A 72,089-nucleotide genomic window follows, 5' to 3' on the forward strand; every position below is an offset into this window, starting at 1 on the left:
TAACAATAGCCCTACAGACCCCGTGGTGGCTGAGGAGGCGGCGGCCTTCTCTAGCATCCTCAAAAACTGTCTGTTGTATGGGGGCGGACATTTTGTTATGGTCCGTTTTCATTAGAAGCTGGAGCCAGGAGGGTAGCCGGGACCACAGACAAAATCTGCGGGTACCTGCTACAGAAGCAGATTTTGGAGGGGCAAGGTGGAGGGGTGGGGTTAACTTTACTGGGGGGGGGGGGTGCTGCGTAAATTTTCGGTGAGGGGGGGGGGCGCAAAACTTAGATAGATCCTTATATGTACAAAGCTACTTAACATTTTAAAGATGCAATTTCGCCATGTCTTGCAGTCAAATATCAAGTTCAACTCATGTAAAGTTTCAGCTCTTAAGCACTTCTGTAGCAAATCTTAATTTCTCGTTGGGGACTGTCATGTGTTTTTAATGAGTTTCGTTGCCTTTTGGACAGTTGCTGGTAATCACCAAAAGTTTAGTAACATTGTCAGCATTGTCAGTGACTTTAACTTCATCCTCCTCATTTTCATCATCTGAAACATCTTAAAACTTGGTTTCTGTTGTTGGAGGACTTTCAGGGTGATTACAATTGATCCATAACAGCTAAATGAATGCCATGAGCATAACACAGCTGCTGATTTATAATCCCAGACTTCTTCTGACTAAGCAACATACTCGGTTGTTTTGAAGGTCATCATTGTAAATAGAGGTCAGTCCACTAGGATTACACAAGAACTGCCCAGAACCACAGTTGGTCAAACTTGCCTACCCTCCCGGAATGGCTGGGAGGCTCCCATGAATTGGGTCCACCTTCCGGCCCCCTTGGATGATGGGAAAGTGTCTAGTTTGCTCCCCAGACACCTCCCTTCCCCTCTGACTTAAATACCAAAATTTGCGGGTCCGTGGAGAGAGGGCGGGGCTAAAATGACTTAAATAGCATAAGTTTGAGTTGTTGTTGGTCCCACAAATCACAGCGTGTCAGCGTCTCGGACGCTCAGCTGCAGGGGGCTGGTGTGCATAGGGCGCACACAGCACTTCCGCCCGGCTCAGCCGAGCATCCGTCCGTCACTTCCGCTAGGCGGAGTGACAGTACTTCCGCCCGGCGCGGGCACGTGGCACAGGCCTCTCAGCGTTCTCCTGCAGCCGCTCAGCGGTTGCCAGGAAACAGGGGACGCCGAGGGAGGCGCGCTCGGTCATCCTGAATTACATTCTTCCGGAGGCCGGGTGTTTGGCGGCACCATTGATTGGCTGCACCATCCTTCTTAAGGGATGGGCTCAGGCAACATGGTGCCGGTTATAGCTTTTCCCTAGCTATCTTGGTTGCTTTTCCAGCTCCCAGATCCTGTCTTCCAGAATCTCTGGTTCAGCAGTCCTGGTGCCTTTACTCTGTTTGTCCTGCTCCCCATTCAGGGGCCACGTAAGTGCTCCTCTGGAGCCTGGTTGTTTTTTCATTATCTTTCAGTGGCAGATTGCCCTTATTTTTGGTTATTATATTTCTGGCTGCCCAGCCATCTCTTTGTTTAGGGTTAGGTCCCTGCATTCTCTGTCAGCCCTGTTGGTCTCCGTTAGCAGTGGGGCTGATTCAGGATTTCTGTAAATACTCTCCCGCCTTGGGAGTCCTCGTTAGGCAGGGTATTGTTCCTGTTACTTTACTAGTCGTTTTGGGGAATTCATTGTCTTTGTTTCCTGTCTTGGTTTGTGGTGATTCCCCGTATCTTACCACCTGTCACTGCGACTGGGTCGCATCCCCGTCCTTGGCCTGGTGCCGGCAGACAGGGTGTCATCTCCAGTAAGGCTCAGTAGTCAGTTTACCTCTTGAGCATACCTCTGACGATCGCTAGCCCTTTGTCCCCACATAAGACCTAGCTGCATCGGGTTTGAAGTGGGCCTAACTCGCTCCTTCGAACGCGGCGGCCACAGGTGAACACTAGTGCTCGCAGGGGCTTGACATCTGCCAGAGGTACTCAACAGAGTGAGTGTAGGGTTCGCTGTGGCAGTCCTAACCGGCGGTTTCGGCGACGGGCTCACGCCTGGCGTCCTGTACCCAGCCTCCTGGCATAACACATCATTTGTGTGGAATTGGAGCAGAGCTTGGCGACATAAGCCTCATTGCAAGAAAATAATTTGATCTGTCTTCCACTGGCGCTGACAATCATAGAATGATACATTCCTATATCATGGAATACGGTCCTATTCTCCAGATATAGGAATGCAAATGTGAGGAAATAAATACCATACGTTCCTCAGAGGAAACAAGGGGTCCTCTTCCCCGTCTAGAAAAAGCCTGTTCAAATATAGGGGTTCCCCACTTGATGTAGTTAAGATTCTGAATATTTTCCCCTCACAAGGTATATGGACATCGAATATGACCCAAAACAAACATGATAGGGGAATATATATAGTATAAAATCATTTATTAAGAATACGTAACATGAAACTGGAGATGAGTGAACCAATTGGCTTATTACCGTGGGTGGTGGAGAATTAGATAGATAAATTCTCAATGCAAGCAAAAGGTTGGTAGGACTGAAGCCCGGAGTAACAGCCACTCGCCTCCTGGGTGCAAACAGTAAGTTCCAAATAAGTCAACAGTCTCTAGCAGAAATCCGGATAAAACAACACTCCAAACGCGTTTCGACTGCTTGCTGCAGTCCTTTTCAAGGAGAATAAATGTGGGACCTGTGGGTGCAACTTAAATACCCCCCCCCCATCCAATCCTATGAAGATTTGTATAGATAGACAGGGACCTAAACCTATCGCGGCGGTCCCTGATGTGAAGAAAGACCCGTTTCTGGTTTGGCGGGTGACGACTTCCGCCCTGTGGCGTGTAACCGGAGTTGGTGTGCGGTAAAGGGGGAACCTCTGAGTCCTGACTATTGTAGGTGCTGCACCTTCCTATAACGCAAGGCGGAAGTCCATGACCTCACTGTTGTGATGCCAAAGCGGGTCACTATGGCAACGTTGTACAAGGATCTGCCACACTTCCTGCAAGGTGTGGCGGAAGTGTCATATCGCACTGTCAGCTTCAAACGGGGGAACATTGATCCAATTCTATCAAACATGAATATGTTTAGATGTCATATCTAGAAGTCAACTGGTACAAATGGCATAAAGTTAAATAAATATCCAGCATGCACCCCCATGATAAAAAAATACACAATAAATAAGTATAAAATTGAATATAAATAATTTTGAGACAAAAAATGGTAAAATGTCTATAAAAAACATTTGACCTCAAAATCGAGATTAAGACCACCTGGCTTCAATGTGTTAAAAATGTAAATAATAATTTATTTTCTTGCAATTTGTCCTTCAAGGGGTTTTTAGGGTGACCACATTTTGACCACATTTTGATCTGTCCACCACAAGGCAGCAGACCCAGCGCACACTCATCATTAAATTCAACACATTTGTACTTTGACATAAGCCTCATCCCCACCTCCTCAACATATCTCCTGAAGAGGCAACTATTAAAGGCAAGCATGTAGCAGGTGAGCCAATATTCTGACTAGAACCAGGGAGCCTAGGGGAGGAGGTGCCAGAGTCTGCTTCCTTCGATAAGCCAGTTGCCATCAGCATCAGGTATTTACTGCTTCTTCCTTCTGACATCAAACAAAAAGGAAACACTGTAAAGGAAAAAAAAAAGGTCCAAATCTCCATCTCATGTACTGTTTGAAAAAACTGTTCAAAACATGCACACAAAGGTCCAGATGTCACAGCCTGCAAGTAGTGGACATTGGCAAGACTCTGGCAATGTAGTATCTAGATTTAAAGCAGATTATTATAATTTTTTTGAAGGTAGTTTGGATTTGTTTTAAAAAAAATTGCTGCTTGAAATTTCACCGCTACCAGCAACTTGGAGGCTAGTACATTTGGTCCAAAACTATATCTATGCACGAGCAATAGAGTAAGCACATACTGTATTAGCATCATTGGTAAGTTTGCAGTTAGTCACTTACAAGTGGATCACTAGTACAGATGACAGTTATCATCCTAATCAGGGACATAAAGAGATTAGGGGGCCCATATGCAGACTCCAGATGGGCCACCCCTTTTCATGGCGCAGTAGACTTTGGCATTGTGCCAGAGCCTACATGCGCAGGTCTCAGGAAACATGGCGGATGGCAACTCCGGCATGGGACTTTGGAAAGGTACATAGCAAAACATGGGGGCAGTGTGTGCAACTCAAACATTGTACCCATTATAGAAATGCCAATTATAATTTAGTATTTTCACCTGCCATCATATAGAATTATTTTTGCAAACGTGTCTGTGCTGGTCTCCATGTATGTGTAGATTCCAATCATATAGTTAAAGGACTATATGTTAAAACATCACTCCCTTCCCCATCCCATCTCTCCAGCCACAATCAGGCATACAGTAAGTGTCAGAATCATGCAGGTCTGCATTGGCACTTATCGCTACCTAGGTATCATATGCAGCACCCTAGATGCTGACCCCAAAGGAGAATAAAAAAAATACAATAAAACATACCAAAGCCCAGTTGTTATCATTTCTGCACAACATACTGGAAATCTGTAAAGCTTTTCTGTTTTTAACTTAATATTTCTGTATGGAAGATTATGGGTGACCAATTCTCACTACTCAAAGGTAAATTACTACAAACCTGTTAATACAAATAACAGGTAATTATCAATCATGTTTTACATTTTACAAAGAAATGTTTATCCCTAGAACAATGTGTTCTACGCGTTTCTCATACTCCCTTTCTTTAGACCAACATTATACACACACACACATATATATATATATATATATATATATATATATATATATATATATGTAATTGTCTCCCTGCCCAGATACGGCGCTCAGCCCAGGCACACCTACTGTATGAAATGTCTGCTGGATCTCTCACTACATATTGCAAAAAGAACAAAAAAACTCAATTTTTTTTTTATTTAATATAAGCAAAATCTCCCCACTTTGCTTTACTAGATTATCATTCTGATCCATGCTTGGTGACATAGTTGGGTACTTGTGGACAATTACGGCTCCCACGATGTGCATCGCATAGCAAAAAATCGCATCGCATGCGATCGCATGCGTTTTTTAACAGAAGAACAGCAAGCTCGCGAGGGGCGGCGGTACGCATCCTACGACCTTTTCATACCCCCACTATCCACGTCGGCGTGGAGTTGAGAATAGAAAGTGTGGCGAGCGCAGCGAGCCACCGAGCCTGAAGTGTGGCGAGGGGACACGGATACCTTCACAGGTATCTGCGTCCCCTCGCGGGCTTCACAGGTGTCCGCGTCCCCTCGCCACGCTTCAGGATTGGTGGCTCGCTGCGCTCGCCACACTTTCTATTCTCAACTCTACGCCGACGTGGATAGTGGGGGTATGAAAAGGTCGTAGGACGCGTACCGCCTCCCATCGCGGGCTCGCTGCGCTTGCCACGCTTCGGGTTCGCTTTGATAGTGGGGGTGGTACAGCCTCAAAAATGACATTTGGGGGCCATTGAACATGTTTGATACTAATTTCAATGCATTTGGATGCTTTTCTGTTAAAAAACACATGCGATTTTGTAAAAAAAATGGTTAAAAACTGCAAAAATCGCATCCAATCGCATGCCATCGCATGCCACTATATATGGCATGTGATGGCATGCGATGGGAGCCGTGATACTCCACAAGTACCCATAGTTGCAACTAATGTTAGTAGTGTCCAACTAAAACAGTGCCACACACACCTAAGCAACTTTTTCATCAGACCAGCCAACTTCTGTACAACTTGTGTTGTCTTAGATGTAGACAAACCGTACTTTCCCAATTCTGCATGATGTGTGTGGTGACAGTGTGAGGGAGTAGTAGAGGATGCTGTGTACTGATGTATGAAGTATATAATATAACCTTCCATAACTATTAATCTAACCACCATGCACCCGAAATAGAACCACCCAGCACCATTCATTTAACAGCTTAGCACCTGTTATCTAAAGCTGTGTACACATGGTGCAGTTTGGGCTATCGATTTTGACTCTACGGTTAAAATCGATAGCAAGATAGTTAAAAACACACCATGTTTTGCCACAACCGATCTTGATTCAATCTCAAAGCATTTGAATTGAAAGTAGAAGTAGACTATCTCGCGCTGTGCCTCCCTCCATGCCAGCCAATGCCAGGATATTGGCACCCACTGGATCAGCCTTTATGTGCACACCATAATACTCAAAAGGTGCTTGTAATTGTCATATAGATAGTGGCCGGTGCTCAGTTAGTTTAGTAGGGAAACGGTCATCTGTCAGACCAGACTTAGGTCGACAGTCATTAGGTCGACCCCAGAAGGTCGACTGTCCCCAAGGTCGACAGGGTTAAAGGTCGACATGGCTCAAGGTCAACATGACTTAAGGTCGACATGGTCCAAGGTCAACATGGTTTTAGGTCGACAGTCATTAGGTCGACATGAGTTTTTCACAGTTTTTTGAGCCGACATGTGCCGACAGGCGGTATTTCATGCCCTACCATCCACTAGGGCGTGGTGGGAGAATAAAATAGTGTGCCCGATGCATTGCGAGCGATGCGAGGGGCTGCGGTTTGACTCCAACTGTGTCCATGTCGACTGTGTCGACATTCGGGTAAAAAACTGTGAAAAATGCATGTCGACCTAATGACTGTCGACCTAAAATCATGTCGACCTTGGCCCATGTCGACCTTATGTCATGTCGACCTTGAGCCATGTCGACCTTTAACCCTGTCGACCTTGGGTACAGTCGACCTTCCGGGTTCGACCTAATCACTGTAGACCTAAGTCTGTTCTGACAGATGTACAGCTTCTGTTTAGTAATACCATTCAGGAGCATGGAAAGGAGGGGCATATACTGAGTAAAAATTTGCGCAAATATATGTAACCAATATCTTTGAATTCTATTATCATGTAGTGTTCTAGACCTGGGGTAGCCAACCCTAGTCCTCCAGAGCTACCAACAGTGCATGTTTTGCAGGTCTCCTCACAGAATCACAAGTGAGCTAATTAGCTCCATCTGTGGATCTTTTAAAATGTGTCAGTGATTAATGAGTGCAGCTGTGCAGCAGCTAGGTTGTCTGGAAAATGTGCACTGTTGGTAGCTCTCGAGGGCTAGGGTTGGCTACCACTCTTCTAGACGTTTCTACTAATACCATTCAGTGAGCTGGGGGAAACCATGTATTGTCACTTACTCAGAATTACCCCTCCTTCCATGCTGATCGGGGCTGGAACTGATGTAACACGCCTTCCCTGAAATGCCTGGACATTTCTGCCCTGACACCCCCAATAAACAGCCGGACACCACACCCAACTGCCGGCTTCCTGCCAATCAAGTTACAAATGCTTGAGATTATAAAATAAGCTGTATTTTATCACTGGATGGCCTTGTACATGTGCTCTATGATCCGTAATCATGAGCAGTTGATTGATAATTGGAGAAACCACAGTGGTCTGCTTGCTGATAGCCACCGCCCAGACAGAAATAAAGACGCCCCTTGAAAAAGATTAATTTTCAAAAGCCAAACCATCAAAATTTTTCCAACTGCGCCAGTCTAGGGCTTACACTAATCAGCTCAAGAATCAGGCTGGAAATGGTCATTGCTGACATCACAGTCCCACCTGAAACCCATCTGGGCAAGGCTGCGTTTTCACAAAGTAGTCCTGCCCTATGTGCGGGTCTACATTTATTTTATAATTTATGATCATATTCTTACTGTACTATCTACATTGGCACATATTCCTACCTAGGTACTACAGTATATGCCACTCCATAGATGTTGACCCTAATGGAGAGTAAAATAAAATACTGTATAATAAAATACACCAAAGTTCAGTAATAATTATGGGCCTTATTCTAGTTCACTCTTTCTGACAAAATCCTTCTTAGATGGACAAAACCACGTTTACTGCAGGGGGGGGCAGATGTAAAATATGCAGAAAGAATTAGATTTGGGTGAGTTATTTTGTTTCTGTGCAGGGTAAATACTGACTGCTTTATTTTTACACTGCAATATAGATCTCATTTTTTAAGTAAAACCCCACCCAAATCTAAGTCTCTCGGCACAAGTAACATCTGCCCCACCTGCAGTGCACATGGTTTTGTCCATCTAAGAAGGATTTTGTCAGAAAGAGTGAACTAGAATAAGGCCCTATGTTTGTATAAGAAATGTGCATACCATTGCTACTTTTAACTAAATACTTCTGCATAGAAAATTGTACATCACCGATTCACACCTCTCAAAGTTAAATTACTCAAACAAGTCAATACAAGTCAAACAAGTCAATACAAAACAATATCTGATCCTGAGAATGGTCTCAGATAATAATACAACAGTCTTACATTTTACACAGAACTGCTTATCCCTAGTACAATGTGTTCTACGCTGTTCTCTTAAGGTGCCCACACACTAGAAAGATCTGCGATCTTAAGATGTGCGCATAAATTAGCTTTCAAATCTTTGGTCTGCCCTGGACCAAAGATTTCAGGTAAGCGCACATCTTTACCAAAGATTTTTCTTAAGATCCCGTGTGCGTTCCTATGGATCTTTTGTTAAATCTTCTGATCTTTTGTGCAGCACGTAAGATCAGAAGATTCAGCTAAAGATCCACGGGAGCGCGCATCGGACCGATATCGGACGATTTTCGACCGATTATCGGTAAATATCGTACGATATATCGGCCGATTTATCGAAAATCGGACAATCGGCCAAAAAATCGTTCTAGTGTGTGGGCACCTTTACCCACCCCTACTTCAGACCCAACATTAATCATTATATATTCTCTTAATGCCCAGGTATGGCTCCCAGCCCAGACATACAGTACATTACCTATTAAATGTTATCTATTAGATCATTTGAGAATTGGTTTAAAGAACCATATTTAAATAAATCAGAAAAGTTTTCTATGTACAAGAAATTGGAATAAATCTTTTTTTACCTATGGCTTTCTCAGATCAAAATTGATTATAGTATATGCTCCATCCTTCAGACAGCAAATACAAATGTAGTACTTTGAAGTAAAACACCAGGAACATACCTCCATCCAATTTTGGTTGCAGTTGTACAAGCACTCATCAAGATCTGTTCATTTCTGAAGAGCGATTTTGTGCACTGTCTTGAGGTGAACATGCAGGACTTTTGCTAGAGTAGCTACTGAATTCAGTATTTTACTGCAATCTTTCCACTGAGGAGGACCCGAAACATGCGTGTAGACTACTGTATAATTTAAATTGGAAAAAAATCTAGGGAAATCATTCATGGAGAAGGATTTGGGGGTTCTCGTTGACAGTAGACTCAGGTGCAGTGCTCAATGTCAAAGAGGTCAAAGGCCAACGGGCTATTAGCATGTATAGAAAATCATTGGTGCTGCCTCATCTGTAATAGTGTACAGCTCTGGGCACCAGTCCATAAAAAAATACATCTTGGAACTTGAAAAGGTTCTGAAAAAAGCAACCCAATTGAATAAAGGGTTTAGAGCATTATTGCCAACCCTCCTGCATTCTGCAGGAGACTCCCTGAAATAGCAGGAATCTCCCTCTCTCCCTCATTAGTCTAGCAATCTCCCTCATTTCACCTAGCCCACATTACACTGTTACATTTTTGGGGAAACAAGGAATGAGAGATAGATACAGTTACAATGAATCATCAGCACCATTTCCCAGCACTTTACCAAGTATAGTATCTATTACTAACTGCTTTGGGGCTCATCTACATTTGGATATGTCATTTTAAAAGATTCCTCTCAGATGTAGCAGTACACACCTACACTTCTTGGTGCCACATTCACAATCTCTTTTCACAATCTCTCCATATATGGAACTAGACACGCCCTTTAGGTGGCACATGATATGCCCCCTCAATGGAGCGCTGTGCAAAATTAATATTACCGACTATAATCTCCCTGAAACTAGTTTTCAAAAGTAGGCAAGTATGGTTTATAGTCATTCGGTTATGAGGAAAGGATAGTCGGGTTAGGTATGTTTACATTGGAAAAGAGGTGTTTCAGATAGGATATGAATATATATATATATATACAGGTGGGTCGGTCGGCACTCTTGCTAAGTAGTCGATGTTCCGTGGTGCCTTCCAAGAACAATGGATATTTTCAAACAAAACAGGTGGCACTCGCGGATTTGGTAATGAATAAGTGTGTTAAAAATAAAATATATATATATATATAATGTGCAAGTTAGCCGGCACTCAGCTCCAATGCTTTGTTACTGGCCCCGTGCCTTCAGTAACCAGCGCAGCCTCAGCTGACTGGACAACACATTCACCAACTGAACTGCGGCACTTGGGACTTGCTGCGAGAAAATAACCACACGTAGCCTCTCAGGGACGTTTCAGCCGCAGGACGGCTTTTATAAAAAAACAGCTTACATAAAATAACAGGGTGTGCTTATCTGCAAAAGTAGTGCAGAACCATTGCGTTTGCAGAGACAGCAGTCACGTGCCGACGCCGTGGGCACTGGAATAGTAACGTCATCGTCATAGGGACCGTTGCCGCGGCAATGTGTCATTGTATATGTTTATCTATAAAGTTTTGTTGAAGAAAAAAATACAAAGTGAGTGATTTGCGTGATGTGAATGCTAAAACGACTTCTGCCACTATCACAACCAATGGTGCCACTGCAAATAAAATACATACATACTTAGTGAATAAAGCAATAATATAACATAATGGCGGCAGTATGTGATAATAAATAATTGAAAAAACAAGACGAAACTGAAGGAGCATATATACAAAAAATGAATTAAGGACTATAGATAATATTCAATTAATGCTGCAGCTCAAGTTAATCCAACTGACATATTTGTAAACTAATGTCATAGTTATCTGTATGTGGCCGAAGCTCTACAATGCACACACAACTTGGTGACGGCTACAATTCCTATTGGTGATGCATGAGCTCTCCTTGAAACTATATTAACTGAATATTTTATTCTTGAGGCCCCAAAAACTGCAATTTATCATTCCAGTTAATTGCTGTCAAGACTGGCCTGTGGAAGTGCTGACGTTACCAAAAATTACTCTTAATTTGGCGATCACAAGAACCAATGCAGGCCCAACTGTTCGTTGAGACCTTTAGGTGAAAGGGTCCCGAGCTTATAGATCCACCTAGTCTCAAGCTGGAGAAGCTTTCTACCTCTGTCCCCGCCCCTTGCCAGTGGAGGAACATGGTCCAAGATCATATATTTTACAGAGGACAGGGGATGTCGGGCTTGGGCATAATGGCGGGCCAGTGGTTGATCACTTGTGCCCTTTGTTATAGCCGCACGTATGGCTGAGCGGTGCTGAGCCATCCGCTCTTTGAATTGCCTCTCAGTTTTGCCTACATAGGCCAGGGAGCAGGGGCAAAAAATAATGTATACAACAAATTTCGTTGTGTAGGTAAGGAAATGGTTAATTGGGATTTTCTTGCCTGAGTAGGGATGAGATATAAAAGACCCTGTTTGCATGAAGCTGCATGATGTGCAATTGGGGCAACGAAAGCACCCTTTCCTGGTTTTACCCAGAAAGGTGGTTATGGGTGTCGTGCCCATTTTGGTAATATCAGTTTTTACAAGAAAATCTCTAAGGTTTTTCCCTTTGCGGTAGGCAGGCATCAGGGTTTTGTTACCAAAGTTTAACTCAGGGTCTGTCTTAACGATAGGCCAGAGTTTCTTAATTCCATGTACCTTCTTATGGGATTGGTTAGTAAATGCATTGACCCATATGAATTTGTCTAATTTTTTGTCTGATCTTTTCTCAGAATTTAACAACTCTGCTCTGGTTTTAGATAATGCTTTCTGACATTGTTTAGCTAGATCAGTGCGTTTGTACCCCCTTACTATGAACTTCTCCGTCATGTTTGCTAGTTCTTTCACAGCTTATTCTTTATCACTGACTATCCTCAGTACCCTAAGATATTGGCCGTAGGGAAGGGATGACTTGCTGTGTGTGGGTTGAGCACTGCTTGCTAATACAAAGTTGTTGTGGTCAATAGGCTTTATATAGAGGCTGGTCTTAATCCCCGACTGATCTTTTGAGATCTGTACGTCTAAGAAGTTAACAGTACTGGAATTGATGGAATAAGTGAATTTGACGGGACTCTCTGTCTCGTTATGTATGTATGTTGATAATCTGTTGAAATTCAAATTCACTGCCCAGCCATATCAATAGTATATCATCGATATAGCGAAAATATTTCAAATTATTCTTCGCTATATCGCTGTTACCAAAAAACAAATCCCTCTCTACCTTGTACATATAGGCGTTTGCTAGCGATGGGGCCACACTGGACCCCATGGCCACGCCTCTTGTCTGGAGGTAATGTGCCCCATCACAGAAAAAGTAATTTTTGCTCAATACCATCTCTAGTAATTCCATATAGAAATCCAGATCAGGTCCGGCATACTTGACATTGTTGGTTAAAAGACGACGTACCGCCTGTAGACCTGCCTGGTGCGGAATGCAGGTGTACAAATTGCATACGTCAATTGTTATTAACAAACTCTGTGGGGGAAGATGGCCCAGCGATGTCAGGGCTTTCAATAAAGATGTCGTGTCCTTGAGAAAGGTGGACATGGACTGGATAACAGGTTGAAGATAACCATCCTGGTAGACCGAAATCGGCTGGAACAGTGAGCCCCTTGCCGATATAATTGGGCTACCTGGAGGTTTGGTTGCATGTTTATGCACCTTAGGAATGGTGTATAATATTGGTTTGATGGGGAATTCAACTGTTAAATATTCTTTGCATGTGTCCGAAATCAGTCCTTCATTTGCTTCCGCAGTGAGGATCTTGTCCACCTGTTTCTTGAATGCTTGAGTGGGATCGCACTGTAGTTCGGTATAAGTTCCTGTGTCGGATAATTGACGTTGGATCTCAGTCCGATAGTCGGAAAGATTTTGTACGACTATTGATCCGCCCTTATCGGACTGTCTGATGATAATGTCCTCGTAAGATGTCAGTTGCTTAAGGGCTTTGTATTCCAATGGAGTCATGTTCCACTGGACTGGAGTTTGGTGGGTTAGGGTACTTTGTGATACGCTTTCTGTGAGGCGTGCAAATGTTTTCAAGGAAGCATTAATACTCGGAGGGTCAAAGAGCGATTTTGGTTTGAATTTTGACAGGTGTGCTGGGATATTCGATACATTAGATGTAGGTAGTGTATCTTTAAAATGTTCACTCAGCCGGATCTTCCTGTTGAGTTGAAATAACTCGATTTTATCTTGTAAAGGGTTGGCTGTTACTGTGGGAATAAATGCCAGGCCTTTTTGTAGGACTCTGGTCTCATCCACAGAAAGGATTCTGGAGGATAAGTTAAAACTATGTCCTCTGTCTTGGAGGTTTCTTCGTTTGCCTTCCATTGCACACGCAATGGTTCTGCACTACTTATAGAGGTAAGCACACCCTGTTATTTTATGAAAGCTGTTTTTTGATAAAAGCCGTCCTGCGGCTGAAACGTCCCTGAGAGGCTACATGTGGTTATTTTCTCGCAGCAAGTCCCAAGTGCCGCAGTTCAGTTGGTGTATATATATATATATATATATATATATATATATATATATATATATATATATATATATATGTATATATATATATATATATTACAAGGGCAGCACTTCTATAGTGCCTTGCTGTTAATCAAGGCACCAAGAATACAGATGGGAAAAGAAAGAAAATAGAAGTGTGGTGGCAGGTGCACGGAGGGAACGGATTCCCCTTACCTTGCGTCTTCGGGGCACTTCAGGTTCTTCCAGTTTTCCGTGGTCCGGTGGGCAGGAGGTTACACTTCAATGAAAGGTACACTGTTTGGTAGAGTAACTCAGGTTTATTTTTGGAGTAAGGGCAACCGCTGGCCACTGACCCCCTCGGCTGAAAAATAGTGCAAAGGTAAGGTACAATAGCTGACACAATAAACAATCAATCAACTTTCAAGAGTTACTACAAATGGTTGACTGGCTCCTACCTGACCAGCAGTGTTGATACCAGCAATAAATCAGAGAATATTAGTTTCCACAAACCTAACGTAACTGCGGACACTTACTGTGTTCCAAGTACCATGCGGCTCACTACGGGTCAAACACCCTCGCTTAATTATTACCACCAGATCACTATGACTCACTGGTACTGCCAACACAGTAGTTCCCTCCCTCAAACTATACCTTCAATGTCACACATAAATATATCACATGAATCATTTAACATAGCACATAACAATTAAGATCATGAGCATACCAATACTGCATACAATAGGGTTCCGTCTGTATGCTCCGCACACTGGGTTCCTGAAGAATGTCACTGAGACGTAAAGGTCCGAGGTAGTGAGACCCACGGTGGGTCCCTAATGGCAGAACAGTCCCAGAGAGCCCTGGAGAAGGGACTCTCCCTGATACTAGGGTGCAGTCTCTGGCAAAGGCGCAAGATGACGCTTGTCCCTGACAAAAATGAAACTGCCCAGCAATAAGGTGCTGGGCAGGGTGCGGGCTGAAGCCTAACAACAAATCCTGAAAGGGGTCCCGGGGCTTTAGGAATGCTGCCCCCCCCCCCTATGATGCTGGGTCCCAAGTGGTTGTGGGGCTATAAAGGGCCCACCTACAGCGGCCTCCTTGGCAGGTGAGTCGCTTTGTCCTGGTGCTTCCCGGTGGCCCACAGCAAGGCGCCAACAGACGGTGTGTGCACAGGGAAGGGTCCCCCAGCCTAAGTGGTCGGGCGCTGGGAACCGGCTGCTGGATGGGTCAGGGCTGGGAAGGAGTACCTGACTGGCTGGTTACTGGTGCAGGTTCCTGCCCATCGCGAGCGGCTGTCTTCTCCTTGAGGTGGGAGTCTCAGCTGGGCCTTGTCCTCTTCACCAGGGGCACATTAGTGGGGGCGCTGCAGGCGCAGCGTTGCCGCACTCCGTGGCTCCACCGGCTCTCCCGTCGCTGGGTGGGGAGCAGCTGTGGCAGTCCGTCCCCGGGTCATCTCCGCCGGCGTCTGAGGCGCGTCACAGGCCTCCGTCTCGTCGCCTGTTGAGTGACGCGGGCCGGCACTAGGATCGCCGCGTCTCTGGTCGGGTGCTGCTGGCTGCTTCTGCACGCCGCCGGCTGGGGTCTTCTCCCGCTCACCTTCTCCTGGTTGCCTGGGCCGTCTCTCTCTCCTCTTCGTTCACACGAGTCTCCGCCGTCCTTCTTGCTCCACGCCGCAGGCTGCACACACGTGAGTTCACCTTCCAGCCATCCTCCTTCTCTTTTCTCCTCCCTCCAGCCAATCCCTTTCTCCCCTTGCCTGTCCATCAATCCTGAGGCGCGAAGCCCCGGGAAAATGTTAACCCCTAGTGCCCTGGAATAGGGATGCGGGTTAATGTTAACCCCTGGTGCCCTGGAATGGGGTTTTGGGGCACCACAGAAGTGCGCCAATTGTGGTTTCTCCACCACAGAAAATACACAAAATTAAAAATCTGTTTTTATTCGAGTTATTAGTACATAGAATTTTTCTTCAGATGAAAGCTTTACATAAAAACAAATTGTAGATCCAATGAATGATTCAACACCGGAAGGTAATTTCACAGATATGACCCTACCCATTTCATCTGCTAGGACTTCCTCGGGGGTGATCTGGATCTAATCTAGTTTATGTAAATGGACTAAAGCTCTCAGAAGAAATTAATTTAAAAACACAATGGGCCTTATTCTGGTTGGTGCGTACATTTCCGAATACTTTCGGATGGCGTTTTTTAGCCGTCTGCGCATGCGTGGGGAACGCTATGCGCATGTGCCACGCATGGTCTCCGTACTTGTACTCACTAATACCGTACAGAAATGTGCACCGCAATCACTCGTGAAATATGGGCGTATTATGGGCGTCATTCGGAACTACACAGGGGCGTACTTTCAAAGTGGGCTAAACTGGGCGGAAACATGGGCGGACACGGGGGGAGTGCACTTATTTTGGTAGGCGTGCATTCGGACAGCACACCGAATGCACGCGAACAAAAAGGCAAGAAATATGCGGTGTCCATAAGCAAGTATTGCTTTGCGGACACCATTCGTTCATGCGCTAGGCAATCGGAATGCCTAATCACTAAAACCAATGTCAGCTGAACACAATACAATCTACTCCTTTACTCATTACTATTTAATTACACGCTTGTCAGTGCTTCAATTGGAACCATTGCAGCTTAAATGGTCCATTACTAAGCACACACATATATGCTGCACTTTTCACACACTTTTACACTGCAAATAATGAACACAACTTAATATTAATAATAGAAATACACATGTCACTTCTACATGTATCAATTAAACCACACATTTGGGGGAAACAAAAAAACATTTATTACATGAACTTATAAAATAAAATAGAAACCGTCACAAATTAAAAGGTACCATTGCAGGAATAAAATTAAATAATATATCATAAATACATGTATTCTTAGCCACAGCAGAATCATTAGGAACACATCAGGTGGCTTCACAACAAAAGTATAGCACCAACACTTCAAGTACAGCAGACAGTAATGGTAGCCGAATGAGGGCAACAGGGGAACCAAACATGACATTCGAACCGAGGGCAAATGTGGGTACCCTCTGCACGGAATTGGACACAGGAAGCTGACACACACAGCTCAATGAAAGATTTGGGAAGACATAAGGGTGGAGATTAATGCGGACACAAGTTCATCTGCGGGCACGTTTGCCCCTGGCAGGCTCCTTGCCACGTGCAGCAGATCTTCGGCCATGGCCACGGCCACGTTCAGATGATGGCCCAGGTGGAGCAGATGCTGGTGAGGGGGTGGATGGTGTTCCCCCTCTGGCAGCAGGGAGTGCTGATGGTGGGAATGCACCAGAAACGGATGACATTAGGACCCTATTGCTGGCAACTAGCTCCACCATAAGCTCATTATGGTGGAGGAGGAGGTCATTTTGCCGCAGGGCTTGATCAGCCAGCACCTGCAGGCTAGCAGCAATTGATTGCTGGGTGGCAGCCATAGCCTGCAGGCTCCCAGCGATAGTATGCTGGCTGCTGACCAAACCCTGCAAGACCTCCTCGGTCCTACGCACCCGCTCTGATGCCGACTCTCCCTGCTGCTGAATATGGGAAAGCACCTGCACCCACCTGTCCAATGCAGCCTCGGTCAGTGGCTGCTGCTGCTGCACGGGCCTGGTACTGGTGGCAGGTGGCACAGACTCCTCAACCTCAAGAGATTCTGGCCCAAGCGGTGGGGATGCTGGTGAAAGCGAACATTACAATTACAACACATTCCATGCAAAATTAGGACCAGCTACTTATGGCATGGCAAATAATTACCTTCAAGCAAAGAAGCCATGACTTCCGCTGGGGACTCGCTGTCCATGGTGCTCACCCCCCGGACCTCCTCGACTGCAATGCAGCACTCTGCCATCTCTTCCAGGGGGGTGAGCTTCAGCTTTGATGGCATGGGGCCAGCCCCAGAGGTGTGGCTGTGTTCCCACCACTGGGTCAATTTCTTCTTGAGGTTGGTTTTGAAGTCGTGCCACCTGCAATCAAAGTTTAAATATTAATACATGTCACTCCTCATGTTTGCTGTAGCACCCATTGCAATCTGCAACAGATTACAACATGTGCTTCATTACACCAAACTTACATTATATTAAATTCGAAAACCAACCCTTAGAAGATACACTCACACTCACCCTACAATAACTATCAATTAAATGACATGGCAAACATGTCTGTGCCTCCAAGCAATGTGACCGGCCATTGACCAACTCCATCTAACATCTAATGTAAACATTACTGGTCTTGTACTGCTCAAATGTAACACACATGAACTTGCCTCTTCTTAACGTGCTCCGCCTCACGAACTTGTGGAGCCACCGCATTAATCTTCGCCGTTATGTCCTCCCAGATCTTCCATCTCCTTATGTGTGTCAACCTGTCCTGTGGACACTCGATCCAATCCCGTGTGCGGGGTACCAGGATGGCAAGCTCCTGTGGTTCGTATGCCATGTTTCTGCTGGTTGGTTTCTCTGTTGCCCTTTTTCGGCCACGGCCACTGGCACCACCACTGCCACTGCCACCGCCACTGCCATGGCCACTGCCACGGCCACGGCCACCTGTCGCTGTACTCGAAGTGCTGGCCATGCTACTCTGTTGGGAAAATTTACATAAAGAAAATCAATTTTCTGTGGAGACCGAACCCATACAATATTCTCTTGGGAATTAGGGGGGAAGGAGGGAAGACAAGACACAATGGGAAAAAGCAAAACAATACAAGAATAAAGGATAATATAGAGAAAAACTCTAACATTAACATCTTTTTGTTCGTCGAAAGACATGGGGGTGTTCCTTTTGGCTATTGAGCCCAGATTCAGAACCTGGTACCAGACCAGAAGACTAAACATGAGCTCAATTATGCCCAACTCCTCCAATGATCTACTTGGACTTCCGAAAAACCAGGGCCTCAATGGGTTTCCCGGTCTTCCAGTGTGAAACATAACCAAGGCAAAGACCAAGTTTCCCTTAGCCTCAGCCTTGAAGCAACGCTAACCGCCCCAGCATTTTTCTAATTTGCAAAACATCAAAAAACATTACAAAACTATGGTTATAATAATCTATCAAATGAACGTTCCGAGTACAGTAATATACCGCAGCCTGATCACATTTCAGACCAATAAAGAAAGGAAACCTTATAAACTAAACCTCCTGAAACCTCTAATCCACCCTTAGTAAAAGTCCTTACTTCAAGTTGAATCAAACATAAGGTGGGGGGGGGGGGAGAAGTCCAAAGATGTATGGCATTGGTATATCACGAAAAAAAAATATGTAACTATAGTAAACCTTAGCACACAAATCGTGCCCTAATCACCACAATATAGAAATTTGTCGCCCATTATGGTGAATTATTATGAGTCATTTGCAGAAGGTGGACGATGAGATTCTCCCTGAGCTTCCTCTGCAATGAATGTTTCAGCATCCTGAGGATTTAAAAAATCTTTAAATGCATCTCCCTGGAATAGGCGAAGCCGCGCTGGAAACAAGAGTGCAAATTTTCTGCCCTCCTTTACCAGGTTTGAACAAATTGGGGAAAAATCCTTTCGGGCTCTCTGTACCTCAGCCGAGTAATCTTGGAACATTAATAAATTACTGCCATTCCACTGAAGACGTTTAATTTTCCTGTATGCCATCCATAAGGTATCTTTATGCAGAAAGTTTAAACACTTAAAGATCACTGGGCGAGGCCTAGAATCTGAGTCTTGCCGTGACGGGCCCAGTCTATGTGCCCTCTCCACCACGATTCCATTACACTGCTCCTGTACCCCGAGAATACCCGGGAGTGTTTGTGCAACAAAAGAGTACAAAGCAGGCCCCTTGATAGACTCAGGCAGACCAATAATTCTAAGATTATTTCTTCTTGAGCGGTTCTCAAGACTGTCTACCTTGTTTATAAGCTGATACTGAGATTTCTGGAGGGAGTCAGTGCATGATTTTAATTTGGCCACGTCCTCGAATACTTCTCCCAGCCTTTGCTCTGTCACCTGTACCTTTTTGGTCACTTGTTTTATCTGGGATTTGACATCCTGGATTGCCTGGGTTAATTTAGCTGAGTGAGCTTCCATTATGGGGTTCACTGTCTCGCCCACCGCGCGCACTATGTCCTCATATGCCAGGGGAGCGGTATATTGAGAGGAGGGAGACGCAGATAACAGGGGAGTAGCGGAGGTATTGTTTTGGCCGAACAGGTCTGCCTGAGTATCTGCCAGGTCAGACTCTCTCCCTGTACTCACTGCGCTCCCCGAATGATGTGGCTGAGAACGCTGCGGCTCCGGGTCAGGTGCGTCCGCCATCTTGGGCGCGGCTCTGTCCCTCTGTGTACGCCGTTTGTTCTCCCCTTCTGGTTTTCGCTGCTCCATTTAGGCTGACACCGCAATGTGGCTGGCGTCTAAGGAGACGGAATTGTCGCCTCAGCAGGTCGGTAGGTCGCGATGAGGGCACCGGGAAAGCTTCGTAGTGCTGGGGCGGCTGCGGAGCTCCAAGGTGCACGTCTGCTCACATCCCCACCGGAACCGGAACCCTATGTATGACTATGTTAAATGTATGCATGTTTATCATTACTAATTGTACCCTTTTTAACATGCCCACAGATGAGCCACCCCAAGCAGATGAGGGTATCCGTGGGGCCCTTATGCGAGTAAAGGCCCACATGCAGCTGGCGCTTGTGGCTATCCAGGACCTCACGGACCTGCTACAGTAATTTTTTGTTGATAATTTGAATTAAAAAAATATATATATATATTAATAAATAGTTGTAAATAGTTAGAAGTTGTCTGTGTGTTTTTTTTACATTAAACAGTATATGTGTAAATTGTTTATACTCTTTTAAATTAGTAAAATGTACATACTGTATATAGACACGTATATAGCCGCAGGATCGCCCGCAGCCTCCCCCCCCCCCCCCCCCCCGGAGCGCGTGTAGGGATGACGGGATGATGCGGGAGCCAGGCGCTGTGCAGGCAGAAAGTCACGCCCAGGAAATGCAGCAGAGGTACCCGGCGGGAGGAAAGGATGTCAGCGGGTAGCGGTGTGGTGTACGGCGTTTGGCGGGGCGTGGAGGCTGGGTCAGCGGAAATCAGGCACCCGACCCCCCCCCCCCCCCCCCGTTCCAGAGTATCGTGTGTCGTCGTCCCCCGAAGCGCGTGCAGTTCGCGCTGAGCTGAAATCCCCCCCCCCCCAGAGGGGAGAGAAGGAAGATGGGGGGCGGGTGTCGGGGGGGATTGCCTGGGGCGCAGAGAGGGTTTGCACCGGCCCTGACAGTATACCAACCAGAAAAGTGCAGGAGAGGTCCCGTTCACAGGGCAGACTATGGTGTCTGACATGGCTTCCGGTCCTGTGGCTTCCGGTCACGTGTGCCACTGTGACACATCGACTGTGTTGCTAAGATACCTGCGTCACTTCCGGATATTGACAAAGCTGGTATTGTATGCTGACGCATTCCTGTTTCCGGGATACCATTCATTGATTTTCATGGCTATGGTTACACAGTGACGTATGTGGTGACTTATAAAACAAATATATGTTAAAAACATTTAGAATGACATCTAGAACTCAGGTACCTATACTGATACGCTATGGATTAACTCCTAATTTTAAGAGGGATCTTACCTAAAGTGGACTGCTGGCTGGTATAGGGGTCCTAGTTTTAGTTTAATAATAAGTTACTAATGTGTATATTTTGCTCCCTCATGCTTTAAAGCATGTGGGCTATTACTCGGGACCTCAAACGATGTGGTACCCACATTGTATCATATACCTTGTTGCAAGACTGTATTAGTCAGCCAGGTGACAATGGGGCCAGCTGGGAGGAATAAACATATATGGAGGAACATATAGGAAAACCTATGAGAAATCTGTATTAATGGATTGTATACCCAACATGCATATCTGTATATGCATATCTGTATATAAGAAGAATTGGGGTAATAATTGTTTATCACACTACTAGTAGATGCCCAAAAGGAGCAATTTGGCTATACAAGGTCATGTTATCAATGAAAGATGCCAAACTGTCATTAAGACCCTTGGGTTTGCATGAATCCAACAGAAAAATCCATTTTGCTTCCCGTTGTAGCAGGATGCCTTCCCTGTCGCCTCCCCCGATAGATGCTGGAAGGTGGTCTATCACAATGTGTCTTAGATCTTTCAGGGAATGTCCCTTTTCAAAAAAATGGAGCGCCACCGGCTGTTCTGGTAGTTTACCTAGAAGGGCATTCTTTATGGCTGAACAATGAAGCGCCATTCTCTCGCGCATCGTTCTCACCGTTTTGCCTACATAAGCTGGCAAGGGCATGTAATGATGTAAATTATAAAGGAGGACCGGCAATGGAGTATATGTCGGTTGGTGAATGACCTATTGCCTGCTGAGAAGTTGAAAGTCTGACCCACGATCATGTGGTCACACTTGGTACAATTCACACATCGATAGCATCCTGGTTGGCATGATAAAAAACTCATGGAAGGCTCCTCCTTGTTGAAATCTGAAATGTCCGTGTGGACCAGATGGTTCCTAATGTTCTTCCCTCTGCTATAGCACACCATAGGTCTGGCGTTCCTAAAGCAGGGGAGGCCTTTGTCTGTTGAGACTGGTAGTGCCGTGACGTCGCTGGTTATTCTCGCTGCCCAGATCGTAAGCCTTTTATTAAAGTCCACCTTTTGACTGTCGACATAGACACTGTAGATCTAATGGCAGTGTCGACCTAAAAACATGTCGACCTAATGAGCTGTCGACCTAATGAGCTGTCGACCTAACGACCTGTTGACCTAATGACATGTCGACCTAATGGTATGTCGACCTAAAACCATGTCGACCTATTGAGCTGTCGAACTAATGGTGTCTATGTAATGGCTGTCGATGTAAATGCTGTCTAATATCCGTCCCAGACCCCTTGATAATCACCCTACCTTGAATAAGCTGGTACAGAGACTCACTGTGACTGTTAATGAAGGGGCAATTGATCAGGCTCTTATGGATGCTTTGGTACCTAAGTGGCCGGTAGTACCACTCATATACACCTTACCTAATGTTCATAAAAATCTTGAGCATCCCCCTGGGCGGCCCATAATAGCTGCAGGTGGGTCTCTGTTCCAAAATTGTGCTGTCTATATTGACACTTTGCTACAGCCATGCATTGTAGATTACCAACATCACCTGGTTGACACCACTGCATTTTTGAACAAACTGTCTGCCATTGATGATATACCCGCTAATTGCCTGTTGCGCAGTATTGATATTAGCAGCCTATACACTGTTATACCTAACAAGGAGGGAATACAGGCAGTACGTGACCTGATTGGCAATCACCCATCATTTAGGGGACATCCAATTACTTCCTTTTTGACAAAAGATTTTACCTCCAGGTGTCTGGATGTGCGATGGGGTCCAATGTGGCCCCATCATACGCCAACACCTACATGATGAAGGCAGAACAGGACATCTTTTTCCTTGACCCATTAGCTGAAGGCAGGGTAAAATTTTATGTCCGATATATCGATGACGTGTTCCTGCTGTGGTCTGCTTCCAAGCAGGAACTTGAACACTTCATCGATAATCACAATGCTTCGGACAGTCCTATTAAGTTGACGTATCATGCTTATGCACAGTCGGTCAATTATTTAGATGTGTCTGTATCACTTTGCAATGGTGTGTTTCAAACTACACTTTTTCAGAAGAGCACAGATAGGAACACCATTTTACATTTAACCAGTTTCCATCCTATACCACTAAAAATGGTCTTCCTTTCTCACAGTTCCTGTGGGCTCGCAGGATCTGCAGTTCCGATGCTGAGGCTGTTAAACAGATTGATGCCATGGTGAGCAAGTTTGGCGAGAGGGGTTATAATAGAGAACTGCTGCTTAAAGCAAAACATTGGGTTTTGTCTATCCCCAGGCAACAACTTTTAATAAGAAAAATTGCCAAACCAGACGCCAAGCGCCTGCCCTGGGTTAATCATTTCAGTACTGCCAGCACGGATATTAATAGAATAGTAAAAATGTATGGCCCATTGTGCAAGCGGATCCTGATGTGGGCATTAATGCTACATGCATTATGTCTTGCTATACCAGAGGGCGTAATATCCGTGACTGGGTGATGAAGGCTGATATTGCCTGTCACCCTACTCCGGATTGTACAGCTTCTAATTTTCTGGGTATTAAAAAAGGTTGTTTTCGGTTCTAAATTGCTTGACATGTCGATCATTGGTTGCAGGTGATAGTTTTTGTCACCCATATAGTGGCAAACGTTATTTTATACGACATCATGTCACTTGCACGACTCAATTTACTATCTATATGATAACTTGCCCGTATGGGCTAAGTTATGTGGGTAAAACCAACTGCACCCTACGGATCTGCATGGCAGCCCACCGCTATGCCATTCTGGCCCTGACATCTGGCTCCAGCGTTCAGCCAGTTGCAAGGCACTTCATGGAGGCCGGTCACAACCTGTCGATGTTACGCTACATGATCTTCGATCATGTGCCGGCATACAATCGGGGGGGGGGGGGGTGACCGGTCCCTGAAGTTACTGAAATGTGAATTGAGATGGATTTTTGGTTAAAAACCCTCTCCCCTCATGGGCTTAACGAGCAGTTGGGCTTGCATGCGTTTCTTTAGCTTAGGTGCTGTATATGTTTTGTTTGAGTCTTTATGTTCCGTAGCCTGCTTCTCGCTCCTTGTGTGCACATTAATTATGATTATGTCCGTATGATTATGTTCATATGCCATTGTTATATATGACATTTTGTATTCATGCCATTCTGATCTGTTTTTAAAAGTTTTTAAATTTCACGTGCGTCCGGTTGCCTGGGTAACCCGGCCGGGAGGTGAGTGACGTCAGCTATGATGCATCCTCCTTCCGGTGTGGGCTCCAGCGGCTGGCGGCATGTGTCCTCCGGTGGAGATATAAGGTAACTTTATGTTTGTACATTTTTCATTGCCTGAAGACGATGTGATTATTAAACATTGAAACGTTGCAGTTTTACAGCCTTGTAAACTGGTGATAAGTGGACTCATCTTTAATCGCATACAAGTGTTTACGCTCCACTTCTTGGTTCAGCAATGTATTGAGAGACGAGTGGTAGTAATCACGGAGCTGAGCAACCAGTTTATCATATGGATTGTGTTTCGTTATTATATGATGCGCTTTTATTGTGGGGGCCCAAACGTCATTTCAGTCACAGGTTTGGCAGTCCCTCTGACTGAGACGTTGCTAGGCAACGTCCTGAACTTACGGTTTCTGTACGGTGGCAGGGACCTTCTTATGATGCGCTATTTTGAGCATTGTTTCTTTTAATGTGGGGGCCCAAACAAACCTGCCATTTCAGATACAGGTTTGGCAGTCCAGTCTAGCCTCCTCAGAGATACCCCCATCATGTTGTCCAGGCAAAGTTCTATACAATCTCCCTTAAACTGAGGCAGTACTAGGGCTATTAGGGCTAGTTTTGCAGCGCGTAGCTCTAATATGTTTATAATTAAGTGTTTCTTCTGGAAACCAGATGCCTCTGACCTCCTTCTCCTGAGAGAATCACCCCAAACCTGTTAGGGATGCATCTGTGGTAATTGTCATACATGAAGTGGGGGATCCCAGAGATGGTGTGGAGGGGAATTGGCATATTGTGCCAAGTGGATATCTCCAATTTCACTTTCCAGGATAGGAAAATAGTGTCCATCCAGGCATACCTGGTGTGAATCAGGTACCTTAAAAGCCCTTGTGATTCTCTGCAGAACAGGCGTACATGGTGGAAGACAGGGGATAAAGTGGTAATCTTCCCAATGATCCTTACATGAGAACGGAGGGACAACTTATGTTTTTGTGTTATTGTTTGTATTGTTTGATTGGCTGGGATCCCTTCTCCCCTGTGCACTTTACCTAGGACCATGGTGTAGCAAGAACATTGAGCAGTTCCCACAACTCCCACAATGAGGGGCTGAATGTGGGTACATCATGTCTGACTTGGTAACCAAAAATGGTTTTGCTCTGCACGTTAAAAAATAAATCGGAAACAGGGATCAGTTCTAAATCAGGCTCTCAGATTGGATTGCTAATCTGCAAATTCACAAATCAAGTGATTATTGAATGGCTGCTCATGCAATCCGTATGCATTGATAGTTCTAGAATTGTGTAAGGATTTTTGCGTTGATTCCAATAAGTGATCATTTTGCTATTTACTTCAAAATTGTGGGAGGATAGATATTTGGCAGGAGGCTGGAGAGATATGAGGCATTAACCAGGAGTGATAGAGTCAGGTGGCTGGAGAAACATGGCTGCAGAGACTTGGAGGAAGAGGCTGTAGAGATATGCGTAATGAGAATGGAATGACTGAGCAGAAGGATGGAGAGGAAGGGGTCTGCAGAAACATGAAACATGAGGCAGGAGGCTGAAGTCTTTGCAGGGGCTGGCAGTGGATTCGCCATGCGCCAGCCCCCGCCAGACTTCGCAAGGGGACGCGCGCGCATGAGACGCGTGTGCATCCCCTTACAACGGAGCTTCCCCCTCCGCCTCACCGCCGTTCCCCGCCACATTCCCTCACCTCCCCGCTCCTCCCCGTAACCCTGCCCATCTCCCTGAAGCAGAGGTTCCCGTCCCCCGCCGATGGGAAACTGGGACGCCCGTGTGTGAGGGAAGCGTCCCAGTCAGATGTAGCATCCGCTCACCAGCGGGGGCAACCTGGCGGGCTGGCGCCACATATGTAGGAGGCTGGAGAGACAGAGCAGTGGCTGAAAAAGAAGCTGGAGAAACATAGGGTAGGAGGCTGTAAGGACAGGAGGCTGGAGAGATATGGGTCATGAGGCTGTACAGACAGAAGGTTAAAGTGAAAGGGCAGGATGCTGAATTGACAGGGCGTTTGGGGCTGGAGCGACACAGAACATAAGAAACAGGTGACATAAGACTGGAGTGATGTGGGCAGGAGGCTGAAGTGACAGGGGACATGATTGGCAGAGTGAAGGTACAGTAGCTGTAGAAAAATGGGGCAGAAGGTGGAAAAGATAGGCTCTAGTTACAGATGGCAGGAGGCTAGATTGACAAGGGTCAGGAAACCAGAAAGATAGGCGACTGTAGTAACAAGGATAGGAGTCTGGGGAGAGAGATGCAGGAGGCTAGATGGAACACAGGTAGCAGTAGGTGACACAGGGAAGGCACAGGCATCTATTGGATTATGTGATTTCCTACATAACTAGTGAATACTAACTGAAGACAAGTTCTGCCCAGGGAGGACAAATTTATTCACAGGTTCCCATTTGCTGAGATTTCTCTATTATTATAGTATGGGGCAGTACGGATGGTGTAATGGTTAGCATTACTGGCTCACAGCACTGAGGTCATGGGTTCAATACCCACCATGGCCCTAACTGTGCAGAGTTTGTATATTCTCCCCGTACTTGTGTGGGTTTCCGCCGGGTGCTCCGGTTTCCTCCCACATTTCAAAAATATACTGGTAGGTTAATTGGCTCCTAACAAGAATTAACCCTAGAATGAATGAGTGTACGTGTACATGTCGTTGGAAATATAGATTGTAAGCTCTACTGGGGCAGGGACTGATGTGAATATTCAAATATTATCTGTACAGCACTGCGGAATATGTATGTGCTATATAAGAAACAGTTTATAAATAAATATATAGTAAGAAGAAAGGGGTTTTATAGAAGTGCGCTCTATAAGTATCACCTAACAAAACAAGAATACAATGTCATTGTATAATCATCCAATCCTTGTATAGAATGAGAAGTAGACTCTGTTCAGGATAATAGTCTTTTTATTCAAAGCAACCATAGTAAGGTTTATATTTATTAAGTGCACATGAAAAAGAGTATAATGTCAATTATTCTTTTAATGTTTCAATGTTCCATCCTCCAGCTACAACCTCAATACTGTAATTATCAATAAACACCATAAAAAACCCTTTATACATCTTATGACCAGAATTCCTGAGCATTGTTAGCTATTTCAGTAGTCCCCAAACAGATAACAAATAAACATTTTTCCAGCGCCATGAGACATTCAAAATACACAAGTTATTGCCAGTCGTGGACGAGGTGCCTGAAATTCTGAAACTCAGGGTTTAGATCCCATACTTAGGGCGTTTGCTGTACAAGAGCTATGAATCCTGAAATAGATGGAAAAACGTAAATGTTTAATTAAATACCCCATAACAGTCATTTGTGCCCATTTGCACTGAAATTTAAATTCTAAATAATACAGACTGTGTGATATAAGAGCCTAATTAAATATTTACTAAAAGTTGGATTCTGCTCTAGGGGGGTATTCTATGTTTCCAATACACAGAAACAGGGGCCCTTATTCAGATCTGATCGCAGTACAAATTTGTACTCTAAATTGGCAAAACCATGTGAAAATTTGTACTGAGATCAGATCTGAATATGGGCCACTGTCCGTTTTTGCACAGAATAGATGGAATTTGCATTCCATCTACTGTATTTATATATATATATTATGTATATATATATATATATATATAATCCAACAAAAAAGCAAAATGAAGAAAATGCCCAAGTAGGCATTGAAACGTTGCTATCTGCTATTAAATTTTCACTAGCATCAAATCTTTGGAGTGCCACATCATTTTTTGTTGGATTGTCTATACCCACTTGGAGGCACCCAAGTATTATAATCGTTTGGAGGATTGTGCCGGACTCTGCCTGTACTGTATATATATATATATATATATATATATATATATATATCTTGGGTTTTGAACCGGCACTCAATTTGTATAACAACTGCCCTGGGTGCCTGCAGTGAGATGCAGATATTGAAGAAGAATCTGAGTCACTCCAAGGGGCTTAGTACAAAAAAATAACTGTTTTAATTCAGTATTCGATGAGCATATGCATGCAAAGTCGACGTTTCAATTCTCAAACTGGAATTTTCTTCAAGACAGCATACGCTGATGTGAACTACCCCGCTCGGCGGCGGGGATACATATGCATCCCCGCCGCCGAGCGGGGTAGTTCACATCAGCGTATGCTGTCTTGAAGAAAATTCCAGTTTGAGAATTGAAACGTCGACTTTGCATGCATATGCTCATCGAATACTGAATTAAAACAGTTATTTTTTTGTACTAAGCCCCTTGGAGTGACTCAGATTCTTCTTCAATATATATATATATATATATATATATATATATTTTTTTTTTCAGAAACAATTTGAAAACCGGAAAAGATCTCGGCCGCTAATTCGCAATTTAGCGTCTGTTTTGGTGAATGCAGATTTTATTTTTCAAAGAGCCAAAATGGGAAAGGGCCAGTCCCTGCTATTTCCCGGGCGAAAATGGCCAGGATTGCAGGATTGAATAATTAAATTCCAGGATTTCCATGGATCGGAAATATGGGAGAACATGGAATAGCCTCTTAAGTCTGAAACTCTTTTTTCACTAAGATTATAGTTACAAGGTGCAATGTAAGAGCAGAGGTATATACAAAACAACACAGGAAGAAGTATAACAGTAGAGCCTGTTCCTTTAAAGCATTTCTACAGGATGGCCCTTATTCCGGTTGACTCACAAGGCTGCATTTTTGTGAGTCCCCCAAGGGCCAACTTCCGCCCGCATGGCCGCCTGATTCCCCCAAAACCCCCACAGGCATGCGAATGGATGATTTGCATAATCATCCATTTGCAGCTTGGGTGCCGGGCAGGAATCCTTTGATGGTTGGCGACCATCAAATGATTTCTTCAGCACTTGCAGATCTGAGACACCTCTATGGTGTCTCCGAACTGAAGGCACCCTGTGCGAGGACAGGGTGGGAAGCTGACATCAGCATTCGCGTCACCGGGCAAATTGCATGGGGACGCCCAGCATTCTCACGGGAACGCCCATGAAACACTGGGCATTCCCATTTGCAAATTGCCCGGTCCACCGCCCCCACCCCTCCACACCCCCACCCAAACCTCTTTGTGCGAGCGCTGTGGGCGCTCGCCACAGCGGCTGCACATGCGCATAAAAACCTAACGCACAGGGGAATCAGAATACCCCCCCTATATCCTACCATCAAGGGACAGGCTAAAGCACAGATTCTTGAGCCTTGATTTACAAGGCAGGGCTGCGTTAACAACATTGTGGGCCCTAGACAAGCAATGCCCTGGGCTCCTACTTAAGCAAAAATGAAAATCATAACTTCCCACAGTGTCTATCCCCCTGCTATCAGCCATCCAGCAATCAGCCTGCTTACAGCCAGTAACTGTTTGACTGCAGGTCAGTAGAGAATGTTTCCCAGCAGCTCTGAGTTTGTGTAATTCACAACCACTGAATAAGATTCATTCCAGTTATATTAGTACAGGTTGAGTATCCCCTATCCGAAATGCTCGGGACCACGAGTATTTCGGATAGGGGAATTTTACGTTTTTTGGAATAATTTTTTTTTTTATCATACTTACCTGTCCCCTGATGGTGTCCGGTGGTCCTTCGGCCTCCACGCAGTCCCCGGGCGTCCACAGCAGGCCTCCGGCATCTTCTCCAGGCTCTCCAGCGGTCCCAGGAATGCATTGCGCGAGTTTGCGCGCGCACCGGTGACGTCACCGGCGCGCGCACACACTCGCGCAATGCATTCCTGGGACCGCTGGAGAGCCTGGAGAAGATGCCGGAGGCCTGCTGTGGACGCCCGGGGACTTGGTAAGTATGAAAAGAGGGTTAGGGGGGGTAAAAAAAAAATCCGAATTATTCCAAAAACCACGGTTTTTGGAATAATTCGGATACGGGATGCACGGATACGGGATACTCAACCTGTAGTAACAAACCCAGTAACATTTTAGATTTAGCTTTTTTTAATCTATATGTAATACTGTAATACTGAGTGTTTCTTCCTACATTTGTGTGTTTGTTATGTATACAGGTCTAATAAGAACAACTATTCCCTTTTTAAGCAAAAACTTTAGAAAAACCGCCCTAACAATTTCCCGAGTCCTGTCCACTTTTTTGTTAGCTCCTTTTTTCCATCATCTATTGACTGTCCCCCACTGCCTCTCCCTGGTGTCCCCCACTGCCTCTCCCCGGTGTCACCCACTGCCTCTCCCCGGTGTCACCCACTGCCTCTCTCCGGTGTCACCCATTAAGAATGGGTTCAGAGTGTGTAGTGTGGCCCCCTGGGACTCAAGGGCATGTGTTCACCACCCACATTGCACCCCAGTGGTGTAACGATGGAGGATGCAGGGGATTCAATTGCTATGGGGCCCCTCTGAATTATTAGATTTTTTTAAATTAAAAATGCTGCCTGCGCTCTATCATGCTGACGTGATCCCTCACCCTGCGGCCTGCATTATGTTACACTGACGCAGTACCTCACCCTGCTACTTGTGCTCTATCCCACTGATGCATTCCTGATGTGATCCCTCACCCTACAGCCTGCATTATGTCACACTGATGTAATCCCTCACCCTGCGCTCTATCACACTGACGCCATCAATCCCTTATCCTGCGGCCTGCATTATGTCACAATGACGCACTCCCTCACCCTGCGGCCTGCGCTCTATCACAATGATGCGCTCCTTCACCCTGCGCTCTATCACAATTATGCGCTCACTTACCCTGCGACCTGCGCTTTATAATGCTGACGTGATCTTTCCCCCTCCCCTGCAAGCTAATCCTGACACTCCCAGTCCCCACTAGTGCTTACCCCTCATACCCTGAGGCCTAATTCCCCCCCCAGCAGTCTAACACACCCCACATATACACAAACACACCACTCACTCATACCTTTAAACCATCCGCAGAGTGCAGTCTTCCTGCCTGTGTGGGCCTGGAACTCCAGCAGCATCTCCACTGTGTCCCCTCCATAGCCAATTCAATAGCAGGAAGCCTAAAGCAGCAGCTACATAGCTCCACCCATTTAGCCCCGCCCCCTGCGGGACCCATGTAGCTCCACCCACCCGCCGAGCAGGGATGCCGGGCGTCTGAGGGGGGAGGCTCTTTTGCATGACTGCCTGCTCCCACCCCTGCTCTCCTGTGTGACAGCCTGTTCCCCCCCTGTTCCCACCCCTGCTCCCTTACCTACTGTTACTTCCCAGCATCTCCCACTGCTTATCACCCACTGTTTCTCCCCAGTGTCACTTTCTTCCCATTCCACTTGAGAGGGTGTATATTTATAGTATGTAGATGGAAGCAAAACATCTGGCTACTGGCCCTGAGCATAAGCTTACCAGCTTCAGTAATCTTGCCATTTCCCTTAGTGTCACAAGCCTTCATAAACTGTTTGACTTCTTTTTCATTCAAAGTTCTGGCTTTTTCAGAAAAGTTTTGCAGAAAGAGTCTGGTGGTAAAAATAAAGTCACTGTACACACTGTTTAGAGAGAGGATAATTTTAAGATAAATGTCAACTCAGATATATATCATTACCCAAGCTCGTCTTCCTTAATGAATCCACTGCGGTCTCTGTCAAGAATTTCAAAAATCTTCTTGGCCTGATCAGCGGACTTTCCACTAAGACCAACTGTCTTGAAGAAGCCATTGTAATCAAATGAGCCATCAGCTGGTGGAAAAAAAAAGTTTGATTCCTCTTGAGCAGCAGAACAATGCCTTAGTACCGTTGGTCATCGCAAATAAACTTTTTTGTATTTGAAAAACTTGATTGTATTTTCTTAGTATTATTTTGCTATAATAATGACTATAATATATAAATCTAACCTAAAGTGACATAACTGGAGAAACTGCATGTGAGTTCTGGTGATTTTTAGACACGGAACTGTGCAATTTCTTTAGACGTGTGTTTTTTAATAACAATAATGTGCAAGTTTTTAGACAAGGTCCCCAGCCAAAACCTGACGACCGTGGCTGCTCAGCCCTGGACCGGGTACCTGGGAGAGTGGAGACCTCCCAATAAAAGGGTTCCCCTCCCAGGCTTCACCCACAGGGTGAAGGTTGTCCCCAGCCAACAGCCAATCAGACCTGCTCTCAGTGTGGGGGGGACCCAGCTCACTCCGCTGAAAGTGCGGATTGAACCTTGCCGGAGCAAGGTAGAGTAATGTATATTGGTGTCAAATGTATGTTATAAAGTTGTACTGTTCTTGGTGTGTGTGTGGGTTTCTTTTAACATTCTTTTTACATATGAAATACAAGTCTAAAAGAGCCCATTAAGGCTCTGCATGCTGTAACTTGTAGTTTGCCAAGTCCCAGCAGGAAGGGGTAGGCCTTCTGGGACTTGTAGTTCTACTGTAAAAAGCAATGGGTTTTATTCAAATTTTACACGTATTTTATCAGCACACAGTCCACCACCCTGGGACGACAGGGACAGCCTTTGGTTTTAGCCCTGATTGGGTGAAGCCTGGGGGCCCCCTACTGGGGGGTTCCACTCCCCCAGACAGGACTGACCAGCCACAGTTGTCATGTTTAGTCTGGAGGACCTTGCGTAAAAAGTGTCCCCCAGCTGTGGCATTTGGCAGGCTGCAACTGATCTATTTGCAATTTTGGTTGAGCATCCCTTATCCAAAATGGTCGGGACTAGAAGAATTTGGAATAACGGCTTATTCCGTATTTTGGAATATTTTTATATTTGAATGAGATATCTTGAGGTATCTTGCATTTATGTTGTATGTTGTTATAAACACATCAAACACATGAAATACACACACATATTTTATTTGTGCATGAAACAAGGTTTTAAAATATGAAACAAAGTTTGTGTACAATCTCAGACACTGAATTTTAATGCCAAGCAATAATGTCCTAGCACATATTTAGTGGCAGTTGCGTAGAAACATGGAAGCATAGAATTTGACGGCAGATAAGAACCACTTGGCCCATCTAGTCTGCCCCTTTTTTAAACATGTTACCTGAAACCATATTTGATCCTTATTTTTTTGTAAGGATATCAATATGCCTATCCCAAGCATGTTTAAATTGTTCTACTGTATTTGCCTCTACCACCTCTGATGGGAGGCTATTCCACTTATCTACTACTTTTTCTGTGAAGTAATTCTTCCTCAAATTTCCCCTGAATCTTCCTCCCTCTAGTTTCAGTGCATGTCCTCGTGTTCTATTGCTCCTCTTCCTGTGAAGAATGTCTCCCACATGTACCTTGTTAAGACCCTTGATATATTTGAAAGTTTCTACCATGTCCCCCCTTTCCCTTCTCTGCTCTCAAGTATACATATTAAGATATTTTAGTCTTTCCTGGTAAGTTTTGTGATGTAGGCCATGCACCATTTTATGGGGAAGAAAAGAGTATATACTGCGCTTATAAGCAGCTTATTAGAACGATCTTTGATATAATATGGGAAATTAAATAAGCGCTTGAAAATTATGTATTAAAATGCAATAAGTGAAAATAAAATAAAAACATGTGCCATGCCGTATTTACCTAAATAAAATCATGTAACCTTGATAATTCAATGTTTACAACTCCTTTTGGAGTATTTTTGGAGGTGCCTTTTCTGCAATGATGGTACTTTTGGTATTCCGTTTCTCCGAAAGTGAGAGTGTAACTGCACAAGGCAATAGTGAGGCAGTCCTTATAGCTAACTGTCCCTATCTATTACCTTCTTGCAGCGTTTCTCCTTTCTCCGTCCACGGAACTTTCCAGCCGTAGCGCTCACTCGATACCGGAAGTTCGGGGTGTCGCTTCCGTGTAGCGTGTTTTGCGTCTTACTTCTGGCAAACTTGCATCGGCTCTTCTCCTTCTCATCCAACGCGTTTCGAAGCACTAGGCTTCTTTTTCAAGGTCCTTGATCCTTGAAAAAGAAGCCTAGTGCTTCGAAACACGTTGGATGAGAAGGAGAAGAGCCGATGCAAGTTTGCCAGAAGTAAGCCGCAAAACACGCTACACGGAAGCGACACCCCGAACTTCCGGTATCGAGTGAGCGCTACGGCTGGAAAGTTCCGTGGACGGAGAAAGGAGAAACGCTGCAAGAAGGTAATAGATAGGGACAGTTAGCTATAAGGACTGCCTCACTATTGCCTTGTTCAGTTACACTCTCACTTTCGGAGAAACGGAATACCAAAAGTACCATCATTGCAGAAAAGGCACCTCCAAAAAAACTCCAAAAGGAGTTGTAAACATTGAATTATCAAGGTTCCATGATTTTATTTAGGTAAATACGGCATGGCACATGTTTTTATTTTATTTTCACTTATTGCATTTTAATACATATTTTTCAAGCGCTTATTTAATTTCCCATGCACCATTTTAGTTGCCCTTCCAGTCTCTAATGTATTTATATCCTTCTGTAGATATGGCCTCCAGAACTGAACACAATACTCTAGATGAGGTCGTACCAATGACCTATACAGTGGCATTATTACGTCTTTCTTTCTACTGCTGATACCTCTCCCTATGCCAGTGGTTCCCAAACTTTTTTGAATCACGGCACCCTAGAGTATCAGAATATTTTTCAGGGCACCCCTAGGCCAAAAGTTTGTTACCAAAAAGAAAAAAATAATTAAAGTTGTGCTTAAATGTTATCCTTAGGTCCAGTTATATGGTGAAGAAAATGATTCACTTCTGTTTATCCACATATTTTATAATTGAAAGCCACAAGCACTGATTTTGCCTATTACATTGATCATAAATAATTTTAATTGGTTCTGGACCAACAACCTGAGGCACCCCTGCAAGTGCTCCGAGGCACCCCAGGGAGCCCAGGCGCACAGCTTGGGAACCACAGCCCTATGCTAATTAGTAGTGCCAGTTACAGATGTAGCCAGTAGGTTTTTAGCACATTTTGGATACTATGGTTTTCGGAATAATTTGGATAACGGATATTTGGATAAGGGATACTCAACCTGTATCACATTTGCGGGTACTTGTGAGTTATCCGGGCTGCCGATTTTTTCATCGCGCCCGAAATCGTGGGCATCGCGTCGGTCGTGGCCGTTATAAGGAGCCGCGACGCGATGCCCGCGATTTCCCATAGACAGTAATGTTAAAAGACACGATGGACCCGATTTCCGACCCGATTTCCCATAGACAGTAATGTTAAAAGACGCGATGGACCCGATTTCCCATAGACAACAATGTTAAAATAAAATGACAATGTGAAATTGGCCAATATGGGCATTTCACATTGGATATGTTTTAAAAAAAAATGTTTCATGGCCCCCCACCACCGTTAACGCCACCCCGCTATTGACGCCAACCTGAAGCGTGGCGAGCGCAGCGGTACGCGTCCTCCGACCTTTTCATACCCCTACTATCCACTAGGGCGTGGAGTGAGAATAGAATAGTGTGGCGAGCGCAGCGAGCCACCGAGCCCGAAGCGTGGCGAGCGCAGCGAGCCCCGCGAGGGGACGCGGACACCTGTGAAGCCCGCAAGGGCACGCGGATACCTGTGAAGGTATCCGCGTCCCCTCGCGGGGCTCGCTGCGCTCGCCACGCTTCGGGCTCGGTGGCTCGCTGCGCTCGCCACACTATTCTATTCTCACTCCACGCCCTAGTGGATAGTAGGGGTATGAAAAGGTCGGAGGACGCGTACCGCCGCCCCTCGCGGGCTCGCTGCGCTCGCCACGCTTCGGGTTGGCGTCAATAGCGGGGTGGCGTTAACGGTGGTGGGGGGCCATGAAACATTTTTTTTTAAAACATATCCAATGTGAAATGCCCATATTGGCCAATTTCACATTGTCATTTTATTTTAACATTGCTGTCTATGGGAAATCGGGTCCATCGCGTCTTTTAACATTACTGTCTATGGGAAATTGGGTCCATCGTGTCTTTTAACATTACTGTCTATGGGAAATCGCGGGCATCGCGTCGCGGCCCCTTATAACGGCCACGACCGACGCGATGCACCCGATTTGGGGCTAAATCGCGGGCATCACGTCGGTCGGGTGTCCTTAAATTAACTAAACTTAAGGACAAAATCGGCAGCCCGGATAATTCACAAGTACCCATTTGCGATTTTGATGTTTTCTATGAGAAAACATCTGGATGCAATTTTAAATGTGCTATTTTTTAGACAGGTGAAAACCATGCAAATTTTACCACAATTTACACGTTATTACATGTGCGATTTTTGGAAAACGAGCACATTTCCTGTTTTTGACCAAAAATCGCAAACGTCTAAAAAATTGCACCCGATTGCATCTCGCCCCCAATAACTCAATTACAAATGGAGCAGTTGTTTAGGCATTGTTTACCATAAAAAAAAAATTCAAAAGTATTTTCAATCACTTATTGTCAGCATAACTTTAAAATCAAACTCTATGTCAGTGGTTCTCAAACTCGGTCCTCAGGACCCCACACAGTTCATGTTTTCCAGGTCACCCAGCAGGTGTACAGGTGCATTCATTACTCACTGACACATTTGAAAAGAGCCACAGGTGGAGCTAATTATTTCACTTTTGATTCTGTGATGAGACTTGCAAAACATGCACTGTGTGGGGTCCTGGGGACCAAGTTTGGGAACCTGTGCTCTATGCCATATAAAATGTTTATATAATATTCTGTTGTGCCATATGGATAAATGTTAATAACGTTTCTAGTACAACCTTTCCATTCATCACAAGAAAATACTATATGACAACACCATTTATAGCATTTACATTAAAACTATCTTAACTACTTGAATGTTAGCAATATACAGTTTTATCTGAAAGTGTTTAGAATACAGTAAGTAGAAGACTGACACTTACCTTCTACAGACCTCAGGCCAGCCTCAATGGCCTTAGGGCTCAGAATATCAGTGATAGACATTTTGTGCTAGAAATAAAAACACAAATTACGGAATTTGTACTTTGCCATTGAGAAAGAACAGTGGGCCTTATTCTGGTTGGTGCGGCCGGGCCGTACGCGCACGTTCCGGGGTTTTTCATGATCTGCGCATGCGTACATTCGCCAATGCGCAGGCGCGAACACTCCACAACGCTTACGGACGGGTCACTCCGTGCGAAAAAATCTGTACGCGAGAGTACGGGCATTGGGGGCGGCATAGGGGCGTGTTGAGGGGAGCGGCCGAAATAATGAGGGAAAATGGGCGTAAACATGGGCGTACATGGGGGTGTGCACCAAAAATGAACGGTGCTACTACCGCACGATCGCCTAAAGCACCGTTCATTTCGGACACAAAACAGGCGGCCGCCAACCGCCAGCTCAGACCACCCCTACAGATACCGCATGCCAGCGTGCGCCTGGGTTTGCTAATTTACGCTGATTACTACTCAAACACATACACCTGAATGTAATAAGCAATGCTGCGGTCTATTAAGTCAAAACCATGATTTCACTACCTGCAAGCCACACACATCACTCAAACACATTGGAAGCTTATCTTTCTATACTTCTCTACATTTAAAGGTTTGTTTAATTTAAGGTACAAATCTTTTTAAGACCTGCTTATATATGCTAAGGTAGGTATTTGTTAAACAGTTATACACATTCACTACGTGCTTTCATAGACTTTACACAGTAGCACACTCAATCTACACAAGTCGACATGTGTCAACGTGTTCACTCTAATACAAACATATGTTTTGTATTTATGATACAATAACATAAACCACATCTAACACCTACAAAGGATGTTTCAGCAATGTTTTAAGGCCATGGCCACTATTTTGCACATTAATTAATTCAATCAATTAATTAATTTTCATAATTATAGTTGAAAGGCAAGATTTGCAGGTCCATATATGTAAAGGGTATGCCAGCGTACACGGACGTACGCTCACTCTCACGAGCGGTGACATAAGCTGAGTTTTCTATTGAAAACAATAGGGACCCGTCCGTGCAAGCTGGCGTACGCTCAGATAGCCGCAAGAAGTCGGTGGGAAGACGGACGAGAGACGTCCGTAAATGGGGCGTACGCTCTGTTATACGCCAGTTGTCGGAGTGTAAGGGCTGGTCCGTCCGTGTACGTTGGCGTACGCTCAATTGTACGCCACTCCCCTTCGACGTTGTTTCTGGCCGTACGTATGCGGCTGAGTTGTGGGTGGACTTAACCCCAACGGCCGCGTACGGAGAGCGTACGCTAATAGTGAACGTACGCACGTTTGGCCGCTCCGATCAGAATAACCTCCAGTATGTCCCCATGCTCTGATGTCAGAACTTCAAAAGGTTTGAGGTCCTAACATTTGTGCCCATTGCATAGTACTCTAGCAGTCTAGCAGACGGATTTAGAGTTGATCACTGTTGTACGAATTTGCAGATCAGAGGATTATCGAATGACTGCGCATGTATGGATCCCAGTATGCATGCATTAGCCAAAATAGGGACAGAAATAGCATATTCCCCTGCAATTTGACTGACAGGAAGTTGGATTTTGGGGGTGGTAACTGGCCATGTCTGTGAGTGTCATAAAAACCTCAGGTGTGCCCAGGCGTTTTAAGGGTGGGTGTGTGACATCATTGTTTATGTTGCATAATGGGGGAAAGGTCAGACTTACATTTGCACAGACTGGGAAAATTGTTGGCTGATTTGGGAAACGCATATGGATTTGAGATTGGATAGCGAATAGTGATCCATTTGCAATTCACTTGTAGATTTACACAGTGCGAGTTTTCTTTCTTTCTGGGTGGCAGCTATCTACTAGAAGTTGACAACACATAACCATTTGGCCCGTTCCAGTGGGCATACCTAACAAACTGGGCTCATTTTACAAAGCTTGCTGTGTGCTTATCTCCTGCGGGGAGAACAAGCCGACACCCCACTCACCATCTGGGGGTCCCAGGGATACAGCAGTATCCCAGTCCAGGCCTCCTGCAATGCTCCCTACCTAATCCAGCCACAACATTCAACGACAATGTCTGCGGTTTTATGAAGGTCACCTCATAGTGCCCAGGATGGGGAGGGGGGTTATATGTGCAGTATCCAGTTTCCAGTGTTTTCATCAAGACTGGCATACAGTCCATGAATTGTTGAAATAAATCGGTGATCTATTCACCTGATTTTTTGGGGATTGCATTTGTTGGGGGTTATCTTCTACTTGAGAAAAAAGAGTGAATTTAATGTACTGGGGGTTGGGGCTTGATTACATTAAGCCCTGGCCCCACCCCCGGAAATGTTAGAGAGAGTGTGCTCTCTGGGCTTCTCCCCGACAGGAGACATTTAAAGACAGGCAAGTATGGGTTCTCAGTTCATAGACGGACACACACATATCAGATCATTGCATTGATATAGAGAGATAGATAGATATCAAGGGGTATACATACACTGCCAACAGACACACATACATACACAGCTGACACAAACACACATTTTATACATACACACAGCCAAAACACACACAGTGTACATACACACCGCCAACACACACACAGTGTACATACACACCGCTGGCACATTATACATACATTATACATTGCCGACACACACATGCAGAGCATATATATCTCCCTTCCTCTCTCTCTCGCTTCATTTTTATTTCTCCCTCCCGACTTTTGTCTCCCTCCCGACCTTTCTCTCTCTCTCTTTCTATCCCTCCCTGGGATACGGTCACTAGGTCTACAAGCACTCGGAAGACAAGCATTAGGTCAACATGTATGAATGTCAACATGACTGAATGTCGACATGGAGTTAGGTCAACAGGGTCATAAGGTGGACACAGAATTAGATCGACATGGACACGGTTGACAGTCAAAAGGTCGACATGGGGATTTCCACTGTTTTTGGTGCCAACATGTGCCGACAGGCGGTATTTCATGCCCTACCATCCACTAGGGCGTGGTGGGAGAATAAAATAGTGCCGCGCCCAAAGCATAGTGAGCGCAGCGAGGGAACGTGGTGGTGTGTTTTGGTGTCCATGTCGACTGTGTGGACATTCAGGATAAAAAAAATGTGTAAAACCCCATGTCGACTTTTTGACTGTCGACCTTGTCCATGTCGACCTAATGCTGTGTTGACCTTATGACCCCGTCGACCTAACTCCATGTCTACCTTCAGTCATGTCGACCTCCATGCATGTTGACCTAGTTGCCATCTATCCAATGATCCCATTCCCCTCCTCCTCTCTCTCTCCCTATGTTTATATATATCTGGCTCTTGCAGTAGGCGTTTCCAGTGCAGTTTCTTGGTACCATATACCCTTTCTTAATACCACACCAGGTGTTCTCCACGGGTCTCCCATCTGGATACTGGCCTGGCCCTTCACTTGTTCTTCCAAGTTTTTGGGCAGACCAGTGAGGTGTGGTGGTATTTTTAGGATTAAGTTTCCCAAATTTTGAATTGGGATTGATACAGATATGTCCAGGGGCGGATCCAGGAGAAAATGACAGGGGGGGCACCATGATAGGGGATGGGAGTGGGAGGTGTTAGTGCAGGGTTGCCGACCCTCCGGAATTTCCGAGAGTCTCCCGAAAATCGGGACCCCCTCCCGGCCCCCCGGAAGGGTGGGCAACCCTCCCGGATTCAGGGGAGACCCCCGCTGTCCCCCGGATCGCGGCATTAAAACGGCACAATCGCGTCAATTTAGCCCCGCCCCCTCCACTGAGATCTGTGAATTCTGTGTTTTACCATCATGGGATTGGGGCTTAGTGATGTCACTCTTAAGCCCCGCCCGATGAGCGGCTGCTGAAACTCTCCTCTCCTGGAGAAGAATAATAAAGTCGGCAACCCTGTGTTAGTGGTGCCAGTGTGCACGCTCAGAGAGTGAAGCGGGACAGAGAGGAGGAGAGCAGAGAGAGAGCAGGAATGGGATTAGAAATAGGCCCTGACATTTAAAGTACACAGCTGGTGTGAAAACTGAAGGATGGAGTTGTGTGCGCGCCGAAGGTGGTGGTGCTTAGGACCCCATGAGGTATGAATCCACCTCTGATGATTAGCAGAGAAAGATTGGAAATGTTACGCAGCATAGCTAACACATGTATGTAAATCATACTCAGCTATTCTCTGGCTCCCAGAGAGGGCAGCCAGCTCAGGGAGGGGGTGACTGGGCTGCGCTGCGAGCAGTGAAAAGGGGTGGAACGGAGCCACATGAGTTTCTACTTGTTTGGTGGCATGGCCACTGCGTTGGGTGGTGCTAAATTCACGTCATTTGACCCATGGACCCCCCCGCTGAGGTCACAGGTACTTTGCGGGAGGGGGGCCCGAGGGCGACCCGAAATCTGGGAACCTCTGGGAGGGTAGGCAACCCTGATTTAAATCTGCATTGTATTATGAGCCATTAGCATTCGTTAGATCACATAGCATTAAATTGGGACAAACTTGTAAATACAACTATTGCGAACATGTCAGCAGACTACGGACAAAAGTGAAGCATAAAAATATGATTTCAGAAATGGTAAATTATACTCACTCAGTGATGGACGTGGGACACCGGTAACTTCACTCAGTGCAATGTGGATTCCAATTAGAAGAGAAGTGTCAAATTTATATTATAGGGAGGATGTATACAGTGATGCTGGGGGTGGTGATAACATCTTCTGCTCCTACCAGGGCCAAGTCCCAACCACAGAGACCAACATGGGAGGTACCAGAATCCATATCCTGGGAGAAAGCAAGTCTGTTACATACCATGCCTTTATGTCTCATCACTGCCCCCAAGAGGTTACACACAAGAATGGAAGATGTATTTGTTATAAACAGATGTTTAATGTAAAGGATCAGTAATGGCTCCAAGGATGCTTTGTACTTATAGGCTAACAACATACACACCATAGAATTGCTGTATAGCAAACACCAGCAGATAAATATCTTAAAAAAGGGAATTGTCTAAGGCACTAGGGATTGTAGCTGTGTGTTGTAGGTCTCAGCAGGAACCACGGTGGAGGAATGCCACCTTCCAAGATACAGTAATAAGGAAAAAAAGAACCATATGGCGCTTATTAATAGTACATGAAACAATGACAATAAAGATAAAAGAAATCACACTTTATTACAACATATAAAGTACAAAAAATGAAGAAACAAAAAAAATATAATCATACTGTATACAAAAATTTCAAATCATCATACATAAATGAATGACCGCCCAGGGATATTGGTTAAAATATGATACATAAGACTTTATCAGTTACTATTAATCTATATGTGTGTAATACCCATTCATATATATATTTAAGTAAAAGAGAATTGTACAAATGGTTAATGTTGTACTAGTAAGATGTATACAAATATAGTAGAAATGTAGTAGTGGAGTAAGTTACGTTGGACTTTAATGGAGGACATAAAATAGTTATGTGTGAGGAAGAGACTGCAGGTGTATATGCCTCCTCACTGAGGAAATACTGGAAGGGTTAATATAACCCAAATGGATTAACATAATCCAAAAGGACTAGTAGGATCTTTTTGCTGGAGATTGATATGTGCGAAAGAGAGAATTTCTATAATAAAGGAGCTAAATGCAGAGTAAAAAGGGAACATCCCTTACTACTGGACAAATGGAATAGTCTACTCTAGGGCAGATCTTGGCAGACTGTACCATTATCCCTGCTATTGGGGGAGAGACTTAATAGTGATTATTGTATGCCCACCTATGGGTTAAATAAAGTTGGGGTGCGCGTGTGCCCTGGGGAGCAGTTGCCCGCTCAAATGGAATGCATATAAGGGAGAGCGGAGAGAGTTGTTGGGAAGCCTGAGGAGATTTTGTCTGACTGCAGAGCTACGCAGCAGGGAAGGCGGACAGCGTGACTGGGGGAGAGAGCAGCGTGGATACCTGAGACGGAGTTCAGTGTGCAGCTCCGGCTCCCACAGCGGTTGATAGTTTGCTCCAGATGGGCAGACAGACTCCGGCAGCGTCATCAGGAGGCGGCGCCATTTGGTGACAGATCAGGAGGCCGGCTGCATCTCCGTCCTATGAGAGGCGGCGCCATCTTGAGGGCGGAAAAGGAGGCGGCGTTGATAAATGACAGCCAGCTAAGGGGATTGGTGAGTGTATAACCAGCCCCTTCACAGCCTAGAACAGCCACTGGACATCCCCCATCAGTGAAAAGTACAGGCTGAACTGAGAGCCTTGTGTAGTGAGCGGGGCTAGGGGGCAGCCACTGTGAACTACCATCTGCCTGCATGAAAACTTCATTGAAATGTTAGTGCATGTCTATGGGTCACTGAGGTGAGGGGAGATGGATAGAGATTGCCCTGTGTGACCGTATTGTGCACTGGGACTAAAACTTATTACCGTCCTACCCAGTTTAACCCCCTGCCTAGTATTATGAGAGACAGTTTACATTGTCAGATTGGAGTTCTTACTGCAGCAACAGTGCTCAGAACAGTGTATACTGACAGGTTGTTCTGACTCAGCTCCAGTCTTCAGCAAGGGACATCAGTATGTTAATGGAGTAGATCATATGCAACAGTGTAGAACTAGATGGAAATAGCACTGTGGTGACACCATATTCCGAGTTCGCCTGGATATATCAAACTCCTCTAAATTAAATTCTCCTTGAGTCCATGCATCTATGTATTAGAGAAGTTATTCACCTGTACTGACTGATATAATCTGAGAAAGTGCAGGGTAACTCCTATGTTCTTGGACTAATGCCTGCAGAACCGATATACATGGTATGAGCCCAGTACATTGTTGCCAGCAAGCATAATATAACAGAGAGTGACCCAGCATAGCTCACCTAAACTACCAGACGGATTACAATGTTGCCAAATGTAATTCACTTCATAAGATGACCTAACAAGCACAGTTATTTTCCAGTTAACATCAATTCATCAGGAAAGTCTTCAGGGAATGGAGCTAAATAGGGAAGGTTCTTGAACTTAAAAGAGTGAACAGATTGCTAACCTCATTCAGTACAGCACTGCTGGTCATTTTATTTCTAGAGAGGATTACAAATTATTGGTGCAGTTCAAGCTATTTATAAACCGACACCTCACCTTACAGGACTCAGGTGGGAACTTTGAGATAGTTATTAATATACTCCTCACCTTACAGGACTCAGGTGGGAACGTTAGCTCCTAAAGTAAAGGCAGGATTCGTCACCTTGGGAATCTACCACATAAACCCATACGGTTATTTTTTTTTTTTTTTTGGAGTATATACAATAGTGTACACTATTAATGGGCACATTATTGCGCAATAATAATAACTAATTGTGCTTTGCTAATATGTGTGATGGTTGTTATAAAAATGTGTGTATCTGTTTAAAGTATAAGTTAATTTTGTGGATATAATACCCTGGATTCTGGTTTATAGCAACCTAATGTAGGCATGTATAACCTTTATATTTAGCCGAGACATTCCAGAAATCGAACTGAGTGACTACAAGTTCCGTTCCAGTGAAATAAAAACGGTATTGGATGTCTATGTTTTGTGTCTGCTATTTGGTCTGTGTGGAGTTACCTATGTCCACATTTCGCATGACTCTTGTTATGTAACCGTTTTCATTTGTTAAGGGATCATCAAAAACAAAGGGCGTTTCCCCAAGCTCGCCCCATCAACATATATCCATAGTTAGATATATTTCCAATATAACATCATCAAAGTTTGGGGTGGAGGCACATACAGTCTAACTCATATCGTCAGAATCGAAGACAGCGTTACATTTTGGAGGCACTGCTGAGATCCAGCTGCGGCAATGGAAAGCGCCAGCAAACACGATATACAGAGGTGGAGTCAAGATCATGGACTAGATATGGAATGCAGCTTTGGGATTGAGGGTTCTTTTGATGACATGTCTGATGAAGAAATATTGACGGGAGTGGATAAAATATATGGGTTAAAGAGACCCAAGTTAATTGATAAACAGACCGGAGATACGGGGGAAGTGATTACAGTATTGATCACCAATTTAAATAAGTTGGACCGAAACTTGATCCCCGCCCATATTATCATATCGCAACTACCTGAAAGGCGGTGGAAGCTACTATGGCCCGATGTTCCCGTTGAATATCAGCGAGAGATAACTGTAGACCGTGTAGGAAGTGCCACTGGAGATGGATTAAAGAATAAGGAACCTAACTCTGAGACCAATAGTATCAGGGAGCAGGTGCTGGAGCCCCCGGTAGATGCTATGATGGATAGAGTTGTTAGTCAGATGGAAAGATGGCACTATGAGGGTGGATATCGAAGATTACAAATTTTTTCTGGCATATTTCCTATACCTACTGGAGAGGAGGGATATGAGGCTTGGAGAGAGGCTGCTACTCAACATTCGGAGGAATGGAGATGCCCAGAACATGTAAAGAAACAACGTATTGTGGAAAGCCTTCGGGGTCCCGCCATGGGCATCATTCAAGCTACCCGAAGGAGCAACAGTCAAGCAACCCTGAAAGACTATTTTGAAGCACTTGACTATTCTTTTGGCACTCTAGAGGATGTAGGAGACATCCTATCCAGATTGAACCACACATACCAAGAGCCTAACGAAACTCTCACTACATATATTTACAGAATTGATAAAATCCTGTATAAATTACTAGATAAAGGAGGAATAAAGGAAGAGGAGATCGATGGGAAGAGAATGAAATATGTATTGAGGGGAGCACTGACCTCTAACCCAGTAGCCCAGAGGCTTCGATGTAGTCTGTCCAAAGTTCCAGTTCCTACCCTCAGTGAATTAATTAAAGAGGTGAAACTCGAGGAAGTACAAATTGAAAATAGAGATAAAAGTCTCAGGAGGGTCAAAGTCGTACTGCCAACCCCGGAAGTACCCCCAATGAATGATAGACTATATAAACTCATGGAAGAACAAAATAAAAAGCTAGATCAACTCATTGCCATACATGCGCAAAGCCCTCCTATGACGTCAGGGTTATCTATGAATCGTGGACGAGGGTACCATAGGAGATCTGATAACCAAGGACAGTTCACTTGCTACAGTTGTGGACAGTTAGGCCACCGTAGTTTTGAATGCCCTCAAAGGGGAGGATACAATAGAAGGATGAATCCTCCTGAACCCAGGACATCTACCCATTCGGAAAACTTGCAAGGGACGTCGGTGAACCCCGCACGGACTCCCAATTAACTGAGATGGTAGCAATGGGGAGTATTCAATGGACTAAGCTGTGTCAAGGAGGTATTGTTGGAGAAGCCCCCATGGTCCCAGCATTAGTTAATGGACATTATTGTAACGTCTTATTGGATAGTGGGTCACAAGTATCGATCATCTTTGAGAGTTGGTATTATAAACACCTGACTAAAATACCAATAAATCCTATCGATGGCCTAGTGATTTGGGGGCTAAGTAATCAAAAATACCCATATTTGGGGTATGTGACCACTCATATTCAATTCATGGACAACACCACAGAACCCCAACCTCCAGTACCTTTCTTGGCATTAGTGTGTCCTGACTCTCCATCTGGGCAAGACGTAGTTTCTGTGATTGTGGGCACAAATTCTCACCTATACAAAACCTTGTCTAATTGGTGTCTAAATCAAGATAAAGTGACTTCCCTTTCCTCAGAGAGAGATGCCAACTCCTTTAACTCTATGGCCTATCAAGAAACCATCAGTCAGTCTGAAGATCGCAGAGTTACCTTCCAAGAAAGAATAGTAGAATGCTTTGATGGAAGCGACATCTCTTATCAAGACAGAGAGCAGCTTATCAACAAATTGAAAGCACTGGAGTCGGTTTTCTCATTAAGTGAGTGGGATCTAGGAGCAGTTACGGGAGTAGAGCACCGGATCCGATTGAATGATGATACACCGTTTAGAGAGAGGTCCAGAAGGTTGGCCCCAGCTGATTTTGAAGATGTACGTCTCCATCTAAAATATCTCCTTGAGAACCATGTCATCGCAGAATCACAGAGTCCTTATGCGTCTCCTATTGTAGTGGCTAGGAAAAAGAATGGCGATATACGACTATGCATAGACTACCGGACCCTTAATAATCGCACAGTTGAAGACCAGTATACAGTGCCAAAAGTTGAAGAAGCCCTTGATTGCCTTCAAGGGAGCCAATGGTTTTCGGTGCTCGATTTGAGATCTGGATATTATCAAATTCCCATGCATCCTGATGACTGCGCTAAAACGGCCTTTATATGTCCAATCGGTTTCTTTGAGTTTCTCAAGATGCCCCAAGGCATCAAAGGTGCTCCAGCCACTTTTCAACGGACAATGGAGAAAGTAATTGGAGACATGTGTTACCGAGAAGTACTGGTTTACCTCGATGATGTAATCGTGTTCGGAAAGACGTTGGAAGAGCATAATAATAGGCTAATGAAGGTACTAGAACGACTACATCAGAAGGGATTGAAATTATCCATAGACAAATGTCGGTTATGCCAGACCACCGTCAAGTATTTGGGGCATGTAGTCAGCAGAGAAGGAGTCGCCACTGATCCTGATAAAATAGTGGCGGTGCAAGAGTGGCCTAGACCAGTAAAATTGAAGGATTTACGCTCTTTCCTGGGATTCAGTGGATACTACAGACGATTTGTTCCACAGTATTCCAAAATTGCCCGTCCCCTCACGGAGCTGACAAAGGGATACCCTCCAGTGGGAAAAACCCATAAGACCCAGAAAAATTATTACAAGCCCCAAGAAGAATTTGGAGAACGCTGGACTGCTTCATGTGAAGAGGCTTTTAACAGCTTGAAATATCTTCTGACTCACTCCCCAGTGTTAGCCTATGCAAATCCAGATTTACCTTACGAAGTCCACATAGATGCTTCCATGGATGGTATTGGAGGAGTGCTTTACCAATGGCAAGACCAGCTCCTACGACCAGTCGCTTATGTTAGTCGAAGTTTGTCATCTAGTGAGAAGAACTATCCTGTGCATAAACTCGAATTTCTTGCTCTAAAGTGGACGGTGGTGGAAAAGTTCCATGACTATTTATATGGAGTTACCTTCACAGTGCATACGGACAATAACCCGTTAACGTATCTAAATTCCACTGCTAAACTTGACGCTACGGGGCATAGGTGGCTGGCGGCTTTATCCAATTACAATTTTAGTCTGAAATACAAGCCCGGTATCAATAATATTGATGCCGATGCATTATCTCGGTTACCTCAACCAGACATTATCAGCGAAAATGATGACTGGATGGAATTACCAGCTCCTGCATTACAAGGGTTATGTCATCAAGTGTCCTACATGCACCAGCACTTGCCAGAACAAGTTAGTGCACTTGGAGCTTCTGGAAAGGCTCTACCCCTGATGTATTGTTGGATCACCCAGGATGAGATGAGAGACTTACCCAAATGGTCCAAAGAACAGATGCGTCAATTACAGAATGATGACACTGAGATAGGGGCCATGTTGAGACTATATCAAAAGCCGAAATTGTCGTCAGTTCCATGTCCAGTGACCTTGAAGTACAAAGTGTTGTGTAGACAAAGAAAACACTTAGTAGTCAAACAGGGAATACTGTACCGAAGAACATTAAAGCCCAGGGGTATGGTTAAAGAACAATTAGTGTTACCATCTGAACTGGTACCTATCGTGTTGAAAGCACTTCATGACCAACATGGACACCTGGGTTTTGAGAAAACTAAACATTTGATTGCTGATAGGGTATATTGGCCGTTAATGAACAAGGACATTGAAAGTTATTGCCAAAATTGCCGAAATTGTGTCCTACGAAAAACTTTGCCACAACATGCTGCTGGTATGGTCAGTCTACAGAGTTCCGGTCCGATGAATCTAGTATGCATTGATTTCCTCTCCTTAGAAAGTCCTACGGGCCAAGATAGTAACATACTTGTCATCACTGACCATTTCACTAGGTATGCTCAAGCCTTTGTAACTACCGACCAGAAATCCCTTACTGTGGCCAATACATTGTGGGAGAAGTTTTTTGTACACTATGGACTACCTGCTCGCATCCACACTGATAGAGGACCTGACTTCGAGAGTCATCTGATTAAGGAGTTGTGCTTGCTTTGTGGGATAAAGAAATCGAGAACTACCCCCTATCACCCCCAAGGAGACCCACAACCTGAGCGATTTAATAGAACCTTACTAAATATGCTGGGAACTCTTGATCACACTCAGAAACTTAAATGGAAAAAATATATATGTCATCTGGTCCATGCATACAATTGTACACGAAATGAAGCCACCGGATACTCCCCCTATTTGCTAATGTTTGGAAGAGAGGCAAGACTTCCTATTGACATTAGCCTGGGCACCTCTCCCACTACTATCAAAGCCCCTTCCCATTCAAAGTATGTTGTTAATTTGAGAAAGGAACTCAATAAGGCGTATAATATTGCTAAGGAATCCGCACGACAACAAAACGAAAAGAATAAAGAGCTGTATGATAGAAAAGTAAAGGAGCATATCTTAATGCCGGGGGATCGAGTCCTTCTCAAGCGATTGGGCAGTCCGCATAAACAGAAATTGGCCAACCGGTGGAGAGAACTTCCTTATAGAGTGTTACAGAAACTACCTGACATCCCGGTTTATCAAATTGCCCCTGAAACTGCAGATGGACCTATACTCACCTACCATCGTCAACATCTATTACCTATTACTCAGGATATTGTGTTTCCTTCCAGTGTGGATAAAGAGAATCTTGAATCAGCACCAATTCCTGCTAAAGAAAATAAAATTACCTCTTCTGTTGGTCCGGTAACTGAAGAGGCCAGAGATGATGAGACTGACACAGAAATGGGATATTTCTACCAAGATGGAAATACAAATCCAGCATCCACATGGGAATTGAACTTTAACCAAAAAACAGATACAGGAAATCCGCAGGCCATAAACAGAGAGACAGAATTAATTGAGAACTTTGTATTCCCGGATGAGAGTTGGGGGAGTGACATTTTGGTAACTGATGATATAAGTGAACTTCCTCTACCAGCCCGAGTACGTCGACCTCCCCGAATACTAACCTATGACAAATTGGGATGTCCTACTGTTGTTAATAGGGTGGTACACCCGAATATTGTAAATTCATGGCCATATTTCGGGAATCTGGCAGTAAACATTTAATGTATTCAAATTGTTGGTGATTAAGAAGTATATTCTTAGAACTGTAAGTGGAGATCAAATTTGCACATGTTAAAGAATATTGCAAATTTGATCGCCAGGGGGAGAAATGTAATACCCATTCATATATATATTTAAGTAAAAGAGAATTGTACAAATGGTTAATGTTGTACTAGTAAGATGTATACAAATATAGTAGAAATGTAGTAGTGGAGTAAGTTACGTTGGACTTTAATGGAGGACATAAAATAGTTATGTGTGAGGAAGAGACTGCAGGTGTATATGCCTCCTCACTGAGGAAATACTGGAAGGGTTAATATAACCCAAATGGATTAACATAATCCAAAAGGACTAGTAGGATCTTTTTGCTGGAGATTGATATGTGCGAAAGAGAGAATTTCTATAATAAAGGAGCTAAATGCAGAGTAAAAAGGGAACATCCCTTACTACTGGACAAATGGAATAGTCTACTCTAGGGCAGATCTTGGCAGACTGTACCATTATCCCTGCTATTGGGGGAGAGACTTAATAGTGATTATTGTATGCCCACCTATGGGTTAAATAAAGTTGGGGTGCGCGTGTGCCCTGGGGAGCAGTTGCCCGCTCAAATGGAATGCATATAAGGGAGAGCGGAGAGAGTTGTTGGGAAGCCTGAGGAGATTTTGTCTGACTGCAGAGCTACGCAGCAGGGAAGGCGGACAGCGTGACTGGGGGAGAGAGCAGCGTGGATACCTGAGACGGAGTTCAGTGTGCAGCTCCGGCTCCCACAGCGGTTGATAGTTTGCTCCAGATGGGCAGACAGACTCCGGCAGCGTCATCAGGAGGCGGCGCCATTTGGTGACAGATCAGGAGGCCGGCTGCATCTCCGTCCTATGAGAGGCGGCGCCATCTTGAGGGCGGAAAAGGAGGCGGCGTTGATAAATGACAGCCAGCTAAGGGGATTGGTGAGTGTATAACCAGCCCCTTCACAGCCTAGAACAGCCACTGGACATCCCCCATCAGTGAAAAGTACAGGCTGAACTGAGAGCCTTGTGTAGTGAGCGGGGCTAGGGGGCAGCCACTGTGAACTACCATCTGCCTGCATGAAAACTTCATTGAAATGTTAGTGCATGTCTATGGGTCACTGAGGTGAGGGGAGATGGATAGAGATTGCCCTGTGTGACCGTATTGTGCACTGGGACTAAAACTTATTACCGTCCTACCCAGTTTAACCCCCTGCCTAGTATTATGAGAGACAGTTTACATTGTCAGATTGGAGTTCTTACTGCAGCAACAGTGCTCAGAACAGTGTATACTGACAGGTTGTTCTGACTCAGCTCCAGTCTCCAGCAAGGGACATCAGTATGTTAATGGAGTAGATCATATGCAACAGTGTAGAACTAGATGGAAATAGCACTGTGGTGACACCATATTCCGAGTTCGCCTGGATATATCAAACTCCTCTAAATTAAATTCTCCTTGAGTCCATGCATCTATGTATTAGAGAAGTTATTCACCTGTACTGACTGATATAATCTGAGAAAGTGCAGGGTAACTCCTATGTTCTTGGACTAATGCCTGCAGAACCGATATACATGGTATGAGCCCAGTACATTGTTGCCAGCAAGCATAATATAACAGAGAGAGACCCAGCATAGCTCACCTAAACTACCAGACGGATTACAATGTTGCCAAATGTAATTCACTTCATAAGATGACCTAACAAGCACAGTTATTTTCCAGTTAACATCAATTCATCAGGAAAGTCTTCAGGGAATGGAGCTAAATAGGGAAGGTTCTTGAACTTAAAAGAGTGAACAGATTGCTAACCTCATTCAGTACAGCACTGCTGGTCATTTTATTTCTAGAGAGGATTACAAATTATTGGTGCAGTTCAAGCTATTTATAAACCGACACCTCACCTTACAGGACTCAGGTGGGAACTTTGAGATAGTTATTAATATACTCCTCACCTTACAGGACTCAGGTGGGAACGTTAGCTCCTAAAGTAAAGGCAGGATTCGTCACCTTGGGAATCTACCACATAAACCCATACGGTTATTTATTTATTTTTTTTGGAGTATATACAATAGTGTACACTATTAATGGGCACATTATTGCGCAATAATAATAACTAATTGTGCTTTGCTAATATGTGTGATGGTTGTTATAAAAATGTGTGTATCTGTTTAAAGTATAAGTTAATTTTGTGGATATAATACCCTGGATTCTGGTTTATAGCAACCTAATGTAGGCATGTATAACCTTTATATTTAGCCGAGACATTCCAGAAATCGAACTGAGTGACTACAAGTTCCGTTCCAGTGAAATAAAAACGGTATTGGATGTCTATGTTTTGTGTCTGCTATTTGGTCTGTGTGGAGTTACCTATGTCCACATTTCGCATGACTCTTGTTATGTAACCGTTTTCATTTGTTAAGGGATCATCAAAAACAAAGGGCGTTTCCCCAAGCTCGCCCCATCAACATATATCCATAGTTAGATATATTTCCAATATAACATCATCAAAGTTTGGGGTGGAGGCACATACAGTCTAACTCATATCGTCAGAATCGAAGACAGCGTTACATGTGTTTAGAATTGCACCACCTCAACACACAGAGTAAATTGCTCTCAGTTTCTTATGTGACTGTGGTACAGTCTAAAAAGGTGGTAGAATTGGGCTATGGGTGGCATGTAGCCTTGGATGATTTTTGGAGGCTTAAGCCCCTTGTTTAAATATTCCTTATGGACCTTTAGGTACAAAGAGGTCAGGTTTATCACAGGCAGTCACAATGCAAAACACCACTATTGGGGATTGTATAGACAGCAATAGATTGTACTCACATACTATAGGTATGTGCAGGGTTGCCGACTTTTACAGTCTCCTCTCCGGGGTTCTCGGGACGAGGAGACTGTCAGCATCACTACTGGGGGCGGAACCTGATGGAGACATCATCAATCCCTTCCCCCAGTAGCGCAAATCCCACAATATGCGGGTCTCAGATGAGGGGTGAGGCTAAATATGCACGATTTGCATATTTAGCCCCGCCCCTTCCACCGAAAATCCACGAATTGCAGCAATTTAAAGCTTCTGCCACCAGGGAAATGCAGGGGGGGAAGGGGTCCGCCAATATGCAGGAGGGTTGTCCACCTTTCTGGTGGGCATGGAGGGAGACCCGAATTTCGGGAGCCTCCCACCCATCCCGGGAGTGTTGGCAACCCTGAGTATGTGTTGAAGTCATATGTCACTCCTTTGTTTGAGGAAACTTCCCGTATATGTGCCGAGGGTAGTAGGTTTGTGGGTTCCGATGTCCATCTGTACACTCCGCCACTCCAATATCGTCCCGAGTGATGTTAATGTCACAGCTCTGTGTGATAATTATACCTGTATTGTCTGCTATAAAAACTTAATTGTGTTTGTTTTGACCTTCCGACCCTGTCAGCCATGTTGACCTATTTCAGGTGTCAACCTAAGCCATTTTGTCCATTAGTGGTTGACCCAATGCATGTCGGCCTAAATTGGGTTGACCTAGTGACCTTATCCTGTTAGAATAGAAGCACTGTTGACAATTTTTATAAACTGATTCAATAATTAAACCGTAACTTTTGTTTGTGTTAAAAATAATAAAGTTTCTTTAAATGGAGTATATACTGTATACATATTACTATATTACAATCATTTCTTAATTTGTGCAAGTCTCATATATTTGATAAGAGACTAAGGGCCAGATGCACTAAGCTTCAAAAGTGATAAAATGGAGAGTGATAAACAGCCAGCCAATCAGCTCCTACCTGCTATGTCACAGACTGTGTTTGAAAATTGTCAGGTAGGAGCTGATTGGCTGACTGTTTATCACTCTCCATGTTATCACTTTTGAAGCTTAGGGCATCTGGCCCTATGAGAATTATCCTGTAGCTAGAATTTTAACATTCAAATCTAAAGTTGTGTAAAGCTTATTAGATGGTAACTAGTAAACAATGTCATATATCAACTGAATTATGGCAAAAGTCGTTTATGAATATCTATAATGGATCAAATCATATAGGGATCTGAAAGACTGTCACAAATCATAGCAATCATATACTATATGTTCAAGTAAAGGTCCGTTTCATTCACATTGTATAGGTCTGTAGTGAGGGTCATACTTCACACTAGAATAGGTATCGTAAAAATAGGAAGTCATATATTTCACAAGTGAACATGTACAAAATGTACGTTCCTGTATGTAATATGTAAATGTAAAAGCACTGTTTTGAGAAAAACAGGGAGTATCCTACTTTTGACCACAGATACTCAAGTTAGGTAATTAAGTTGATCACAGCTTGTTCTGAATATATGCAATATTCAATAGTTTATTACAACATAATATAATATCATGGTAGATACACAAATGATGCTAAATAAATTGTGCATGATTTCCCCCTTGTTAAATAATTTCACGCTAATATGTATTCATAATATAAATACTATTTAGAATTACTGCTCAATAATAAGCAAACTCTAATATCTAAAGAACTTTATGATAATTTATCTTATTTCCCATCTGTACCCATTTTTGGCCGGGAATCTCACATTGGCACATGTACAAAGCAAAAAATGAGTCTTAGTTTGCTTCTTTAGGAATGAGAATCACAGTCGAAAACACAAGTATGAATCAATAGACCATCGACCAAACTTGGCAGGACATTACATAGGCACAGGATACATCAGCAAATTTACAATCAATAGTATAAGAAAAGTCGGACATTATTTCAGCTCAAAATACAAATGGCAAATAGCCCACCTTATGCCATTCAAGTTTGCCGAAGCATGCACAGATCAGTCACAACTGTGTGATGTTTCTGTATGTAAAATGAAAAGATAGGGTTAAAAATGGAATATTTTTCTCTCCCATCACACCCTAGTGGATGGCAAGGTCGACAGTCAAAAGGTCGACATGGGTTTTTTCACTGTATTTTGAGCCGACAGGTGGTATTTTTTGCCCTTCCATCCACTAGGGTGTGGTGGGAGAATAAAACCACACCCGAAGCATTGCGATCGATGCGAGGGGATGCAGTGCACTTCAAACGGTGTCCATGTCGACAGTGTCAACATTCGGGCAAAAAAACTGGAAAAAAAAACATTTCGACCTTTTGACTGTTGACCTTTCCTGTGTCGACCTAAAGCTTGTGTTGACCTAATGACCTGTTAACCTAAACCCATGTCGACCGAGACCCATGTCAACCTTGCTGCCCGTCAACCTAGTGTGGTCGACCCAATGCTTGTTGACCTAGTTGCTGTAGACCCAATGACCGTATCCCAGTCATGCCATGGAGGATAGACGAAATGAGGTGAACCAACGCGATTCTGAAAAAAATTTGCTGCCAACAGATAATGAGCGGAGAAGGGCCTGCTCCAAAAAGCCTTCAAAAACAGGATAAACAGAGATAATGCACTAATTGGAAAAAGAGAGCGCTTGTTTTTATGTGATTAAATTTATGTGGAAAATGATTTGAACTGCTGAGCATGGTACCTGTAATAAAATTAGGTTAAAAGTATACAAGATATGAGGCAGATGTTTATCAGCTCTTTTTTGGCAATTTTGTGAGGGTATGCAAAGTTTTGGATGAGGTTTCTGGTATTCTAATCTTTCCCTATCATACCTTTGTGTTCTCTTCCGGACTTGTGAGGGGATCTCCAAGTCTCACTTCACCACCTGTCAGTTTGTGCACTGACTTGCGGCGCGCGGTCTCTTCTCTCCGTCCCAGCTTCTCCTTCTGCCCGGAAGTTCGGCTGTGAGCGATTCCGGCCGTCGGCGGTTCTGGAACCAACGCGCTTCGAGCAAAGCTCTTTGTCAAGGATGCTCTCCTGTGCTTGCTTCCCTCTATTTATTTGTTTTTTTCTTCTTTACACTAATGTAGTTTTTTTCTTTCCTCACCGTCACTCCAGGGTGTCATTTTGTAGGAAGCTGCATTATACTTGTCTACCTGACCCTCTGAATGAGGGAGAAAATTCAGAGGGTCAGGTAGACAAGTATGATGCAGCTTCCTACAAAATGACACCCTGGAGTGACGGTGAGGAAAGAAAAAACTGTGTTATAATGTAAAGAAGAAAATAACAAATCACGCAAGCACAGGAGAGCATCCTTGACAAAGAGCTTTGCTCGAAACGCGTTGGTTCCAGAACCGCCGACGGCCGGAAGCGCTCACAGCCAAACTTCCGGTCAGACGGAGAAGCCGGGGCGGAGAGAAGAGACCGCGCGCCGCAAGTCAGTGCACAAACTGACAGGCGGCGAAGTGAGACTCGGAGACCCCGCCACAAGTCCAGAAGAGGACACAAAGGTATGATAGGGAAAGATTAGAATACCAGAAACCTCATCCAAAACTTTGCATACCCTCACAAAATTGCCAAAAAAGAGCTGATAAACATCTGCCTCATATCTTGTATACTTTTAACCTACAAGTGGATCAATAGTGCAGATGACATTCATTATCATAATCAGTAGTAGCAGTGTGTGGGCCGCATACAATGCAACCATTATAGAAATGATAATGATCATAATTTAATCATTTCACCTGCCCAAAAATAGCACTATTTTCGCAAACATTACAACATCACTCCCTTCCCCATCCCATCTCTTCAATACAATCAGGCATAAGTGTCAGAATCATGCAGATTTGCATTGGCACATATACCTACCTAGGTACCATATGCAGCACCCTAAATGTTGACCCCCAATGGAGAATAAAAATGATACAATAAAACAATGGCTTAACTATAAATTGGGCGCCTCCCCGCCGGAAATTGAATCTGCAGATCTACTTGTCTCTTGTCTGTGGTCCCGGCTCTTCTCCTGGCAGGCTTGTTAATGAAAATAACCCTTACAAAATGGCCGCCTCCTAACATCAGACCGTTTTTGACGATGCTAGAGGAGGCCGCCATTTTTGCACAACGTACTGAAAATCTGTAAAGCGTTACTGGTTTTCAGTAAATATTTCTGTATAGACAATTGTGGGTGACCAATTCTCACCACTCAAAGGTAAATTACTCACACCAATTAATACAAATAACAGGTAATTATAAATTATCAATCATTTTGATTCCTGTTTACAGTCTAATAATACTACAGTGTTTTACATTTTACAAAGAATTGTTTATCCCTAGAACAATGTGTTCTATGCGTTTCTCATCTTCCCTTCTTTAGACCAACATTATAGATTGTTTCCCTGCCCAGATACGGCGTTCAGCCCAGGCACACCTACTGTATGAAATGTCTGCTGGATCTATCACTACATATTGCAAAAAGAACAAAAAAACTCAAAATGTTTTTTATTTAATATAAGCAAAATCTCCCCACTTTGCTGCTGGACACTAGTGAATGTCCCTAAATAAATAATACTCCTGGTTATTCTACATGGACAGGTGGACTGATCCTTCGGGTCAAGACAGGTGAGTATTGTATGTATGTATGTATGTATGTATGTATGTATGTATGTGCTCTGTATGTAATAAAGTTAATTTTTATGGTGTGTGTGTGTGTGTTAGGCTATTTGTCCCCGCTTGCTGGAACTCATAGCTCCCACAGCAGAACCAAACAGTTATTTGTACAACAATGGAATCAGTCCCAGGCTTCAGCCCAGGCAGGGTTAATTCTGGAGGGGGGACCCCTTTATTGTGTCCTTGATTGGGCTGACCGGTCAGAGGGTAAATGCTTTGGCCATGGGACCTTATATAATAAGTGTCCCCCAGCTGTGGCATTACCCTGCTGGCTGGTTGGGCCTGGTGCTGGTTCTCAAAATACAGGGAACCCCTACTCATTTTGCCCCCTGTATTTTAGGAAACAGGACTGGCCCTTGAGCCTGGTGCTGGTATTAGAAATTACTGGGAAACTCTATTCAGTTTGACTTGTGAATTTCCAAAACCATCATCTGCTTTTTGACATGTTAATTGCCTGGTGGTGAGACCACACGTTGGGTTTTTTAATTATTTATTTTTTCAAATTTTTACACACTGAAGCCTGCGCGGATCTGGCTGATCCATGCAGGCTTTTGCCAAATATGGCTGGAAAAGGAGGAGCATTTTCCAGCTGTATGTTCAGATCAGTCATTCGAATGGTGATTCCAAATGTACTAACCGGACGTACAGTATGTAAAATTTGGAATCACCATTCGAATGAATGGTGATTCGTATTCTATCGATGGCATATGCATTCTTATTCCTGAATAGAAATATAAATACACCTAGAATACAAATGGCTGTATATTGGCCATAGTAAATTAAAAAAATATACGATTTTATGGCTGTATACAGCCAGAAATTGCTACGAAAAGACGTATTCATAGCAATTTTAGCTTAGTAAATTTCCCACATTATATATTAGTGGGATTGTCTTTCACAACTGTTTTGTATTACCAACTAAGAAAGAGTATATATACCCATACCAGACCATTTTTACCACCTTGAAAAAGCTGCAGATAGCAAAACGTGTCAAAGTTTCAAGGAGAGTCACATGCTATCATTCCCCTTTGGTCCTGCCATTCCACTTGGATTCACCAACGGCACCCAGCTACCTTCCATCTATCAATCATTATCAACCAAGAGGATACAACACAGGATATTCAACAAGGTCCATTGAACTTCTTAAACCATGGAAAGGTGAACCCTCCAGTGGTGAGACTTCGAATTTGCAATCCAGGTGCCTTATTGCTGTTATAAAATGTGGAAATGTATGAGGACCAACTGCCATTCAAAAACAGAGATCTATATATATATTTGCTGGTTTTGGAGGGACTCGGTCAAGGTTTGACGGGAAAGTGTGAAAATTGGTGTGAGAATCGAAATGTGTATCAGGGGTTGAAAGTATGACAGGGTTTATTGATAAACAAACATAAAAAAGTATTCATAAAAACATATACGAAATATAAAATATGTACAATCACATGTAAATGTGAGGTCTTCTTACCCGTAAGGGTATTTGGAACCAGCAAGGATGGGATATGGCAGGATGCAGTCCGGATAGTGCACCCTGCTTGAGGCTCCAAATACCTTAGCACTGTGCTGGGTCCTAGTTCAGGTTGTGGATACCAGTCACTCCGACGCATTTTGAGCATCTGGGTGCTCTTCTTCCTGGGCACAGTGACTGGCATCCACCTTGGGCTGGTATTTATTGTGGAAGTGGGCGCTGTGGGTCACTTGTGACCGGAAGTGCGTCATCGTCACTTCCGGTCCGGCGGTTCCGGCTTCGTGATCTGTGGATAATAGAAAAAAACATAATATGGCTATATATATTTGTGTGATCACTCCTACAAGTGACTCAGGGAAATTATCTTTTAATTGTCATTACAGATGAAGCGCAGCTCATGCTTGTAGGGGTTGGCGATTCTAGGTCAGGTGTCGGAAGTGGGTGCGTGCACACGAGACGCTCACGCACTTCGTTCTGACAAAGCTCCCCACCACTGTCCACCGCCTCCCTGTTCCGCATCGCTGGTCCCCACCACTGCCCCGGACCCCCCTAACCCTGCCCATCTCCCTGAAGTGGAGATGAGCAAGGTCACGCCGCCCAGCTACCGAGTGACTAGGATGGACATGCGTGTGATATGTACGCGTGTCCCAGTCTCATGGAAAGTAGGGTATACCCTCTGATGGTAAAGCATCAATCACTCTCCCATTAACCACTTTAACGTACCAAATTGCTATCATCGCGTTGACCTCTCCCAAAGTCCTGTAGTGATATCCTTTCCCCAACTGGGTTCAATTGGGCCTCAGACTCAGTCTCTTGGGGTGGTTCAGGACTGGCAGCATCTCTCCCAGATGCCAAACTTTGGTAGTCTCTGGTCTCTGGCCCCTGAGTTGCATCAGTGGCTGATGGTTTGTTGGTGTCATTCCAGGTAACCAGCTCCTGCAATAATGGAAAGTCACGGCCCAGGATCAGCGGGTAAGGTGCCATCACCTGAGTTGAAACACCCTTCTTGTCGATTACCTAGTTCCACACATGTGATTGCAATCATACATTAAGAGGGAAGACCAGGAACAGAGCATTGTGTACTGAATGCAATGGGTCATGTTGGAGGGTATGATGTCTCACCTCATGCGGTACCGTGTCCTGCTGAGATGGATCCTTGCTCGCATTCTCCACCAATTGTGACAAACACAGGGTCTCAGATGACATCTTGGTAGTTTATTCTCATCAGCAGGTACAGCATAGCAGGTGACATTCATATGCAACTTGTATCACAGGGAGTAGCATACAGGCACTTACAGACTCCTAATCGGCTCCAATGGTCCATAATCTAATCTACACACTCTACCTATCACTCGGGTAGGTAGTCCAGCATTGAGACAAGTAGACAATGCCATGAGAAGCATTAAATCAGGAAATCCCAGATTCTGCTGATTACACCTGGGATTCTGCTATTGCTAACAAAATCTGGTCTGAATGCTCCACATTACTTTCATGTTGGGGAATGTTGACTCTGCCACAATATATATATTGTGCTCATAAGTTTACCTACTCAATTTACCTACAGAATTTGTGATTTTTTGGCCATTTGTCAGAGAATATAAATGGTAACTCACAAACTTTTCTTTCACTCATGGTTAGTGGTTGGGTGAAGCCATTTATTGTCAAACTAGGTGATTCATCGCGCCCTACGGGCTCTCTTCACACCGTCGTAAGGGGCTGCGCCCCCTTAATTTGTGAACATTTGCATATGAGAAAGATGGTTAGAATTGTATGTAAGATGCCGGTATTGCAACTTGAGTTATAGGTGAAATGTGTTATATAGAGAGCATATGATGTGGAAGGGGGTGTGTATTGTTTTGTTTAATTAAAAACCGGTTACAGAGTAAGATGTACATTGATAGTGTGGATGGTACTGTGACATTTGTGGGTGTGTGGGGGGGGGGCTGTGTGTGCGTGTTGTTTAGGTGTGTGTGTGCAATAGTATAGTAGGGTGTTTCTGAGTCAGCGGCTCCCCACTGGCGGAGGACACGACACAGGAAAACAGGAGGCTGGGTAGTGATAGGGGTGTGTGGGCATAAGGGGGACTGAAGAGGAGGGTGGGAGATACTGTGCAGCTTCTGCCAGTGGGTGAGGGTCCAGCGTGGCAGTACAGGAGTACAGGATGGTGGCCCTTAGTCAGTGTCTCCTCCTACTGGGTGGGAGTTCGGGTGCATGAGAGCAGGAGGCTGGGCTATGAGGCATGATAGGGGCATATGGGCAAAACAGCGTCAGCGACTCCCCAGTGGTGGAAGTTACGGTTCAGGAGAGCAGGAAGCTGGGTAGTGATAGGGGTGTGTGAGTATACGGGGGACTAAAGAGGGGCTTAGGGGTGCTGCGGTGGGTGGATGCCGTGAATTGCGGGAGGGGGGGTCGCGGGGGGGTGTGTGGGTACCGCGAATTGTGGGAGGGGGGGGCGCGGGGGGTTGCAGTGAATCGCGGGAGGGTGGGTCGCGGGGGGTTGCCGCAATGACAGGAGGGGGGGTCAGGGGTGGGGAATCGCGGTAGGGGGGTCGTGGGGGGCACCGTGAACAGCGGGAGGGGGGGCCCGGGGGGTTGGCGCGAATCGTGGGAGGGCGGGTCGCGGGGTGCCGCAATCGCAGGAGGGGGGGGGGTGTCACGGGGTGGGGCCGCGAATCGCGGGAGTCACCGGGGGTGCCGCGAATTGCAGGGGGTGTGCTGCAAATCGCGGGAGGGGGGACGTAGGGGGTGCTGCAAATCGCCACAAGAAAAAATCAACACAGAAAGTTCAACACATGTAAATGTTGACATAAGTGTGGCACTTCATCGGTGTCCATGTCGACACATGAGAATGAATATGAAAACATTAAAAAAAAGAAAAATAAATCTTCAAAAACTCATGTCAACCTTTTTCATTGTCGACCATAGCCATGCCAGTGTTTTGCATGTGCCATTTAATCCTGGGGTTGCCGTGAATCGTGCGCGGGGTTGGGGGGGAGGGAGGAGGTGAGGGGTGTCCTCGAATCACGGGAGGAGGGGTCGTGGGTGGATGCCGTGAATTGCGGGAGGGGGGGTCGTGGGGGGGGTGTGGGTGCCGCGAATTGTGGGAGGGGGGGGGCGCGGGGGGTTGCAGTGAATCGCGGGTGGGTGGGTCGCAGGGGCGGGGGGTTGCCGCAATGACAGGAGGGGGGGTCAGGGGTGGGGAATCGCGGTAGGGGGGGTCGTGGGGGCACCGTGAACCGCGGGAGGGGGGGCCGGCGCGAATCGTGGGAGGGGGGGTCGCGGGGTGCCGTGAATCGCAGGAGGGGGTGTCACGGGGTGGATCCCCGAATCGCGGGAGTCACCGGGCGTGCCGCGAATTGCGGGGGGTGTGCTGCAAATCGCGGGAGGGGGGTCACGGGGGGTGCCGCGAATTGCCACAAGAAAAAATCAACACAGAAAGGTCAACACATGTAAATGTTGACATAAGTGTGGCACTTCATTGGTGTCCATGTCGACACATGAGAATGAATATGAAAACATTGAAAAAGTGAAAAATAAATCTTGTCAACCTTTTTCATTGTCGACCATAGCCATGTCAGTGTTTTGCATGTGCCATTTAATCGTGGGGATACCGTGAATGGGGGGGGGGGGGAGGGAGGGAGGTGCATACCTTCCAACATGACCCTCTCCAGGAGGGACACATTGCTCTGTTTCTGGACTTTCTTCTTAATTTATGGATTACCATCACATGTGCTTAAACACCTTTCTTATCAATTACCCTGTTTAAAACAGGTGATGACAATCATAAATTAAGCTGGAAGTCCACAACCCAGCGTTACAGCTCCAGACACACTTTGAGTGACAGATGTAGCCAAATATATAAGAGATAAATACACTTTTTAAATCATCAACAGTAACTACCCAAAGCAATACTTACCAAAAATGCAACTCCAACAGGCGGATGGTAATTATACCCACCCCGGTGCTATAGAGTTGGTCCATATTCATCCAGGTGCATTTTGGAAAAGACACTGAGGACAGAGCTATAAAGCCAATATATTAGTATATCTGTGATTGTTTTATTTGAATCTTCATTTTAATTAATTATTATTTTTTTTATGTTTTTTTACCTCTAGCCAAATGGTATATTAAATTGCGTCTCATGCACACGCGCATTCTAGTATCTCGGTGGCTGGGCAGTGGGAAGCTCCATTGACACAGGGCAAGCTAGCATCTCGTGCGCCCACACCCCCTGGCGGGAGCTGGCGGCTGGTGGGGGCTGGCAATAGTTAGGCACAGTGTGTGTTGCACATGTACCACTGACTCCAGAGGGGCCGAAACCGCATATGTTGCACCCCTTTTATCAATGCTTACCCCTCCAGCATCCTGTGATTACAGCAGCAGTGCTGCGGAAATAATCAAAAAATATCTACCCCACAATTTTCCCAGAGATCTTCGCATGTGCATTAGAGTCTGTGCCCTCTAGTGCTTAAACTCTACAGCGCTCTACAGCGCTGCAGAGAAGAGGGGGTCCCGGATGGAGGAGGCTGCAGACTGGTCTCCTTCGCTCTTAGCTACTTGAGCGGTATGCCCAGAGAATCTCCGGACTCAGCGGCACTGTCACTGCTGGCTATCCGGGAAGATTACAAAGGAATAGGTGCAATGGTGCAGTGCTAATTTCTGGCCCCATTCTTGTACTCTGACCGCAGTTACATGTTTCTATGAGCTATGAGTGCCCTCTTGTGGTGGTTTTGTAAACTTATCTCAGAATTTCATTGTGATATGTAGATGAATTTATTTTTGCAGCTGAATGTATCCTTGTGTACCACAGCACAGTGTTAAGGCCCCCATACATTAGCTCAACTTGTCTGAATGACAAGTCGGACCTGATTTCCCTGGCAGCTTCCCGGGAGGACTCGCGCACAATTAGCACTTGATGTGCAGTTTTTTACATGTGATAAATCACATGCGATTTATCACATGTAAAATCCAGGGAGCTGCAGGTGGAGGGATCTGGTAGCTGGGTGGAGGGACGCCAAGTGAGTCGGGCTAAGGGAACGAGGCAGAGGAAGCCAGAAGCCAGGCTGCGGCAGAAGTATAAAAAATTCAAATTGATCAGCAGCCACTGATTGGCTGAGAACTTTCTCAGCTAATCAGTAGAGGAGGCTGCTTTGGGAGGCTGCCTATTTATATGTATTTTTTTTGGTACTTGTTTCCTAGCACGGCCCCCGTCGGGGTACATCGAATGCCTTAAGTTAAGGTAATAAGGGGGCGCGATGCGACCAACGCGATCAACGCGATTTCCCCATAGGGAACAATGTTAAAGTGAAAATCAGGTTGATCACGTCCGTCGCGGGTCATTATAATGGCCCGCGATGCGATCAACATCGATTTCACATAGGTGACAATGTTAAATGGCCCATTTAACATTGAATATGTTAAAAAAGCATGGTTAATGGCCACCCCAATTTTAAACGCCACCCCGCTATTGACGCCAACCCGAAGCGTGGCGAGCGCAGCGAGCCCGCGTGGGGCTGCGGTACGCGTCCCCTGACCTTTTCATACCCCTACTATCCACATCGGCGTGGAGTTGAGAATAAAAAGTGTGGCGAGCGCAGCGAGCCACCGAGCCCGAAGCGTGGCGAGCGAAGTGAGCCCCGCGAGGGGACGTGGCTACCTGTGAAGCCCGCGATGGGCCGCGATACCTGTGAAGGTATCCGCGTCCCCTCGTGGGTCGCGCTGCGCTCGCCACGCTTCGGGCTTGGTGGCTCGCTGCGCTCGTCACACTTTCTATTCTCACCTCCACGCCGACGTGGATAGTAGGGGTATGAAAAGGTCGGAGGACGCGTACCGCTCGCCACACTTCGGGTTGGCGTCTATAGCGGGGTGGCATTAAAATTGGGGGCCATTTAAAACATCAGGGGGGGTTCTATACAAATGGGGTGTATTGGGGCATTTCACATTAAAATCAATGGATGCGATTTGGTTGGCATGTGATGCGATCGACGCAATTTTTTCCGACGAGATGCTCACAATGAAAATCGGTGGGGCCGTGCTAGGAAACAAGTACCGTTTTTTTTCTTATTCTGTGTCCCCATGCCCGGCATCCCACCATCCGACTCCCCACGCCCGGCTCTCGGAGTGCCCCCACATCGGATACAACACATCATGGGTGCTTAAAAGCTCCCATGATTTATCTTATGTGTAGCTAGTATGATCTTTGGATCCAATCCGATGCGCTCAGGGCCGCACATCCGATCTGATCAGATGTTATACATGTGATTTGGCCTGATTTTACAGCCCGATCCACCGAAATCGGATGAAATTGGGCCCAAATAGCATTGTTTATGGGGCCTTTACAGTATTGCACAGTGTGCTGCTGAATCATGGGCAAAAGAAATGCAAATAAATTATATGCTAATGACACCTTGCTTTTATGGAAGATGAATCAGTAGATGACATTAGCTTTTCACAAAGTGAATTTGAGCTTGATAGTATCAATAGTGTTTAATCTTGTGAAGAAATGTCCGACCATGAGGATTTATTTTTTTATGGTAGATGGAGAATTCATATATTACACTCAGTGGCATAACTACTGTAAGGCAGCCCCAGCTGCTGCTTGGGGGAGCGAGCGGCAGTGGGGTCTATGTGGGCACTGGCACCCGCTCGACACACTGTCATGCTGCTGCCTGCCGCTGGCTGAGCACCGGAGGTGAGTCAGCTGTAGCGAGGGTGTGGCCATGACAGAGACGAGAAACATCCCCCCCCCCCCTCTGATTCAATTGACTGTACACAGAGTCGGCTATTGGCTACTGTGTAAAGGATGCGCGGCAGATGGGTGTACTGGGGCGGCCTGGGAAGCATTGGAGCCAGGGGAAGCAGCAGTGTCTGTTGGTCTCTCTGCCTCTCTCCTGCTCCAGATTCTCAGTTATGCATGTGACATGTCACACGCTGGGGAAACATGCTGGAGAGGGGGAGTAAAATTTATAGTTATGCCACTGATGATTACACTTACATACCTCCCAACATTGTGATAGTTAGTATATCATAGTATTAACCCCTTCCTGACAGAGCTAGTTTTTGCGTTCCTGACAGCCATTTTTTTCAAATCTGACATGTCTCACTTAAGTGGGGATAACTTTTTTTTGCTTTTACTTATCCCAGTGATTTTGAGATTGTTTTCTCGTGACACATTGTACTTCAAGTTAGTGGTAAATTTTCGTCGATACAGTCTGTGTTTTTTTGTGAAAAATACCAAAATGTCGGAAAAAAATGGAAAATTTTGCGATTTGCAAAATGTTAAATTTTCTGCTTGTGAGACAAATAATCTTACCACTCAAAATAGTGAATAACTAACATAGACCATATGTCTACTTTATGTTGACATCATTATTTCAACTTCCTTTTAATTTTTTGGGACACTAGGAGGCTTACAATATGAATAGCAAATTCTCAAATTTTCAAGAAAATTTCAAACACTGATTTTTTTAGGGACCAGTTCAGTTCTGATGTGACTTTGAGGGACTTGTATGTGAGACACCCCCATAAATGATGCCATTTCAAAAACTGCACCCCTCACAGTATTCAAAACAGCATTTTGGAAGTTTGTTAACCCTTTAGGTGTTTCACAGGAATTAAAACAAAGTGTAGGTGAAATTTCAAAATTTCTTTTTTTTTGCAGAGTTTCAATTTTAATACATTTTTCTAACGAATACAGTAGATTTTACTAGAGAAATGTGACTAAAAATTGATTCCCCCAATTCTTTTGTTTTCATAAATATCCTATATGTGGCCCTAGTGTGCACGGTGACCAAACCACAGGCTTCATAATAGAAGGAGCACCTACTTGATTTTGGAGCCTCCTTTTTATGAGATTATTTTTTAGGCACCATGTAGGTTTCTAGGCACCATAAGATGCTAAAAGTTAGGAACCCCCCCACAAGTGACCCCATTTTGCAAACTACACCCCTCAGGGAATTCATCTAGGGGTATAGTGTACATTTCAAACCCCCAGGGGTTTCACCAATTTTGATACAACTGGGCTGTGAAAATGAAAAAAATTAATTTTTCATTTTCACAGCTCAGTTGTATCAAAATTGGTTAAACCCCTGGGGGTTTGAAATGTACACTATACCCCCTGATGAATTCCCTGAAGGGTGTAGTTTGCAAAATGGGGTCACTTGTGGGGGGGTTCCACTGTATAGGTGCTTCAGGGGTCATTCAACCAGAATCTGTGCTGCAAAATCCAAAAATCACTCCTTCCCTTCTGAGTCCTGCCATGCACCCAACTGGTATTTTTTGGTCACATGTGAGGCATTGCCGTACTCGGGAGAAATTGGGGCACAGATTTTGGGGTGCTTTTTCTCCTTCATTCCTTGTGAAAATGAAAAATTTTGAGCCAGATCTGCATTTTTGTGTAAAAAATGTAATTTTTCATTTGCACAGCCCAGTTGTATCAAAATTGGTGAAACCCCTGGGGGTTTGAAATGTACACTATACCCCTAGATAAATTCCCTGAGGGGTGTAGTTTGCAAAATGGGGTGACTTGTGGGGGGGTTCCACTGTATTGGTGCTTCGGGGGTCTTGCTAATGCGACATAGCACCCACCAAAATTCCACCAGAATCTGAGCTGCAAAATACAAAAATCACTCCTTCCCTTCTGAGTCCTGCCATGCACCCAAATGGTATTTTTTGGTCACATGTGAGGCATTGCCGTACTCGGGAGAAATTGGGGCACAGATTTTGGGGTGCTTTGTCTCCTTCATTCCTTGTGAAAATGAAAAATTTTGAGCCAGAACTGCATTTTTGTGTAAAAAAATGTAATTTTTCATTTTCACAGCCCAGTTGTACCACAATTGGTGAAACCCCTGGGGGTTTTAAATGTACGCTATACCCCTAGATGAATTCCCTGAGGGGTGTAGTTTGCAAAATGGGGTCACTTGTGGGGGGGTTCCACTGTATTGGTGCTTCGGGGGTCTTGCTAAAGCGACATAGCACCCACCAAAATTCCACCAGAATCTGAGCTGCAAAATCCAAATATCACTCCTTCCCTTCTGAGTCCTGCCATTTTTTGGTCACACATGAAGCATTGCCGTACTCGGGAGAAATTGGGGCACAGATTTTGGGGTGCTTTTTCTCCTTCGTACCTTATGAAAATGAAAAATTTGGAGCCAGAACTGCATTTTTGTGTAAAAAAATTTAATTTTTTACACAAAAATGCAGTTCTGGCTCAAAATTTTTAATTTTCACAAGGAATGAAGGAGACAAAGCACCCCAAAATCTGTGCCCCAATTTCTCCCGGGTACGGCAATGCCTCACATGTGACCAAAAAATACCAGTTGGGTGCATGGCAGGACTCAGAAGGGAAGGAGTGATTTTTGGTGGTGGAATGAATGGCGGGTGCTATGTCGCATTAGCAAGACCCCCGAAGCACCAATACAGTGGAACCCCCCCACAAGTGACCCCATTTTGGTCACCAGCTTTGGGAGGGGGGCTGGCGCTGCGGCTGGCGGGGGGGTGGGAGGGGTGCTGGCGCTGCGGCAGCCGGGTGGGTGGGAGGGAGGGGGGCTGCCGGGTGGGAGGGGGGGGGGGGCTGGCGATCGGTGCGGTATACACACACACACACACACACACACACACACACACACACATATATATATATATATATATATATATATATATGTGTGTATATATATATATACATATATATACATATATATACACACACATATATATATATATATATATGTGTGTGTATATATATATATATATATATATATACACATTTGCCCATTATTTTTTATTTTATTTTATTTTTCACTTTTCCAGCAGCAGCATGATGCTGCTGCTGCTGCTGCTGCTGCTGCGGGGGGGAGGGGGGAGGAGGGGAGCGCAGCGTGCGCTCCGGACGTAGCGGTGGAGCCGCTGGAGCTGCTGCTGCTGCCGGGTGAGTGCCCGGCGGGTGGGAGGGGGGTGCTGCCGCTCGGTGGTGATCGGTGCTGCACCGATCACCACCGTTTTCTGTATTACCGAGCGGCTTAGCCGCCGGTAACACAGGAAACGCTGTGATTGACTGTTCAGATTTGAACAGCCAATCACAGCGATCGCCGACCGGGGGGGGCACCCCTGCCCCCCCTGGGCGGCGAGGGGGGATGTCTGCTGTCAGGGACAGCAGACATCTCTTAACTGTCACCGCGTCTATAGACGCGGTGACAGTTAGAAACCATGACGTACATTTATGCCATGTGTCGGGAAGTACTTCCCGACCATGACGTAAATGTACGTCAAATGTCGGGAAGGGGTTAATAAGCAGCAGCTTTCAAAAATGCTCTAGTGCCGGTGCAAATAAGTGTCAAGCCCAGGACCAGGATTAATCCTAGACTCAGAGCCTGCATAAAGAAATACTGATTACCCAAAGGGAAATGTGAAGGCTGCGCTAATTATTGAAAATCACCATGGAGGAGAGCACATGTATAGTAATAGCAATGGAGACTGTTTCAAGAAAAATAATTAATGTACAATTTATTTTGATACATAAATGATATTGTTAAATTAGGCGGCCACCTAATATTTAATAATATTTTTATGTATCAAAATAAATTGTATATGAATTATTTTTCTTGAAACAGTCTCCATTGCTATTACTATACATGTGCTCTCCTCCATGGTGTATCAGATTGTGATTTTCAATAATTAACACAGCCTTCACATTTCCCTTTGGGTAATCAGTAAAACCCATTAGAACCCAAAACCTGAAGGTAATCAGAATCCAAAATGCGAAAAGTGGCCGGTGCACATCCCTAATTTTGACACATATAGAGCTAGAGGCAGCATTGCCCCAGATCTCTGACCAATCCTCCTCGGTTAGGGTGGGATGTACTAAAGGGAAAATGCGGTAAAACGGGGGTTTTACCGCATTTTCCTATGTACCATTAGCTGTCCGCCCCGTCTCCGCCTGGCAGGGTATCGCCACCCTCTGATACCCTATAGAAGCCTATGGGCTTCTATCACCGCCCGCCGTCCGCGCGACCCCCCCTCCCATACTCCATTGATCTCCTCCTCCCCCAGCAGGTGTCACAGCCAGAAGGACATCCGGCTGCAGGGGGGAGGAGGAGACGCAGGGGAACACTGACAGCCGCCGGGATGTGACGGAGACCCCGCACACCACATTACAGGTATCGCAGGGGTCTCCGACACCGCAACCTGATGCTATGTACATTAATACATCCCGCTTTAGTGAACCATTTAGATCTGTTTCCCAAGCGTCTAGTTGGGGGGTGGATTTATCAGCGAGTAACGTGTATATAAGAAATATCAGTCCTCTAGTGGTGGACCGTCGAAGGCACAGTGACTCAAAAGTAGATTTCACTGAAAGTATTAATATACACAATGGGTGAGATTTAATAGGAAGCGATTTTTCTGAAGTTTCCGTAATCACACCTTATCACATTTTTTTTAAATCACATAGTTTTGCCTGAATTCAACTATTTAATGATATGCAAATGCAAGGCAAAAAAAATGTGATATGGTGCGATTTGTAGTCATGAAGATGTGTGATTTTTAGTCATGGACATGTGAGATTTTGTGGAAAAAAAAGTGAAAAAAAAATGGGATGGGGGTGAGTCTGCTCTCACCTGGCTCACCTCTTTAATCTTTCCCTATCCTCTGGGATCTTCCCTTCCTCCTTCAAACACACTCTTGTCTCCCCAATTCTCAAAAAAAAACAAATCTGGACCCCAACTCTCCATCCAACTACAGGCCCATCTCCCTCCGCCCTTTTGCCTCCAAGCTCCTAGAACGTCTGACCTATAATCGTCTCCTAAGCCACCTTACTGCCAACTCCATTCTAGACCCCCTCCAATCTGGGTTCCGCCCTTTACATTCCACTGAAACTGCCCTGACCAAAGTCACTAACGATCTACTATCGGCTAAATCCAAAGGCCTCTTCTCTATCCTCATCCAGCTTGATCTGTCGGCTGCCTTTGACACTGTTCACCACCCTCTCCTGCTCAACACCCTCCACTCCTTTGGCATCACTGGCACTGTGTTCTCCTGGTTCACCTCATACCTCTCCGATCGCTCCTTCTCCGTCTCCACTCCGAGCTCCTCCTCTCCTACTACCCCGCAGCCAGTCTGTGTTCCCCAAGGGTCAGTCCTTGGCCCTCTCCTCTTCTCCCTCTACACCACCTCTCTGGGCACCCTCATCAGCTCCTATGGTTTTCATTACCACCTTTATGCTGATGATACCCTAATCTATCTCTCCTCCCCCGACCTATCCCCATCACTCCTGTCCAAGGTCTCCGAATGCCTCACGGCCATCTCAGCCTGGATGACCCAACGCTTCCTGAAATTAAACATGTCTAAAACTGAACTTCTAATCTTCCATCCCCTGAACATCCCCTCTTCTCCCACTATCTCCATCAGCATTGGTGAAACAGAGATCACCTCCACCGACCAAACGCGCTGCCTCTGTGTCGTCATTGACTCCTCCCTCTCTTTCACCCCCCACATTCGTGCTCTCTCACAGTCTTGCCGCTTTCACCTATGCAACATCTCACGCATCAGACCATTCCTCTCCACTGACGCGACCAAAATTCTCATTCACTCTCTTGTCATCTCCCGCCTTGACTACTGCAACATCCTTCTCTCTGGGCTACCTCTCACCTGCCTCGCACCTCTCCAATCCATTTTTAACGCTGCTGCTAGGCTCATCTTCCTCTCCCGCCGCTCTACCTCTGCCTCCCCCCTCTGTCTATCTCTTCACTGGCTGCCCATTCCCTTCCGAGTTCTCTTTAAACTCCTCACCACCACCTACAAGGCTCTCCCCTCCTCCACCGCTCCTTACCTCTCTTCACTGATCTCTATCCACACTCCCTCCCGTCCTCTTCGCTCCATCGCTGACCGCCGACTGACCTCTCACCTAATCACCTCCTCCCACTCCCGTGTCCAAGACTTCTCTTGCGCTGCTCCCTGCCCCCCTTCTCTTGCGCT

General features: G+C 45.0%; 1 protein-coding gene and 1 pseudogene across 1 annotated transcript; one reads left to right on the forward strand and one right to left on the reverse strand.

The window, feature by feature from the left end:
• Positions 1-31,525: 31,525 nt before the first annotated feature.
• Positions 31,526-41,780, reverse strand: LOC146021185 (parvalbumin beta pseudogene; annotated as a pseudogene).
• Positions 41,781-44,887: 3,107 nt separating this feature from the next.
• LOC146021187 (paraneoplastic antigen Ma2-like) lies at positions 44,888-46,276 on the forward strand. The gene has a single exon (XM_083154986.1). The coding sequence runs from the start codon at positions 44,888-44,890 to the stop codon at positions 46,274-46,276; it is 1,389 nt and encodes a 462-aa protein (XP_083011112.1).
• Positions 46,277-72,089: the final 25,813 nt, after the last annotated feature.

Source organism: Crinia signifera, chromosome 7, assembly GCF_055691185.1.
Source record: "Crinia signifera chromosome 7, ASM5569118v1, whole genome shotgun sequence".
In the NCBI taxonomy this organism is placed as follows: Eukaryota; Metazoa; Chordata; class Amphibia; order Anura; family Myobatrachidae; genus Crinia; species Crinia signifera.

Bases quoted from the DNA above. Each gene is read 5' to 3' on its own strand.
- LOC146021187 (XM_083154986.1), top strand. From the start codon at position 44,888: ATGGAAAGCGCCAGCAAACACGATATACAGAGGTGGAGTCAAGATCAT.